Source organism: Centruroides sculpturatus, unplaced genomic scaffold (genome assembly GCF_000671375.1).
Source record: "Centruroides sculpturatus isolate CEXI.00-Female unplaced genomic scaffold, Cexi_2.0 scaffold869, whole genome shotgun sequence".
Taxonomy (NCBI): Eukaryota; Metazoa; Arthropoda; class Arachnida; order Scorpiones; family Buthidae; genus Centruroides; species Centruroides sculpturatus.
Genome location: NW_019385031.1, coordinates 301,361 through 373,449, shown reverse-complemented (window position 1 = coordinate 373,449; position 72,089 = coordinate 301,361). Strand labels below are relative to the sequence as shown.

The following is a 72,089-nucleotide window of genomic DNA, read 5'->3' as shown; positions in this document are numbered from 1 at the left end:
ATAGCAAAATTTTCGGTTCGAGTTACAAATGCCCCAATTTCGTATTAACAAAGTCAATAACTGTAAATTCCTAAATCAAAGTAACGGAAAAAATGCAGTCATTCGAGAACCAGGTTCCACTGTAATAATTTAATCAAATATGTAAATGGGTCTATCCAGATTTTTATTTTTGATATTTAAATATCAAACATTTGGTTTTAAATTTAATTATGCTTTGTGCTAATTTAATTCACCGCAGTTGGTAATTAGATTTTTTATTGACACTTCTGATATTTCTTCCTAGTATTTAGAAGTCAAAGAGAACTTTTTATAATTTTGAAGAAAACAAAATTATCCTGATATTAAGAATAAACTAAAGTATTACACATAAAATAATTTAAAAACATACAAAAAAAAAATATTTTAATCTTTTCTTATTGCTATGATGACAGAAATGAAACAGAAGAATAAAAAGAAACAGAAAATGAACATAATAAAATAAAATAATAGTTATTGATAATTTAAATAAATTACTGAAATATTTTATAAGAATTCTATAAGATTGTCAACAATCGTTTGTGCAGATTAAGAATGCATAACATCATTAATATATAAGACAATAAATGACAAATTATGATGGAAAAATATTTTTTATTAACACTCATAAATTAATAATAAGGAGTCAGGAAATAAAATTTGACCGCTTCACTTTATTATTTATTTATTACGAGTAGAGAATCCTTCTGCAACATTAATTTATTTTCAGAGATGATATGTGACATTAGAATAAACAATTATTAGTTCTGTGAAGAGGAAGAGAGATATTTTTTATTTATTATAAAACTAATGAAAAGTTTTATAAATTTGCTGAAAATAGTCCCGCTTCATGTTTTTTATAAAATCCTCCAGAATGACAGCTATAATCTGGTTTAAAAATTACATATAAATTCTAAATCTGTAATTACAAACACATCTTCAATCAAATAATTAAAATTAACCGTATTATTTTTAATTTAATTATATTTTATAAGTACCCGTTTACTAATGAAAGAATGAATACTCAATAGAAAATTTCAATGATCTGTGTCTGATTATTGTATGCTATGTCTAAATTTTGTATAACATTTTTACACGAATTTAAAGATTTCCATTGCTACAGTTGGGAATAGACCAACAACTACATTTCGTTCCATTGATTTTACTTATCGAACGCAGAAGATAAGTGAAATCAATAGTTCAATTTAAAGACAAGAACCTTTGACTCTCTTCCTTCTTTTTCAATCTGTTTCTAAACTGGCTGCATTACAGAAAAAATAAGATCGGTCGAACTCAGTTTAACTTCCATTTGTTATTTTATCAATCTAGAAATAATTTATTATCGACAGAAAATAGCAACATTTGTCCAAATCTGTAAATAAAATTGAGGTGGGTTTATGTTTTCACTAAGTTGCAAGGAAACATATTGGCCGTAGATGTTTCAGAATTATTACAATATGTATTGTGTAATTCAACGAATATTGCACTTTATCCGGTAAATTTCTTCCATTCCATCTAACAAAAGAGGGTATACCATATTGGTTTAATTAATAACCTGATATATTATCTTCCATTACATCTTGCTTGTTGATCTTTAGCATCGACTTCTTTTCATTTCCTGTAAAATAAAAATAAAAAAATATAGTAATTAAACTATCTGTAATAAATACATTTAAATTATATATTATAACGGTTGTTTCTTTTAAATTAAAAAGTTTTATATAAGTTTTTGTATTTAAACATTTTTTTAATTTACGAAATGTTTTATTTCTACGAGTAATATGCTAAATTTCATAAAACATAATTTAACAATTTCATACATCAATAGTATATGTTCCTTATTAAATACACAGTATTTCTTTAATTTCTACTTCTCTCATGTGCTTATGAATTAAAGTTTCACGAAGTTAAAGATGTAGTTTATATAATTTTATCAATATAAACTGATTTATCTTTTCCGTATAAACTCTATTTCAATATTCACTTTTGTTTCGAAATTGCTTTAAATGTTCTTCAAAATGTGAATTGCAATTATTTTTAATTTATTATTTAAGATAAACATTTAACATCTTAAAATAAGTGCTTATCTTTACAAATATTTTAAATGTTTTCCGATATTTACTTTTTATGTTTTCATTATATGAATAGTTTTCAAACTAACAATTTATAAATTCGATGAGTTAATTACACGCAATGTCAATATATATTGAACAAGTTAATATGATCTGTCACAATTTCGCTTATGAGAACCTGTAATCGGAATAATCAACATAAAGAAAAATGAAAGACAAAATCATTTTGACAAATTATCCACAAGTATAAATATTATTAATTCAGTATACATTTGTTTTGTTAGATGAAGCGGTAAGAAATTTAACGAATAAAGTGCAAAATACATTGAATTATACAGCACATATTGCAATAATTCTGTAACATCTATGTAAATGTTACATAAATTATCTTAGCTGGAGTTAAATAAATTATACGTTCAATAACAAAATAATTTTTTGTCCCAAATGTTAAGTTATAAATTTTTCTTTCCAAGAACCAATATTATTTGCAGCATCTGCAAAAATTGTCATGAAGGAGATTGCTTTTTTTAATAGTAAAGTGTGTTGTTTATAATTATAACGATTATTTCTCTTTCATGCTATTTATATTTTTTAACTAACTTCTAATTTTAATTTAAATCTGGTGGTTATTTATTTACTTTTTTTAAATAAAAATTTTTTGTTCTCTCCATGATTGTATTCTGCTGATATCTAGTCATTATGAAATTTATGACGTTTAACTGCACTTCTTGTAACGCTTTGAGAGTTATTCTATTATTCAACGGTTGCTTCAACGTAATTATCGTTTCTATTTTAAATTCATTGTTTTTGGAATTTTAGTAAAGTGCTTCCAACGAAAATGAAAAGAATTGCGTTTTGTAATACAGCTATTAGAAAAAAAAAACATTAAAACTTTGTGTCATACTTGGGGTAAAGCTACTTATACTATAAAAATGACTTATGTCTTAGAATAAAATCAATATGATTGAGATTCATCATTGCTACAGAAGAAATATCTCTGTAGGAGACAGTTATATACTTGGTTTCTTGTTGTAAGGGAAGCATTTTATGCTTATAGTTCAGAAACAAGATTCCATTACAATATGATATTATTACAAGATGAATGCAATACAGTAAATTTGAATTCAAGTAGAAAATTCAATAGCTTCAATATGTTCAAAAATTGATTCTTATCTTCTACTTAAAAGGAATGATAATGATTTTGTATTTTGAAAATAGAAAAGATATAAAATAAATCAATTCTATCATTAATTTAGAAAAACGTGCCAATATAACATCACTAATCCATAGACAATAAATAAATTAATTTAAAAATGACCAAAGTTCAATCAGTTTTAGACCCCATTTTCGCTGATTCTATAATATGTCTCTGGTTGAATTAGAAATGTTATGGCCAGCCTACTTTAGGACTTTTTAGGACAGCTTTAGTATCCTGCTTTCACACTACATATGTAAAGTTTTTAATCTATCAAGTAATTTTCCTTGTAATTTATAAAAATGTAGTATTTTCTAGACATTCAATGCAAATATCTTAAAATTGTCGAGCTTGTCAATTCGTGATACGCGGGTTACGAGTTTTCCAATGATAACATTACTATACTGTACTATAATAAAAAATGTGTTAGAGAAAATATAAAATTGCAGCAAAAAGTACAAATACAATAATAAAATAAGTGTGACAAAATCCAAGAACCAAAGAAAAAACAATAATAAATGGAAGAACACAGTAAACAAATTATTCATACAGTATTAAATGTATATATAATATAATATATAAAAAAATATAAAGATTATAGGCTAAAAAGTGCAGTTAAAAGATTAGTAAATACACATTATAAGTTGTCATGTATTTGTCTTTTGTAAATGAATATGTATCTTGAAAAATCACTAGAAAAATATCCTCAAAATCTATTATATAAACGAAATGACAAACTATGTAAACATGATTGGTACATTTATTTCATACTTGAACGTAAACATATATGCCTTCAGGTGTCAACAAGCTGTTAAAATATTTGTAGAACAAGAACACGATTTGGTGAAATATTTTATTTATTTATTAATATCGGGAAGACAATCTAATTCAGTTACCTGAAATCGGTACACTGGAAAAATAACATACTTTATTAAGTAAGTGGTTCGAAAGAGTTTTGATTATATTATATCGTAAAGGAATTGCCGAGGACCATTTTATAAAACAGTTGATTGAAAATTTGTATAAGAAAAAGACAAGCTCAAATAGATAACTAATCGCGAGAAAATAGTTTGATAATGCAGCTACAGACTTTCGATTCTACTGTAATAGTAAGACATTTAATAATATTTGTGAATTAATTTACTATTTTACTGCAAAAAAAAACAAAAACTTTTATTGAAAAGACATGAAGAGAATTTCCATATAAATAATATGGCGAGTAAATCAAGAGAATGTTATAGCTGTAGTAAGACTATATTAAAAAATATAAAAAGAGTGAATACAAGTACAATGAATGTTTAGAGAAACTATTAACTCTGCAATGTCAAAAGTAAGATCCAGAATAGAAATTGCTTTGAAAAGATAGAGTCAATATGTCTAGAATTTGATTGTACTGTACAGTTGTCAATATAAGTTATTTCTTCTTCAAACGGGTTTCTATTTTTTTCTTTTTTTAAAATTTTGTTAAAAATCAAGTTTTCCTATCAAAAATACAAAATTTTCTTTCCGAAAAATTCATTTAACTATATTGCAATTTGCATGTCTATTTTTGTAAAACGAATATATTAATATTAGATCTAGTACATGGCTATTCCGTAAAAATGAAAATAACGAGCAATTGTTTATTGTGATATCGTCACAATGCCAAGTTGCAATTTATGCTCTCCACCTCAAATAAGTAGTGGCTTGCCCCTATCATCATACTTTTCTGTTAGCAATGGAGTTGTACCAATCATCTATCTAATTCCTTTCAGGGGAAAAGTTTGAACTAAAATAACATGCCTTTTGGTTTTTATCGAAAGTGCATATATAGTTAATCGATGCCTCCTGGCCCAACGCTCTTTATATCCGGTCTTAACTTTTGTGTAATGTACCTAACATCGTTCTTGAGACTAAGGTAACACAGACAGAAGGACAGACTACTGTGGGATGTTGTTGGTTAAGTTATAGCAAGCGCTACACTTGGGCGATCTGCCTAGAGGATGCCTTTCGGGAGGTCTTATTCACGGGAAACTGGCCACTATTTAGGCGTTACAGACGTGGCGAAAACCCGGAAAACTCCACATGACCAGCCCGTCCGAGCGAGAGCACGAACCCACGACCGAACTTCCAGTGTTCAGAGTACGAAGACCGCTTGGCCACTGGTAGGCACGGCAATGGGAATTTATAGGTCTATATTTTTCAAAATGGAGTTCTGCATATTTTTGTTTTCATGCATTCATGCATATATACACTTCTTTATCTACCTTTAACTATAATTAATTTGCACACAGAAGTAAAATATTTATCTATTTATTAACGAAACATTTCAATTAAAAAGACTTTTTGATAATTTAAAATTTTTCATTTGTAATAAATATGATATGTATAATAATTTTCAAAATTATTTATTCAATTAAATAATAATAAAAGTAATTTTTAAATAAAGAAAAAATTATTATAGTTTTTAAACTAACATTAAAAGTAAATAAACAAAATAAACGCTATATTTTATTGACTACAGTTTACACAATATGGTACAATGAATAAAATATTTATTATTATTATAAGTATGGTATATCTTATACATAATAGACATAGACATAAAAAAATTCTTTCTAAAGGACATCCTGGCACGAATAAGGAATAATTATGTAAACTGCATTTTATAATACAAAGAATTTTTCATTTATATCAATTTTTTATCACCTTAAAATTTTCATATAGTCCTCTTGAAATACTGAAGAAACTATATTAAATATACAAATATATTCAAAAAAAGATTATTGAACATTCTTCAATATTTCACTAGACGAATATTGCCAAGAATGGAATAATAAAGCAATGCATCATGAATTATTAATATCATTTTTAATGATAAAATTACATGACATTTTTCTTAATTCTGAAATATTGATCCCGAAGTAACGAATTTCATCAAGATCCACACTTTTAGTGCCATCTGTTGAATTTGATCAGAATTATTTGGCAAACACTTAATATTATTTACGAATGTCTTGGCACCTGTTATCGAAATAAGTTATATTCCAATTAACAATTTATGTTGCTTTTTCTTCTTAAAGAATAAAACATAGATAAACTATGTATTTTAATAATATATGAAGAAAGTTATTTCCAAACTTTCTTCATTTTGACTTTTGGTTTATCCTACAAGTTACAAAAACAATACAATCTACAACTAAAACTATAACACGATCTAAACACTGCATGATTTTTTGAAAAATATTTTTAATAGTAAAATCAATAACATAAAGAAATGAATGTTTAAAACATAAAAGTTTTATTCGATATTTGTTAATTTAATTTTTTAAAATTGATTTTGATGAGCTTCTTCAAATTTATAATGATTAATTTATTAGTTATTTAAAATGTTAGAAGTTCATTATGTTTCCTATATACAGTGAAACCTCGGATTTCGAACGTTTCGCTTTTCGAACAATTCTGTTTACGAACAGCTTTTAGGAACGAATTACGTTCACAAATTGACTGTATTTCATCCAGGCAGAGTCGATTCTGTATTTATAACACTTTTTTGTAAAGTGATTGTTTCATGGTGGACGGTGACAGATCATTTTGCTTTGTTATATACAGTATTTAAAATGGATATAGATATAGATAATATTATATCACATTTGTAGGCATTTCAATGCCTGAAATAGATCTAAAAGGGTAAAAAATCCAGCAACAGTTTGCACAACTTTTCCGGCTATTGAGATGTTATTTAGAAAATAACTTTTATAATTTTTAATTACAATATAACTTAATAAAATTGTATGTGGCGCCATCAATTATGATATTTTGTTGTAAAAAATATTTTATACTTTTAATTACTATAAAATGGCAAAAAGCTTAATTTTGAGGGTAGAGATAAGTTTTGTAAAAAGTATAAATGTTAATAAAGATAAAATCGTCATTAAGTTTGACCCTACTGGAGATATGCACGACTCCCTTTTTTCTCCCCATCCATACGATCTTTAGTCATTAAAATTTTATAGCATGAATGCTCCTCATTTACAAGCCACCATATATACACATACATACATATATCCACTGAATTTTTTGCCGTTTTTTTTATTTATTATTATTATTTTATTTATTCAGGAGGTGTCAAAACGTGGAGATTTATAAAAACTCGGAGGGTCAAAATTGACACGATTTTAATACTTCCCTTGTTATGTATAACAGCCGGGAAAGTAAAAGGCTTTGTTTTAGGGATCAGAAACGGATTAATCCATTTTTATATTGATTTTTATAGGAAAATTTATTTCGGATTGAGAACAACTTTTATGAACGAATTAAGTTCAAAAACCGAGATTTGACTGTATACATTATCATAATAATAATATTTTGTAGACAATATTTCATGTACTGCAGTAAACCGTCTGTTAACGGCCATCAGTCTAAAGCAGACATTCCTCTATAATGACGATTTTTTCCTGCATCGGTATAAAACGCATGAAACTTCTTCATAATTGACCATTCATAAATGGATACTCTTCATTACGAATACGGACACACAAAATGTACTGTAATTGATGTCTCGATTTCTCTTAACAGTCATAGCAAATTCTCATCGAGTTAAATCAATTCTAAAATCTGAATACTCTTTTCTCTGTTGAATTCTTAAAATCAATTTGACTAAACAATTTTATGGCACGGTAAAATTTCTGTCAGCTAACTTGCTGTTGGCGGGTTCGCTTAGTGTGTCCGTTCATATCATTCGTAGGAAACACATGGCCTTGTGACCATAATTAGCAGAAACACCGTTTTTCAATGCATGAACTTATTCTAACTGCTATGCAAACGCACGCAGAAGTTGTAGCATTATGTCTATCATAGATTGAGGTATCATGGTTCCACCATGATGTATGCATACCTTACCGAACGCCTATCTACGGACAAGCGCAGATAGATTTCAAAGGAGCACACATTAGTGAAAGCAAATGGAGTAAAGAACTATAATAACATCAAGTTCTATAACAAATTGGACAAAACGGCGTTCGAACTGCACGGAATTTTGCAAAAGTTTTATGGAAGTGACACAGTAACGTAAAAGTGGGTACGATTGGTTTGTATGACTCTTCCATCGTGGGAGAGATTGTTGGAGGTCTATGATGGACGAACTTCACAGTCTGAAATAATGACAACGTCCAAAGTGTGCAACAGCTGACAAATGATCGTCTATTGACTGTACCATTACTTGCTGAAGAACTTCGTTTTAACAGAGAAACGATTTGTATTATCTTACGTGAAAATTTGGACAAGAGAAAGATTAATTCTCGATTTGTGCACACAATCTGACAGACTATCAGAAGTGCAGTGTGTCCAGACCTGGAGCTCTAGTCTGCTATGTAAGATCTACTTGTGAAATACGACTCGTGATGACTGACCGGATAGGTATGTCGTTATCTCGCTAGAACCTCTCACTGTAGCGAAGTCTGCAGCGTGAGAGGCGACTTTTACGTGATTATTCGTTATATTCGACTCTTCTCACCTTCTCACTACATCGTAAGAACAACTCGCATGAACACTCGCTATCCTAACCATCAGTCTTTCCAGACGATTTCTTTCTCACCAATGCTTTTGTTTCACATAACGTTTGAAATCATTTCATGTCTATAAAAAGTTTCATAAATTAAATCATTTGGTTGTAGACTATTGATAGACATGTTATATTTTCATTTGATATGGACACATTTTTAACATAACTTTTAAAATTAATTTTTAAGTATGCTTACCAAAGATTTAATTGCACATTACAAGAGATTCAGATAGTTTTTCCGAGTTTACTATTAAATATTTCAATATTTAAAATTCTATGCTGTATGTTAATGTACAAACGATAGAGACTCATTAGTTTAATTTTAACTAGCAATATAATGTTCCAGCGAGCAATTATTTTATTGTGACATCGTTACAAAGCCGGGATGCAATTTTTAATCATATTTTTTAAATTTATTTAATTAAAAATATAAGTTCTCCATTTCAAATTAGTAGTGGCTTTTCCCTGTATATCATACTTTTCCTTTAGCAATACAGAGTCGTGCCGGTCATCCATCTAATATCTTTCGGGAGGATTTTTGAATTAAAATGACTTTCGGCTTGCAACGGAAGTTCGTATATAATTCATCGGGTCCTCCTGCTCTTACGCTTTCTACAATTTTTTTTTTCAAATTGCAGTCCAATGAGCTATATTTTTATTGATCTACAACACACCCACACACAAGTATATGCTGTAACTAAATTTAATAGACTGTAGCCTAATATAAAAATCATATAAATGTTCCTATAGTAAACCAATTCGTTATTAAAACTGCCTATTAAATTAGTTATTATTTAGTTATTAAAACAAACAAATATAGCCAACTTTACTTTTCTCTACTTATCTGCGGTTTTAGAGGACCAATGTCATCGGTGTTCAGTAGAATATTGAAATTTTCCCATAATTTTATCTTTTGCTGTAAATGAGATTCATTCATTCATTTAGATTTATTAATGTTACATGACCTGATGTCGCAAATGCATAATAAGGTATTATAACACAATACATTTGTTAGTTGGTTTTACAGACATAAAATAACAGTATAGTATCGTTGTAAAATTGCAGGTATGTGTTTTGATTTTACATGACAATTCATGACAATTAAGTACATTTGTTAGTTTAGAAACATAGTAATAACATGGATAATACTATGTACAGTACTGTACTAACAGCAATTGGTTGACACAGAAGTTAGCAAGCCTTTTTACAAGAAGAGTATTACAGATGTTTTACATGTCAGATTATAAATACAAAGTATAATTACAACATATCGTTACAAAGTATCACAATAATGTTACAACAGCTGATAAAATAACAACAGTTTGCTGCTGTAAATGAGATATCAAATTTTCCAGAAATCATATTTTTATGTTCGTCCAAAAAATTAATCGTTAGTTCGAACTGCCTCGCCATTACTAGCTTCTCCGCCATATTACTAAACAATTCCACTTGCAACTGCTTCAGTTTTTATCATGCTTTCCTATTGGCTAAATAAATGTGGAAGTTGTTTAGCCTAAAACCAGCAACTTTATAAAGTCGTAACTGTCCCTGTCACCGAGTGGACTTGCAGATTAGTTGGTGTTCGATTTCAATTTACGACAGTGAGTTCAGTTGACTGTGACATCACCAAATGTCGTTCGACAAATTCGCACATAGCAGACTAGAGCTCCTGGAGAGACTTCATTAGCATATGCGACTGCAATTCATTCTTTCTGAGATCGATAGTAATTGGCGATGGTAATTGGCGACGAGATTTAATGTTTTCAATTTAATCCGGAACGAAACTCTAATTGATGGAATGGCGATTGTCTGTTACCAAGACGCACGAACTGTTGTCCCTAAAATCAAAGGCGATAACTACGTTTTCTTGTTTTTTAACAAACATGAAACCATAAAAATGTCGTTTCTAAAGAACTAACTGCGAATGTTTAATTCTACCAGACTGCACTGCAACGTTTGTTGCATTGCATCCGCCGTGTATATGGAAAGTTTCACGAGGCTACAAGTTGCCTTCTGATTCACGATAACGAACCTGCTTATTCTACAGTTATTGTGTGACAGTTCTTGAATCATGTTACGTTCCTATTTTGGATTACCCTTTCTACTTCTATAATCTTACTCCCGTAAACGTCTTTCTCTTCTCTAAAGTAAAAGGGACAATTTCAGACATATTGTACATTCAGAACCGTGTGACAGTAGACACTTCAAGAGGTTTCAAAACACGTCTTTTTACAGTTTCCGCAGGTGTGTTTATCTCGGACGATTATGAGTGACAATAAAGGTGTTTTATATGCTAATCATCAGTGAAATAATTCATAAGCAAAAAGACTAACTTTTGCGTAAGTTACTGACTTCAATTTGGGTTGTATCTTACATGAAAGCTTACATCAGAGGTGTCCAACCTTTTTGTTTCTCTGGGCCGCATTGGAAGAAGTCAAGGAGTTTTGGGCCGCAAGTATATATAATATACACTTGTGGCCCAATATACAAGTATATTTAAGGATTAACATGTCTAGATTATAGTAATAAGTATTAAAACTTTATCACGAAACAGGATATTTTAAAAAATTACTTCTTTCAATTTTTATTTAGAAATAGATAAATTCATTTATTTGAAAAAACGCAAATATTTGGTTTATTTGAGTCTCTGATTAATAAAAAGCGACGAAATAACATGCTAAAGTGCATTTTTATTCAACTAATATATTTATAAATGATATGTAGCCCAAAAAGTAGGCAAAGCGCCAAATGATATTTTTTTACGTCAAACTAAAAAAAGTAGCCACATTTGGCGAAAAATGTAGCCAAATCTTGCAACGCTGGAAGAAATACTAAATAAAGCTGGAGTTGTGACTCAAAAAATTATAGAGCCAAATGCGTAAAAAGAAGAGAAAGGACAAAAGATAAAGAAGTAAGAAAGGTTGGAAAATTAAGACAATATTTGCCTAACAGAAGAACTATTTAACCTTTCTGACAACTTTTATCTTTTGTTCTGTCTCTCCTTTCACCAAATTTGGGTCTATAATCCTTTGAGTCACAACTCCAGCTTTATTTAGTAATCCTTCCTCATTCACACATCTCCAAGTACATGAAAATATTTCATTTCCACTCAAAACTGAAATATAAATAAAGGTTTATGGCTTTGTGAAATGTCTTTTCTGAGTTTATGCCGTTGAAATAAATAAATAATCAAAAAATAAAAACATTTGTCGGTTTTTTTACACCTTTATTGGGCCGCATTGGAACTTGCCTTGGGCCGCGGGTTGGACACCCCTGGCTTACATGGAAGTTCGTCTTCTTGCTTATGGCGTGTTCGACCAATAGATGCAACTACCTCTATCGCCGACTGGCTATTTAAAAAATCTCCTACAATAGAAAGTACTTTATAAGTAGTTGAATATTGTCCACATCTACACCCTTGTCTATCCATAATTTGCGGTAAAGATAGAACACATATTTTGCAGTGTTGGGAAGAGAAAATGAGATTGCCGATATGTCTCTGCTTAAATCATTGACATTAAAAGAGAATGAGAAAATTACTGAATGTCACAATGAGTGAAGCGAAAAATGAAAAAATAGCAGAAACATTCCAGATTGACCAATTGCAAGCTATTGAAATATTAAAGAAACAAGAACAGTTAATCATCCATTGGCAATGATATCGAGCAGCAAATCCAAGGATGAATCCCGATTTAGTAGCTAAATAGAGAATGATTAAAATTAACTAAAAATCACAATTAAAAGTACTGTAGTACGCGTTATTATTAATTTTAGTTAAACCAGGCGTTTTCTTTTTACAAAGTATCGTTTTCTTCCGAGCTTTTTTGTTGAGCTTGATCAGAAATATTTCTTTTTTATCATAAAAATTTTTATGATAAAAAATATGACATGATGATGACAAAATAAAAATATATTATTAATTGAAAATTTGTTCTGGGTGGCCTCGAGTACCGAGCAATCTTTTCCAGAATTTGTGTTCGAATACCGAATTGTTCGAGTTGGAATCAGTTCGAGTACCTAGATATCGCAATATTTCATTCATTTTTACCAATGATTATCACTTACAGTTAAAAAAAAAGGTTAATAGCACTACCTAAAAATGTTTAAATAAACTTTATTAAATAGGAAAATTAATCTATAAAACCAAAACACGGTTATGGTTTTAAATGCTAATGTCTGAAAGCCACATCAACAATAGCTGGTTGATAGGTAAGCTAGTACAATTTTTTTCTTCAGTTTTCATTAAAGTAATCCCGGCGAAAGACGCAAAAGAAATTAAAAATTTAAATATTGTAACAATATTGTAAAATACATAAGCAAATTGGAGACGACTCGTGTGCTTACTTGAATAAAAAAAAAATATCGAGTAACGGAGTTTGTACGTAAAAATTGTGAAATTTTGTACGGATTTTTCGCGAATTCTTGAACCGTATTAGAACAAACCGGAAGCTGTGTTGTACGGGGGTATACGCAATTTTCCAACCGCGATATACGAGGGATACCCGTAATTAAATAGTTTGTCAAACAAACATGTTTCAAGAATGTAGTCATTGCAAAATTTAAATTTTAATGAAAATCAAACAGAAAGGATTGGATGACGATAAAAATGTTGACGAACTTGTTAAAATAGAATAATAGAAAAATGCTAAACAGGAAAGTGCTTTTTATTTCTTGACAATGCTGCTTACTGACACCCAGCTGGAAAATGTCGAGGTTGTATTTCTACCGCCAAATCTATTTTACTTTCTCAAATTGGATCAAAGCATAATTCAACATTTAAATTAAGTACAAATGGTTTTAAAATACTTAACCGCAAATTTGTATTGTGAAGCATATCTCGATATGCTGAGAAAGTAATTTAATATTTTTCAAGCCATTTCATGAATTTAAGTGGAAACAGGTTCTGACTTTAACAATTCAAAGTTGTTTTTTTCAACGGAAGCGACATTTTGATGTCGTTTCCGTTTGAACTGACTTTGGTCTTTAAAGAATTGCGTACGTGCGTTAAGGAAATTTGTACGTTGCGTACGAATTGCCACGCACGTACGCAATTCCTTAAGAACCGAAGTTCTAGACACCAGACCTCGTTGATTTGTCTTAGAATTTCAACATGCTTCCACGAAGCAGTGAAGGTAAATTTCCGCCTATCTTACGCGTTAAATGATGCAGCTTACCGTAGAGACTCAATTTCACTCATAAAGTGAATATCGATAAAACTTCGAATGCGGATCTTTCTAAATTGACAGATTCAATTAAATCGGATTTTTTTCCAGCAATGAGAAAGTTTACAATTTCGTGGCAGCTATTGAAAATGATGTAAAGACAAAACAGAGTCTGATTAACGTAGTAAGATTTACCATTACTTCAACATAGTTTCTGACATCTTAACTGTGTGAACATGCCAAGGTACAAAGAAATGTTTCAGTCACTTTATGAGATTTAAGAAAGGAAAAATACAGATCATGATGACGAAAATAAACAGCAGAAATGACACTTGTTACAGAACCGCCAATAGTGTCATACAAGGAGAATTCGTCTGGCTGCTCTAGATTGCTCGTAAAATGCTCTGCATGCTTCTTTCTGTCCGACTGGTCATAGTAGAGCAGCGGAGTATTCTATTCTCTATTCAAGTCGCTGAGAGTAACTCCTTCTGCTCTGGCCGAAAGCAAGAGTACCATCTGCTCTGAAATGCGAATGTTTGCGGGAGAATGAAGAAAGTCTTGTGCTACTGTTATTAAATTTTCTCGATTCATCTGAAAAGTCATCATCGGATGACGATAAAACATTGTTAATTCATTACAATATCAGTTGTAACATCGTAAAAGGGCAAAAGTTGAAAAATTTCTGGACTTAGTGGATGAATACACGGATGATGATGTAATCAGCTGTATTATCATATTAGAATTATTCAACTTTTCAGTTTCCGTTGGATTTTCTGTCATGTTTTGACCAATAGAAAAATACAATAGTTATGACGTAGTAGTGGTAACGTTTTATATCTTGTTTTGAAGGATAATGACAGGCTGTTCGAAAAGAGCGAGACAAAGAAAAAAATTAGAATTGATTTTAGAAGAGGAAATAATAGTAATAATAAAATAATTTTCTTCTGTAATAAAATACATAAACAATATATAAAGATAAAGAACAATTGCAGCAAGTAGGCTCCGATTAAGATTGGAGACAACTTGCTACAATTGACTTAATTCTGCTCGCGATATTCGGGTATTGTGGATATATAACCAAACAGAAAATAAATGTAAACGGAATCTAGTTATATTTCCGTTTCCACTTTCTGGTAATGTGAAAACTAGCCTTTATTGTAATGTGTCGTATTACTACTTTTTGTATGGTATAGACATTATATTTTCATCTATATATATAAAATTGCTTGTCCTGACTGACTCACTGATTCATCATCGCCCAGAGCAAACCGCTGGACCTAAAGAGCAGAAATTTGGTACACAGTTAGGGTTCGTCATGAAAACGCACACTAAGAAGGGATTTTTCGAAATTCCCAAGTGGTGGGAGAGGGAGAGCATTAAGGCTTAACCGGAATAACGGCTTCTACTGTACTATTTTAGATGCGATTTTTTGTTTTTATCTGCGTTTTAGTAGGGTAAGTCATGGCAATGCACACTAAGAAGGGATTTTTAGAATTTCTCCCGCGGGGGTGAGGGAGAGCATTAAGGCTTAACTGGAAAAACGGCTTCTACTGTACTATTTTAGATGCGATTTTTTGTTTTTATCTGCATTTTAGTAGGGTAAGTCATGGCAATGCACACTAAGAAGGGATTTTTAGAAATTCTCCCGCGGGGGGGTGAGGGAGAGCATTAAGGCTTAACTGGAAAACGGCTTCTACTGTACTATTTTAGATACGATTTTTTGTTTTCAACTACATTTAGTCTTCATTGAGTACTTAGGTGTATTAAATTGATAACATTTCAGACATTGTTATAAATATTTTTATCTATTTCAATTTTAAAAATGTTCGAACCGTTTTAAATTCGAATTTGTTATTGCATATTGGTTCGATTATAGAACGATTGTAACTGCTCCAGAAAATTGATCAAATTGAAAATGGTTCGTTTGATTCTCGGCAATTCTCTTCAGCGGTAGGTGTTATATAGACCTAACAATTACTACGGTTATTGAAATATTGAATGTAAATGGGGTTTGCTTGCAAAACCTCTGCGGACAAAGTCGCGGGTAACAGCTAGTAAATAATAATAGTGCAGGCTCCATTTAAAGATTGTCTCATTTAAAAGTAATTTTCACAAAACCTCTCTTTGGCGAGCACCTTTCTATAACAGACGTATTCGGCTTGCAAGTTTCGCTATAGAGAAGTTTTACTATGATTATATGGGGTATTTACTTACTGTTGTGTCAACAGTAATTAACACATTATACGGAACATTTCAAATATATTTTTGATATTTTTATATAAGACAACATGTGTAAGTTAAGTGGAATTTTTATAATAATATTGTTATTACAATAATCAAATAATTAAAAATGTAAATAAGAAGATAAATTTTTAAAATTCAGTACAGTCTCTATAATCCATCACTCGCCAGTCCGACACGTCCAATAATCCGGCATTGTGCAGGACTGAACACATGAAATTTTCATGTTATCACTTGTACTTTTCCGGCTCTGTTACATATAACAGAGGAAAAGTATGGCAATCGCTCAAAATATAACCCCAGAATTTTATATTTTTGGATTCAAAGTCGAGAAATGTAAAAAAAATTCATTTTCTTTTGTATGGATATTAGTGTGTGTATATATATGAGAAGCACGATTTTGTTTACCTTCTTTGAAGCTTGATAATTCCTGTGTTGAAGCTTAATAATTTTTGTCGAAAATTTCTGAAATTTTGCAGAAAGGTTTCTGTATTGGGGAGATTGATTCTATTAAATTTTGGCGATTAAAGGTCGAGGGGGTGGAGATATTGTGGAGATCGTGTGGTCATATCTCGAGTGGACTAGGACTTGATGCAGATTTTATTCGTTATTTCCATTTACAATATGCTATAAAATCCATTCCTACTGTCAAAATTAAGCTTTTTTTTCTCATTTTATAATAATTTAAAATATAAAAATTTTTTCTAATAAAATATCATAATAGATGGCGCCACACACGCAAATTTAAATGTTTCCGAGAAAGTTAAGCAACCTGTTGTTGGATTTTCGATGTAAGCTATGCGACAAAGGAAAACCATTTCTTTTATACTTAAGAAAGTATTTCTGTGGCTTGATAACTAAAAAAGATTAAATAAGACTTGTTTAATTTTCAGTTTATTTTATTGAAAAGTAAATTAACAGAGGAAAGCTGTTTTAGTAATAACAATTAATTTTGTTTATTACGGTTCTAATTTCTTTTTTCCCCTTTTGTAGAAAGAGGATGATTATAGGTTTTTCTGTTTTTACAATTAGACTCTATTATCGAGTAGGAAAGGGACCCAATCTGATAAATCTGCCATCAAAATGTCGTCTGGTCATATCTCGAGTGGGATATGACCACACGACTTCTTGCTAAATTAATAATATAAGTTTATCTGTAATGTACAGTTTACAATTATATTAGAAAATAAAAATCTGCATATATCTATTATTCTACAAAGCATATATTAAGTAAAATAATTAAAATATAATAATTATAGATAGATCTACATTAAATATCTGTTGCTAAATGTCATGCTGCATCCATAAATACTTCAAAGTATATTTTATATCATGTAAATATTAACGTTTAGTTATGTACTGTACATATTTGTGTTCAAATAGTTTTATTTAGGAATTAAAGTATAGAGGAATTTAAATATAACATAAACTAGTATTAGAGATGAAAATATTAAATTATTGTAATAATCATGTGTGTAGTATATACGTGATACTTACTATGCATGATAAATAAAATTCTTTATTATCGAACTTAGATTATTGTTATGGAGAAAAACTTATATATATATATATTATTAGATCAAGGTGTGTTTGAAATTCTGACAGCGTGGTAACGTAATACTTCGCAAGAAAGAATATGATTGAATACTGCTCTATAGATTATCGAGTTTCGAGTTGGCTGTGTAACTTTACCAATTCATATTTGAATGTTACGATATGCTTATCTATAAATTCACATGCATGAAAAGAATTTCTTATTTTTCCACTCTTTACTGATTTGTAAAATATCTGCCTTAAATATTTTCGACGTAACGAGTCATTATAAATGACTTTTATCGCGAAATTTATTGACGTATGATAATTTTAATAATTTTTTTTCTTACAAATAAGTAATATTCAGCTTAATGTATCATAAAATTAATCGATAAAAGTTAACGACATTAATCGATTTATCTTGATTGCGATTACAAAATTCAATATTTAAATATTTAAAATATATTTTCTAATTTAAATTCGTTATTGCATATTGGTTCGATTATAGAACGATTGTAACTGCTCCAGAAAATTGATCAAATTGAAAATGGTTCGTTTGATTCTCGGCAATTCTCTTCAGCGGTAGGTGTTATATAGACCTAACAATTACTACGGTTATTGAAATATTGAATGTAAATGGGGTTTGCTTGCAAAACCTCTGCGGACAAAGTCGCGGGTAACAGCTAGTAAATAATAATAGTGCAGGCTCCATTTAAAGATTGTCTCATTTAAAAGTAATTTTCACAAAACCTCTCTTTGGCGAGCACCTTTCTATAACAGACGTATTCGGCTTGCAAGTTTCGCTATAGAGAAGTTTTACTANTATTTTAAATTTTTCTTTAATTTTATTACATATAGCATTGCTATAAATTATTCTCAAGGTTTTTCATAATATTACTATAAATTTTGATATATAAATAGGAAAGAAACTCTCAAATACTACTATAAAAAATTTAAATAAATTTAATTTTATTTACGTATTACTATTATTTCATATTTATGATGTGATAAAAAAGCATTATTTTACATATAAAGTATAGAATGATATTTTTACAGCAGTTTAATATTTAAAAAAACAATAACATAACAATATAAATACGCAAAAATTTTTTCAAGTTTAGGCAGACTAAAATTATAAGAAATTTCTAAAGTTTTCTATTTATTTTATTCAAAATTCTAAGTTTAATTTACAGTACAGTATAATGTGTAATGATAGTACATAACTTAATGCGATGGTTCTAAGTAGGCTAAGTGATCGAGAGATTGGATTATCTAAAACTAAGAAATTTATATTAACTTTACAGTTTGAAGTTTATAAAATATATTAAAAACCGTACTATTACATAATCCATGTCTTATAAATAATAATTATGTATCCGTTTTAATAGTAGAGTACAATTGCAAAATTTCAAATATTCTTTACTCACATTTTCACTGAAAAAAAAATTACTAATTCTTGTATATTTAGACACAAAATATACCTTAAGCTCGTGTAAAATTTATGATCTCAGATTTTTTGACATTGGTATAACTTAAAGTTGGATTACTTCCAGTTATTCTTTTTTCGTTTCGCTTCTGGCACCATCGAATTTTTTCTCTTCGATTTTACATCAGTCGACGGGGGTTCCAAATGAATCCCCGTCGAGATCCCTTTTTGTTAGCTTTATGCAGCATATATCAATCCTATTTTGACATTACCTCCTTAAGTATCGAACCAAGCGGACGGTATTAAGTTAATTAATCATGACAGTGTCGCTTTACAAAATGATTTAAACTCTTTTGCTTGTTCACGACAAACTCTCTTTTAACTCGTAAAAAATCTTCTTTGTTGTATTCTGAATTTGTTTTTAATACCACATCGAAATTCTCTTAAATTCAGCAGCTGCTAAACGTCATAAATATAGCTGTTAAATTATTCGAATTTGACCTCTCAACTATTATTCTTTAAATATACATTTCTCTATGGAAAAATAAAATACTTTTCAATACATCGAGTTCTTCTTGAAAATATTGTAATTTAGGTTTTAAAATATACACTTTAAATGTATCCAAATACTTGAATTATGTACAGAATAACTTTTATTATAAAAAATATTTTAAAATTATTTATTGTATTATAACTAATATTTTTAAAGTTTTTGCTTTAGTAACATTATACAATTTGTGATAAGTTTCCTCTGCCTTCTTATATCTGAATTAAATTGTAGAGATTTTGTAGACAAGACAGAAAACTACTTCTTTAACGTTATTCGTGGTTTACATAATAATTGGACTGCAATTTGAAAAAACTGTAGACCTACAAATTCCCACTGTCGACTGTCTATCCGTCCTTAATCTCGAGAACGGAGTTAGATAGATGAAAAACGAGATCAAATATGGAAATCTCAGGGCAGGAGGTCCCCTGATTAACTATATGCGAATTTTCCATGCAAACTGAAAGTCGTGTTATTTCAATTCAAAAATTTCTTCTGAAAGGTGTTAAATAAATGACCGACACGACTCTATTGTTAAAGGAAAAGTATGATGTACAGGGGCAAGCCACTACTAATTTGAGATGGAAAGCATATATTTTGAATTAAATACATAAAAAATATGATTAAAATTTCAGCTCAGCATTGTGACGATGCCACAATAAATAATTGCTCGTTTCAATTTCACTTATGAATTACAATTATTTTTTATGAAGAAATTACAAATAATTTTATTTAAATATAGAAGTATACATGTGGCAATAGATCTAACTAAACTAGTAGGTATATATCTTAATGGCGTACTGAGGATATTATTAAAATTTATTATATGATAGCATTTATATTTTTATTTTTATTTGCTCACTCATTCAGTTACTCAATTATTACATCAAGATTAAAATGTAAAATGGGATTTTAATTTTACATTTGAACACTTTCTAAATTTTTATTATAACTTGATTGTTGAACATTTAGATTGTCCTTAAATAGTTTCAAATACTTTTTTCTATATGAAACATTGTTATTATATTCTACTTTTATTGAATATACAGTCATAGAGTAAGATGTAAATTTATAAACTTGATCATAAAATATATAAATTTTGATTATTAAATTAAATATTCATTTGTAAAATTTAAACAAAACATTTAGCACATATAAAAATATAACTATATGTTCAATTATTTATTATGAAAATATATAACTTAATTTTATTTTGTTACTTTTTTAACCTTTTAGTATCTTAGCTATAAATTTAATTGTATATCTTATGTTCAGTCAATAATCCGAACTAAATTTTATGGTGTCATAAAAAATGAATATCGAATCAAATCCTTATTTTTTATAACTAGAATCGAAATAGTGGCCTTTATTATTTACAATAATGATCAATCAATCAGATATATTTTTAATAAGTAAAATTAAGACTCGCAGACGGCGAAAGAATTTTAAAACGTTATATAACATTTTATAAAATAAATTAATTTAAATAGTGTGTATACTACATAAATATATGACGTATAAATTCATATATACTCTGCATATATAAGTGTAATATTTCACACCTACATATGTGAGTAATGTAGATATTCGTTAAATAAATAATGTACCTATATGTCAGTTAATCACTTCGTTTATTTAGATCTATTTATTTACTTATTTTTCCATCATTAAAGTAAATACTTATACAGAATAAAAGACCGTTATTTTCAAACACTGAATGAGTAGCTGCATTCATAAATATAAACATTGAATTATGTATAAAATAAATGTTCTCAAAAAACCGTTTTTCTTATGGAAAAAAACTCATGCAACTATGAATGGATAAAAAAGTTAAATAATTTAATTTCAGAAATAGTTTTAGAGAAATATTTGAAAAGTTTGAACTTCTTTCTGTGTTTTAATAGTTAAATCTCGTGTATTGAAATAATAATAGAAAGTAATGTGAAGTAAATTATAAAACCAGTGAATGATCGTGATATTGTCAAACATCTTAGCCTACTCTGCAGAACGTATGGTATGTTACACTAAAAACACTTAAGAATTTATAAATAGTTAAATCCGAAACTGAAATATATTCTATTATGTTTTTCAAGATTATTCCCGAGTGTCTCATACCTATTTCTAACATCTTTTAAACAAAAAAATATGATTAATTTTCTATTCAAGAAAACATTAAAAATTGAATTTAATGGTGTATTATTGCCAGCGAGATAGTTAACATGATAGTAATAAGAGTTAAGAAGCCATTCACAAGTTATTTCATGGGAAAAGTTTGTTTTAAAATAAAAGATTTATTTCAAAAATCAAATCAGGCTATGCTATCAAATGAAATTCTCTTAATAACTTAGTAAATAATTTTGGAATTTAGTTAAATTTAAAAATTCTTCTAAAAGCTGCCCATAAATTACGTGGGTGGGTATGCAGGTAATTGTTACGATGTGTTACAAGGGAGTGGTATTGTTTACAGAAACGTTAAATACAGTAATACCAGGACCTCAATCCTTGGATAAGAAAATGCTTCATTTTTGTTTCTGAAATGTTATGTAGCGAACTATGCAGTTTATACATATCACTGCTTTGTATGATACACATTAATAAAATAATGTAACATTTAGTACCTAGTGCTGCGTATTATTTCTTAGCATAACTAAGAGGATTAATGAGAGGATATAGCCTTACAAGTAGTGGGATAATATTTTAAAAGTATGAAAATAGAGCTACAAAATTTATGAACTATTCTCTATTTATTTTATGCTTCTAAATACTTAACTAGAAAATATATGAGTATAACATATATTCAACTTTTAATTAGTAAAATAGTTTTATAAAATTCTTATTTATGATTCATTTCAATCTCTGAATAGCTTGGATATGCATACATATATATATTGACATTAATTTAATTATGTGAACAAACTTCATTACATATTCTTTTCAACATTTATGGTGAATTTCCATTTATACATTTTATTATATTTCTCGATCAAATTTACTTTATAACTTTTTAAAAATTCAATTTAAAAATAATAAATCAGATCAGTGAAAACATTAAAACTGTACTGTACATCATGATTATTTATATAAAAAAATATAAAAATTAAGACTTTAAATGTATATATACTATATTGTAAACAAATTTATTCAAACAGTTATTTTTTTCTGTCTAACAGAAAATCAGAAAATCACAGTCTAACAGAAAATCAATTAAAGTATCAAACTATATACAAGAAGAATAACATTATATATTATTGATTCTGAATATTTAATAAAAACTTGTAAATATGCTGGTTTAAGACAGTTATAAACATATTATGTTTAGTAATTTTAAAGGATATAAATTTGATTAATGAGAATTTTTGACAAATTATACGTATTTAGATATAAAACTTTAACTAAATTTACATTTTGCGTAAAAAAAAATATAACCAATTCCTTTTATAATAAAGAAAACGATTTTATCTATCAGAAAGTAAATAAAACTTATTCCATATAATTATATTTACAGAAAATAAGATTTTCGATAACAAGTGAAGTGGAAAGTAAAACAAAAAGTAAAAAAGATTCCAAGAATAAATTGAAATTTTTATTTGTAAATGTCTGAAAACAGCAAAAGGCGTCGGTAAATAAAACAAGCTAAAGTAAATAATCTTTATCTGGAAATTTCTTTATTACATCACACCAAAAGCAAATAATAGTAATGCAATAAAAAATAAAATATTGGTAAAGTATAAGAGTTTGCAACTATGCAAATAGCTTAGGAATGAATGGAGTGCAGCAGAAGCATACTTTCAGATTGAAATCAGAATGAAAGTGCAACCGTGTGTCGGTCGGTAAAGGCCAAGTAAAGTAGAATTGATTGGCGCCTTTAAAGGGCAATACTTCCTTTTGCAATTTCCACAAAAAATATATCAAACGAAAGTTTCTTCACATATTAAAATACAATTTTTCTATCCACGAAAATCAATTAATTAACATTGTAACTACAAAAAATTTATGATAATATTACTCAGCAGCAATAATTAACGTATCGAATAATTTACGATATTCATAAAAGATAGTCATTTATAAATACGTTTCATATGAATTATTACATTTAATTAAATCGTTTTAACACATAACTATTAAGGACGTTATTCACTAAAATTACGCGATAATTTCAGAAAAATTGCCTTAAAATGATCAAGTTTAAAAATATTCCATCAATACTTAATGAGAAAATCAATGAGTAATTTCCTTAATTACATTAACATATTTGTGTCAGATTTGCTATTGAGCAACGATCACTTTCGTGTTAATGTTACACGAATTACAAACATTTTCTTTATTATAATCGATCGAATTCGTTTACAAATAATCTTTAAAAAGTGTTTTATGGCAGAAAAAGTCATCAAGAATTGAAGATAATACGACAGCAAACACACGACAAGTACGTAACAAACGCATTTAAATTCTTTCAAGCAAATATCGAATTAATAATAAGAGCCGCGAAGGGTTACTCATGTGAACCGCGAATAACCGTGTACTTTCTTTCTCTTTTTTTATGTCGAGACTCATTGAATCCAGTGAATCTTCATTCCCGAAGTCCAATAATCCAATAGCCGATTTTGCAATTAAAAGAATTGAATGGAAAGAGATTCATTTTTTATTAAATTTAATGATCCGCGAAGAACTGTTACATTCAATAACGATATTCAGTATTTATATTACTGGAAAAGACAAAAATGCGTCACTTTTGTCGACCTTAAACGAAAAAGTAAGAAACAAGCTTTAAATAACATAAATTATTATTCAGGAAATTATTCTTCTCAAAACTTTAATAAAAAATTACAAAATTGACAGAGGTCGAAAGACGAGCGAATAATTTTTAAAGTAGAAAATTCTGTCGAATGTTAAATACGTTTGGTGTTTATTTAGTCGATATCATCATTATTATCTTTAACTTCAGATTTAGTTTCGAGAACTCCGCTAAGTAAATTAAGCGAATCGCACAATGGTAATTTATTGGCGTGCAATAATATGTATAGCTCGAGGGCTTTGGTGACGTGTAGCGTAACTTATGGTATTGTATCAGATGTGTAACAATCTCTTCTGAACGATTGTTCGGTAAAAATGCCACTTTGATAATTCTCGGTTCAGGTTATATAAATCACGTTGTAGCAATCGGTGTGGTTAGGAAAAGTAGAAAACAAGTTGGAGAGAAAATTTTCTTTTATGTCTCAATTACAAGAAACCTTATAACTTTGACAGATGAGATGTTTGTGATATTTGACATATAATAGCATTTTATTGCTCTTGTATTAAGCAGCTAAGATTCTGTCTTTGATACTCCAGATGATATTTCTATATTCGAAGAAATAGACGACGATTTTCAAAATTATATATAAAATGAAGTTTTTTTATTTTTTTTACAAAGAAATAAACAGAGAAAATTTACGAGACGACCTTATTTTTAGAAGAATTAATTGAAAATGCAACAAAAGAACAAATGCATCTTTATTATAAATTTAAGACGTATTCGGATTGCTTTAAATGAGTCTTTTCAATATCTTCAATTATCAGACCTTTAAATTGACATTATTCCAGTGTTAAATATTGACTAGTATTTAAATTTAATGAAAGTTCTAGTTGTAATTTCGTTTAATATTTATTAAAATTAATAAAGAACGTACAAATTAAACAAATTTTTACGATGTATATACTATATTAAATATAATATATTTAAGTATTTAAGAGTGTTATTGTTAGCTTCGTGTCTAAACTGTCAATTAGACGCATGAACAATTCACAATATTATTGGGATAGTTTGTCTTCATCTAATAGTAAAATGGAGAGTGGTTTTTCAGGTTCGTTTTTAGTTCAATAAAAATAAAGTTGGAAAGTCGATTGAAACGAAACATAAACAGCAATAAAATTCATCTAAGCAAACCGCTGGGAAATAGGTCAGTTACTAACAGTGAGTTACGAAAGAGGCAACAAATAACGTAACGAGAGTCTTATTAGAAAGTATCTGTTAGGCTGAATTTGGTTCAATATGGCTTAAATATTTATTTTTTACAGTTATTTATATGTTATCATTAACAAGTAATTAATTCACCGATAAACGTATATAGAGCCATTCAAGATAAGTTGAATATTTTTAATCGATATATAATACTTTTACATAATTAAACTCAACTTTTACAAGCAAATTTCTTAATAATGCATACAAAACAAAGAAATTGTTATTTACATATTACAAAGCGATATCTCAACCTATTTTTAAATGATCTTATCCAAATTTTGACACTCGTACATACACATTATAATAAATATATATAATTAGTTTATTCAGGAAGAGTTGACTTGATTATAATCGATATAATCTAAACTTAATTTTTCAATAATTAACGTTCGTAATTCTACTTTATATAATAACAGAAATGAAAAAATATATTAAAAAAATACATTTTGCAAATTTTACTTTTAGTGCTTTCACTGTCATTTTCAAACAAAAACGCACGAGAAAATATAGATTTAACATTGAAGATTTTCATTTCAATTTATTTCGCAGCTTTGACTAATAGAACGTAATTAATTTTATTAAGTAGAGAAAGAGAAACTGCAAAGGTGAATATCAGCAAAGAAATCAATATTTTGTCTTTAGCTTTCACCTTCAGCAGCGCACAACATATGTAACTTTAATCCTATTTTGTATACGTAGATGTAGAACAGAAAAGTCGAAGAACAAGCGTTGAAACAAAACTTCACTTTATGGTTTTTCGGGTTTTATCTAATGTGTAATTATTCGTTGTTTGAAATCGAAATCTTATTTTGCACGTAATAAGTTGACATTAATGTACAACTCGGCAGAAAAATGAATAAGTTATAAGTAAATTTTATATAAGTAAAATGATAGGAATTAAGGAAAACAGTTGTAATTTCGTTGTATTCTTTTATTAAGATGTTGACTCGCATTTTGTCAAATATTTGTGATTAATTAAGCAAACGTTTTTTCGGCCTAAAGAACATATTTATAAAACTTGAAATTAATTTTTATGCGCAGTTTAAATATAATATATCGTGTTTACACGTTTTATAGCGAATTTCCAATTCCTGTATAAATATGTATAACATTATAAATACTTTTGAAAGTGTGCACGAGATGGAGCTACGTACTTTTCCTTTAAAATTCTTATTATAAATAAATCCTAATTATTAAACCTATGCATTTGCAATCGTGTAAGTGTTTTAAACGCCATATTATTCCGCTCCACATGTAAAATTAATCATGTTTGAAATCATATTTTTAATTTTTAATTGACGCTAATATGAGTAAAAATTATAGAAACGTAAAGCAAAATATTTATTTATTCAAAGGATGAATTTTGAACTGTCTTTTCTCGACCGATCATTGAAAAATGACGGTACAAAGGTCAGAAGCGTTATATCACTTTACTGAAATCGAGATTTATGACACTTATATTTTCTTTATCCCAAAACAGCATCACTGTCCTCATATCTTCTAATAACGTTTGAGTAATATATTATATTTATAAATCTATAAATCTTGTCACATATTACACGAGAAGATATTAGTAAATTACACTCGTTTAATTAAGCTTCGTTTCGTACGTTTAAAAAACGTAAATAATATAGATTTAAGCGTTGTTCCTATAACTCCTAAACACGGAGATTAATTTAAGTAAGCTTTAATGCAGCTGTTGATAATATTGCTACGGGATTATAAGATATCGACATGTTAGGAGAGGGCAAATAGGACCATACACGAAGTCTATCGGAAGTCGATAAGAAAAATCTAAAAGGAAACAAGTTCGGTTTCTGAATCTACTGAGCAGAAAATCTCTTGGAAATCGTCTCTCTAACACTTGTTGAAATTGATGCTGATCCGATTGCAACAATATGCCATTGGATTGGATAGAGGATTGGATTCTTAAAACAGTCGATGGCATAATACCGGACAGCTATAAAATTTCATATCAATTTAAACTGGATACAATTTTAAGTTTAAGCTTGCTATTATCGTATGTTTAAATAATGATTTACGGTACGTGCGGATGATTACGTGGCAAAATACTGTATTTGTATTGANAACATTCATTAAGAGAGCAAATAATTTTAAACATATAATACTTTTTAATAGAATTTAAATTAATAAAATCATTATTATTGATATTTTTTAACTTCAAATAATTGGAAATACTCTTCGCCTTTCTCTTATTAATAATTAACTATTATATACTAATAATTAATATTTGAAATATGAAGCATTTTATACAAAATCAAATAATAAATTTATTTATCTCTATAATAATTATTAATTATAAATTCCCTATATGTATATGCTGTTTTATTCTTTCTTTCTATTAAAAATATATATTGGCCAAATTCATTCATTCACTGGCTTAAAATGTTGAAAGGAAGGATATTAAAATAACTCGTGTATTATCGAAAAAGTAAATGGTCCATTGAAAAAAGTAGTTCCAGTAGATTACCAGAAGAATCCAAAATCTCGAAAAATCAAATATTTTGTCCTAAGAGACGTCAAAGTTTAACCTTTGATGTCTGCGAAACAAAATGGTCTACGAGGTCTCTACTTTTGAGAAAATTTATAGCTACTAATTTACTCTTCGTTACTTTAAGTTAAAACGTTTTTTTTTTAAATTGATTTATTGATTAATTGAATTATTCTTATTAAAATTATATATATAGATCGAATAACTGTAAATAATATATATAAAACTAATATTGTCCATAAAGAATTGTTACAAATTTGAAAAAATATGCATTTTTTTCATCCCTGTTTTTGCACAATCTCTGTATAGGAATTATGTTATAAAATAGGTAATATGTGGGCTTCGTTCATGTTTTCATTAATTTATTAAATAACAAGCATTTAAATATTAAAAACTTAATATTGGATTTTTAAGAGTTTATTATAATTAAATCTTTGCATATTCTTTATTTTCTTTTATAAATTTTTGAATAAAGTATTCGAATATTAATGTTTTTTTTTAAAGATAAAGGTTATTTTTCTGTAAATAAAAGAAAATTGATGAAATTCTAATATATAAATTCCTGTTACAAATAAGATTTGCCTTACAGTATTGAATAACTGATGTTCAGAATAAGTTCTTACCACGTATTGCAGCTTAGAAAACAAATAAGAATTTCATAAAGGAAATTTTTAAAATCCTTATTTTCGTCAATAATTCATAAAAATATTTGAATGATTTTAAAATAGAGTTCTATAAACAGTTCATTTTTTTTTTCTTTTAAAGAATAAAAACAAAAACATTGCATTTCTGTAAATTTTATGTAATACTTTTAAAATAACCGGATTTAAATACAGTAACAAATGTAATTAAAAGATTTATATGAGGCAACTGAATGGATCCATGCTCAGCTTTATAGAATATTCCTGGCTCCATTTTCAATAACACTTTATGGGGCAATGTACTTTAGTTCTTTGGTAATGAGATAATACTCAGACATTTCATTCATTCGAAACTATAAAAAAGTTGAATTTCCAATAGTCTAACTTTGTACCATATTAAAAGCATATGAAGTTAATATGGCCACCAATTTCCCTTCCCTCTTAAAATAAAATTTTTCAAATATTAATCAATAATAAGTGCAGTCTTTAAAGTCAATTAAAATGAAATACAGTAACTGTTTCTTCATTATAAGTGCAGTCTTTTAAAACAAAAAAAATGAAATACAGTAACTGTTTCTTCACTATAATTAAAATTTTTTAAAACAAAAAATATTGTTTTAAGAAACAAATAATCATTTTTTTATTTTTAATGAAAATGACAATGAATTAAAATAATTTTTGTGTTTGCATTATTTTAAGCATTTTAGACAAATGAACAAGTTAACTTTCTTCAGTATGACTAATTTGCAACTATTATTATAAGGGATGGTCATATAAATAAACTGAATGATATTTTTAAAACTCCTAAAATGTGAAATACTTGTGAAAGCAAATTAAATTTCGCTACATATAGTGGAATTAGCATAAAAAACTGCATATTAAATCATCAAACAATTGAAATTGTCTGTTAATAAGACACAAGAAAACAGTTCTTCAAGCAACTTGCGAGGCACATTAGTAAAGATACAGAGTCTAGAAAACATTTCTAAAAAATTTTAATTTTAGAGTGACTAATAATAAGTTTATAACATGTATTTATTTATTTTTCAATGTAGTTATCACAGACTTCAATGCATTTGATGTGCTAGAAAATGAGTTTCTCGATGCTGACGTCATGGAAATCTCCCGCCCGCTCTCGTGATCAAGTCGTTCCCGTATCCCCTGTAACGATGAGGTTCACATCGTTGTCAGAAAATTTGTTTTCAGAGAGTTGCTCCTTCAACTTCGGAAACAAGCGATAATCTCTTGATGCAAGATCTGGGCATTGTGATGGATGTTCTAAAACTTTCCACTCGAATGTCTGCAACAATTCTTGTATAACGCGAGCAGTGTGTGGACGGGCGGTATCGCTCAGTAGGATACTATTTTGTCAGGTGTTGCCTATCCATAACATTTTTGCCATAAACGGAAACAAATTTCCGATTAATATCAGTGGCAGTTTCTCCTTTCGTGTAAAGGAATCCAATCACTGAACGAATTTCGCAGTTGGCGGGATTATAAATTTATATGGTCATTTTAAACACATATTGTAAGCATAACGATGATGCAATTAAAGTCGAGTGACTTCTGTCACATAATTCAGACTATAACAGACATGGAAGTGCAGAAATCGGTGAAAAAATATGTTTTCTCGGATTTCTACTGGCCATTTAACTTTACTTTCCGAATATGTCTCGTAATTTCTGGAAAATGGTGGTTCTATGTCTTCATGAAAGTCTGACCAGTGTCATTGCGTTCTCTTTTAAACGGGCTTCTCTGTATTTTTATCTTTTAACTAGGACATAGCGCGACTTTGTCGTATCGCGGTAGAGAAATGTTTGATTCTATGAGCTTATAGAATTGAACGAACTCAATTCTATAAGCTCATAGAAGGCGTGCTAGCGACTGCGGAACATTTTACGACTAAGTGAGCAATTAAATCGATATCGCTTTGTCGCGCGCGCTCTTGCTACGACCTTATATCTCGAAAACGAAGTCACGGACTTTTATTTTTTTATTACATTTTTGGATTCCTTGTCTCAATTAATGGAAAATGGCAAAGCTTAATCAAAATCGATCGAACAGATTTTGAGAACGAACACAATGCTCTAAGTCACGAAGAAAAGGCTTTGCTAAAGCTCTGCCTCAAATATAATATTTTTTGAAAAATTCAATAAAATCGAAGAGAACAAATTCTCTAGTGCGAGAATTGAAACAATAATAATAAAAAGCTGTATGTTATTACTATGATGCAAAAAGAATAGTTTTTTTTTTTTTTTTTTTCTTTCTTACAACTTTCTATTGTTTCTAGAACNCTTTATTGGTAGGCAAATCCCAACTGTAGCATATTACTGTATAATGTTTCATTACCAATTTCATAATTTAAAATATAATATCATCGAATTTTGAATAATATAAATAACAATAAAATCTTTTATCTTTAAGGAAATATATTTTTAAAGCTAGCTAGCTGAAGTTATGGGAATTTAAATTATATTTTGTTCAAATTAATATCTATGAATATTTATTATAAAAGAAATAAATAAGTTTTAACTGATTAAGCTAATTTTCAAACAATAATTAATCATTATATGAAATTTAGTCTGTTAAAATACAGTATAAAGACAAATATATTAGTATTGAACATTCATTAAGAGAGCAAATAATTTTAAACATATAATACTTTTTAATAGAATTTAAATTAATAAAATCATTATTATTGATATTTTTTAACTTCAAATAATTGGAAATACTCTTCGCCTTTCTCTTATTAATAATTAACTATTATATACTAATAATTAATATTTGAAATATGAAGCATTTTATACAAAATCAAATAATAAATTTATTTATCTCTATAATAATTATTAATTATAAATTCCCTATATGTATATGCTGTTTTATTCTTTCTTTCTATTAAAAATATATATTGGCCAAATTCATTCATTCACTGGCTTAAAATGTTGAAAGGAAGGATATTAAAATAACTCGTGTATTATCGAAAAAGTAAATGGTCCATTGAAAAAAGTAGTTCCAGTAGATTACCAGAAGAATCCAAAATCTCGAAAAATCAAATATTTTGTCCTAAGAGACGTCAAAGTTTAACCTTTGATGTCTGCGAAACAAAATGGTCTACGAGGTCTCTACTTTTGAGAAAATTTATAGCTACTAATTTACTCTTCGTTACTTTAAGTTAAAACGTTTTTTTTTTTAAAATTGATTTATTGATTAATTGAATTATTCTTATTAAAATTATATATATAGATCGAATAACTGTAAATAATATATATAAAACTAATATTGTCCATAAAGAATTGTTACAAATTTGAAAAAATATGCATTTTTTTCATCCCTGTTTTTGCACAATCTCTGTATAGGAATTATGTTATAAAATAGGTAATATGTGGGCTTCGTTCATGTTTTCATTAATTTATTAAATAACAAGCAGACTGGCCTATAGAAGATATAGATATATGACAAAGTTCATACACTGCTAAGTAGTTTAATCTTCGCATCACAAAAGTACCACAAAGAAAGTCTAAGATAAAGGTCTTATACCTTAAAAAAGCCATCTCTTGATAACATTAAAATCCATAACAGATCGAAGACTGGTCAAAGCAAAAAATCTAGAAAATATATTAATAATTTAATATTTTAAAATATTTTTACAAATAGAATACGAAATGTCACTGGAGAACTAATTTCCTCCTCCAAATAAAAAACAATAATAATAAACATCCTTAAAAGCTATAACAAAAGAAAAAATATACATATAACAAACAATTAAGCGGAAAAAATATTAATAAGATAAAACAAAATTACATATAAAATAAGAAAATAGTCACAGATTAAGAGAAGAAGGTTGAATATTGTATAGTGAACGTTTACATGAGTATTTAAATGAAATAAGTCAAATGTAAAAATTGTGCAACATCAAATGTTTTAAGAAGAACGGTAAAAATTACCACGAACAAGCAACATTTGGTGGAGTCATCTGTTATGATATTTTATTTTAAAACTTTTTGTATTTTTAACTGTTATAAAATGGCAAAAAACTTAATTTTGAGGGTAGAGATGGGTTTTTATAAAAAATTGTAAATGCTAATAACGAGTAAAATTGTCATTAAGTCCGGCCCTAGTCGAGATATGACTCACGACACATTTTTATCAACTCACCCCTCGATTTTTTTTTTAAATTACCAAAATTTAACAGCATCAATACCCCTAATAAACAAACCTCCCTGCCAAATTTCAGAAATTTTCGACGAAAAGCATAAGAGTTATTTGTGAGCTCGCGGATTTTTCGGGCGTTTTAAAATTCTAAATTTTCTGTTAATTGACTTCGGAAAAAACCCGAGGAATTTAAACTATATCGGATTTCATTGTTTGTGTAACAACTAGCTGAGGAAGTTTACATTTAAGTGTGAAGAATGCACCGTCATCGTCAACAAGAGTCGATGACGTGTCAGCTCTCGCACAAAAAGATATAAAAGGGGAGATCACCGGAAGCTCAGGGTGTCCGCACACGGAAGGTATTCTTAGTACTTGTGTTCGTCGATCTCCATGCCAAGGACTGTGATCCCGTCGAGAAGACATAGAAGACACCACACCCTTCCATACAGACGACGTTCGCCAACTCTCCCTTCCACCTAGAGGTATTTAGGGGTTAGATTTTATAAAAGCGCTCTCTCTCTAAACTAGAAACTAGGGCAGCGACATAGCTAAGAACGTAATCGCCAATTTCTGTAAATACTTAATATAATAGCATTTAGCTTTAGTATTTTTGTAACTCAGTGTTATTAATTAATAAATGCTTGTTATTCTGTTGACCTGTCTCCTGTCAATTAAGGACGCCTGCCGACTTTCCGACGCACTCCCCATTCGAATTTGCCCTCCTAGCCATCCAACAGACCCCGAGATCGGGTTTTACCAGCCTGTGCAGAGTAAGTGGTCAATTGGCAGACTTAACCAGTGACCCACTGCATATCTCACAGAGCTAAAAACCATTTATTGATATCAATAAAATATTTACAAGATAAATACCGGTTAGGTAGTGAGTATTAACATGGGCACATTTGGCCGGCAAGTGAGAGTATAAGTGGGTAAAAGGTAGGTATGTAAGTGGGGCAGAGCCCCTGACGCGGTCCATGGGCACATAGCCTGCTATATTACAATGGATTTGGTCGCGTTCCATGGGCTCGTAGCCTGTCAAATTTACAGAGTAGATCGGAGTACGCGTTTACATGGGCATAGAGCCGACGATTTACAATACAGCGGACGAAGTAGAGTTTGTAGATTGCAGTTCAGTTCTGGTAGCGAGGGCCAAGATGATTGGTATAAATGTCTCTGCTGGCCTTTACGCAGTCGCTTACCATTAGGCGTCTCATAAGTTTGGCATAGTTCCGGGAGATGCCTAATCGCTGAATGACACCTTCATTGGCGGCGTCGTAGCCCCCCAAGGCCCCGACAATGAAGGCGTCGATGTAAGTGTCGTAGCCCTTGTGTCTGTAGTGGGCTGCGAGGTCGTTGTATTTGCGGATCTTTTCTTCTCTGGCACGGTTGAAAGCGTCCTCGTCGTTTTCGAATGGGGTGGCAATATCGACGATAGTCGCTGTTTTAGGGTTGTTGTTTATTACCACCAGGTCTGGACGGCACGTGCTGTGGAAGTCGGGAATCTGTTGATTCGTGTAGATCCTTAGGTTTCTACGGTCGATGGCGTTGATAAGTCTGTTGAGGATCGCGTTATGCCGCTTCGTGATCTGGCTGAGGTTTGGCGGGCAGTGGTTGATCACGTGGGCAAGTGTCTCACGGTGGCGCTGACATCTACGGCATCGTTGGGTGGTGTTTCCGAAGCGACGAAGGCCACGGAGAGGGACGACACTAAGTCTCGCACGATGGATGAATCGCCAATCAGCGAATCTGATGTAGTTTCCATCGTGCAAGAAGTGGTTGCTGTCTTTGTTGGTAGCGGTAAGCTTGAAGACCTTTCCCTGGTCGGGCTTTCGAAGGAGGGAGCCGAGGAAGGTGGTCTTGACGGCCGTTGAGATGATGCTGAATGCCGTTGGTTTGTTGATAGGCTTACCATCAATAGAGGGGGTGAGGGTACCATCTTCATTTGGATGCCAGTTGAGATCGATCCGGTTTCTCAGTCTTCGTGTTGCCATTCTTAGGCGGGTCCAGAGGGAGGGGACGTCGTATGGGTCGCTCCCAAACTCGTTCTCCATGGACCCGGTGAGGTATGTGCATAGGTCTTGGCCGGTGGGTTTCCGTCTTATGTGCTTCTCCACGACTTTCTCGAGCGTCTTGGTGGCAAGGTTGGAGATGGTGGGGTCTCTGGATAAGAAAAGGTTAGTGGCGTGACTCACCTGTGCAATGTCGGCGAGGATGCCGCACGGTGTTACGTTGGCCCCGCCTTGACAGTTGGGCATGTAGATGATTTCAGGTGAGGCGCGTTGAGGCAGGTGCATCCAGCGTTTGATGCAGCGTTTAACTGTTTTATCCAGGTCGTTGAGGCGTTTTTTTGGTGTGTTGCCCAGGGTGAGATGGAATGTTAATCGTGGCAGTAGGAAGGTATTGACACAGTCAATCTTCTGCCACGGGGCGAGGCATGAGGTGTCCACGAGTCTGAGGTCCTTGTGGATGCCATCTATAACTGATTCAGCTGTTGTGCCTACGGTAAAACCAGTTGGTATACCGAGATGGGAGTAGTGGTCTTCCTTTTTGAGCTGCGGGATGCAGGCTTCTTGTATTTTGAAGCTGGAGGAGCTGTTAGAGCAGTGATATTTGTTTGCTACAGACAAGGTGGCACATTTAGTGGCGTTGAAGGAGAGGCCACTATGTTGGGCCCAGGAAGACAGTAGGTCCAGTTGTGATTGTAGTCCGGATCTTGTGGCGCCGGCGATGGTTATATCATCGGCATAGGCAAGTGCCGAGACAGAGTTGCCATGTAGGGAATATCCAACTTGTAGGCCGGACAGCAGACGGAGGGCTGGCTCCACGACGATGTTAAAAAGAATAGGGCTGAGGGGGCAGCCCTGTTTGACCCCTGCAAGGATGGGAATGGGGTCCGTAAGTCCGGTACAGGAACAGATGTGGGTATGGCAGCCAGATAGGAGTTGCTGGATACGGTAGATGGACTGCGGGCCGAGGACACACCACTTTAGGCAGGAGAGGATGGTGGAGTGTGGGACCGAGCCAAAGGCATTGGCAAGGTCCAACCACGCCACGTGGCACTCTTTGTTTCTACGCCGGGCGTCCTGAATGATGGATTGGAGCACAAATGTGTGCTCGGAACAGCCCTCAAATCGCATAAAGCCTTTCTGCGCGGTGGAAATGGTGTTATTCTCTTCACACCAGCGCAGGAGGCGATTAGCGATGCAGGCGGCGTAGATCTTACCAAGGGTGTTTGCTAAAGCGATAGGACGCCAGTTGCGGACGTCGTCGTGACTGCCCTTCTTGTGGAGGAGGATTGTGGTCGAGGTTCTCCATGCCGATGGGATGGCTCCAATGCGGTGGACAGCGTTAAACAGCAATGCAAGGATGTGGCCCTGAGGGTCGAGACGTCTCCAGGTGTAGTAGCGGACGCCATCAGGGCCCGGCGCTGTGTTGTGGCATTTGGCGAGTTTAGACGAGACCTCAACAGGGGTGAAGGTGCAGTTGAGGGGGTCGTCGCTCGTTGGTTGGAGGGGTGGTGGCAGCTGGTCACTGGTGGGTCCCGAGTCCCCGGAAGGTTGGCTGTTAATGGCATTAAAGTGATCAGTGAGAGCGGACTTACCGATCTGGCAGAATCTGCTGGTGCCTCTTGTGATTTCTTCAAAGGCCTTTCTTTTATTGGCACGGTAGAGCCGCTGGACTCTGCTTGCTTCGGCGGCGTTGTACCTGCGGGGCCTGTTGGCATTGTTGCGCTGGCCAGTAGGATGACGAGGTTGACGTTGGTAGTTGTTGGTTTGTGTTGGCTGTCGAGGGGACATGCGTTGGGCCAGGTAGGTGAGGTCATTCACCATGACTTCCAGCATGTCTTCGTCGATGGCACAGTCAAAACGCTCGCACCAGGCGGTGACCCACTGTGGGGGGCTGGCAGTGGTGCTGGCGGCAGGTTGGCTGGCATCTGGAGAGGCGGCCATTGTGGCGGGCTGGTTGTCAGAGTAGGTGGTAGTGACTGGCTGGCATATGGGGTCGACAGCGGCCGGCGGTTGGGTGGCTGGCTCGTTTGAAGGAGTGGCGTCGACAGTAGGGCTGGCATTGGTGGTGGTGTTGGTGCCAGGAGGGGTACCGGAGCCTGTAACAGCAGCAGGAACTTGTGTGGAAGGGCGACGATGGCGGCGGCGGCGAGGACGTCTGATGAGCGGTGGAGTGATGTCGCTGCCGGTGTCACGAGGGGTGACAGATGTGTCGTCAGGGCACGCCAGGGAGCTGGATTGACCAGGAGTAGGGTTGGCTACTTGGTTGTTGGTTGGCGACAGAGGCGGACTGTGGTCGGCGTCGATGCAGCTGCTGTCCTGGGGGGCTGGGCAGGCTGCATTCCGTCTGCGTGTTGACCGGTAGGGTCGTAGCCTGGTAGGGTCGACGGGTACACGTTGGCGTTGCTTTGGGTCCCTGGTGCTGTTAGGCGAGATGGTCGGTATCTGGCTGGAGCAGCTTGTGGACTTAGACTGGTGAAGCTTTATTTCTTTGAGCTTGTCGGAGCGTTTATCGCAAGCACGACATTCAAAGTTCAATTTGCCTCTGTGGCCGCGGCGGAGGTGCCGGGCTAGGCCGCCGTGGTCGACGTAATCTCGATAATATGGCATACATGGTGGGCAGTGGTACGGAGGGCGCAAAGGCACAAGAAGGGTGACTTCCGTACAGTCGCCGGTGGAGGCCATAGACCAAATGTGCAGTATGGAAGGAAGGTGAAATAGAGTGGAAATGCCCCCTGGGGTGCCGAAGCAGCCGACCAAGGAGGGGCGGGGAAGAGGAGAGAGATCTACTACTCAGGCAAGCCTGGGAAGCAGAAGAAGTATACGTTGCGTCGTGACAAGTGGTCACGCCGCGACAGGAAAGTGGTTGCTGGTCAGGCAGCGAATACACTGTGCGTTTAAACAGTGCAGGCCGCCCTTCCAGCGGAAGTAGGAAGAGGGATAGGACAGAGAGAAGTACTAAAAACTACTTACCGACTCGTCGGGGAGCATTCGGCTCGGAATCCTAAAGTCGTCGAGATGAGGCTGGATCTATTACACTTCAAACAGGATGAACAAAATCGTTTCTCCACACGCGCACACACACACACATTAACATTCATACATGCAGGAAAAAAAAAAACCAAATTTTATGCATTTCTCTACGTTTCAAGGTTTCCCGAGTCCAAAAATGTAAAAATCTGAAGGGGGGCCATTCTTTGCCGGATCGCCATACTTTCCCTCTGTTATATATAACAGCCGGAATAGTATTAATCAAGCTGTCGAGTTAGTTTATTTCTCCCATTTTATTTAATAATAAAAAAAGAAATGGCAAGCTAACAAAAATCGTATAAAAAACATATATTTAAAAAATTAAATTGAAAATAGTAATCAAACAATTTTCATTAATTAATTTCACGTGTTATTAACGCGATAAAAGTCATTTATAGTGACTAGTTACAACGAAAATACTTGAGATAGATATTTTATAAATCAATAAAAAGTAAAAAAAAGACAAAAATAAGAAATTCTTTTCATGCACGTGAATTTATAGATAAGCATATTGTCACATTCAAATTTGAATTGGTAAAGTTACACAGCCAACTCGAAACTCGATAATCTATAGAGCAGTATTCAATCATATTCTTTCTTGCGAAGTATTACGTTACCACGCTGTCAGAATTTCAAATACGCCTTGATCTAATAATATATATACTGTATATATTTTAATGTAAATTAATCTAGGTTCGATGATAAAATATTTTATGAAATATGAAGCACTTTATTTATCATATTATCACATAAAAATTATTATATTTTGATCATCTACACAGTATCATACTCTCTTTTGTAATACAGTAAATTTTTTAATTTATATAAATCCTTTTCTTAATTAATCTCATGATAACTACTGAACAAAAATATTATAATGCGATATATATTTATTTATATGTAAAATAAATAGTATTTATATAAGAGAAAGTCGTGCAGTACTGGTCACTACGTTTTTTGGAGGTACAAGTTTGTGGTTTGGTGGAAAATGATGGTGCCAGGTTTGGAAACTGACCTTTGGTTAAAAAATTCAACAACAAGTTGCTTAACTTTTCCGGTTCTTTTGAGATTTTACTTGTAAAATAATTTTTGCTTTCATATTATTAATCATAATAAGCAAAATAGTGTATGGCGCCATCTGTTATGAGATTTTGTTGTAAAAAAATTTAATGTAGTTAATTATTATTAAATGGCAAAAGCTTAATTTTAAGGGCAGTGATGAGGTTTAAAAAATTGTAAATGATAATAACGAGTAAAATCATTAAGTCCCATCCCTCTGGAGATATGACACATGAGTTCCTCTATTTTCTCATCCCCTCGACCTTTAATCCTCAAAATTTAATACCATCAATATTTCTTATATATAGGTTACCATGCCAAATTTCGTTTCTTAATATTTACCCCATGCTGAGATATAAAACGAAATAGACGCCAACACACAGAAATCCACAGAATTTTTTTTTGCCGTTTTTTTTTTTACTTCTTTGGATTCACGATTTCTCAAAACGTGGAGATTTGCAAATAAAATCTCAGATGGTCAAAGTAGACACGATTTCAATACTTTTTCTTGTTATGTTTCCCGAAAAAGCCAAGAAAGTCTAATGACAGAAGCCTATGGGAAAACAATTATAATAAATATATGTAATTTCGACTTTTGCAACATGTTACATTTTTAACATTTCAAAAATTAGCGGATATATCGGACAGTCTCATTCTTCCAAATTTTTGTTCACGAAATGATAGTTGAAGTCTTTACCAGCTGAACGATCTTTCTTGTTAAATCAATTGCTTAATTGTAAATGTTTTGCAAACTTAAATTCCAATTTAGGCAATTTCTTTCCTGCTTAGTGGCATGAGCAAGTTATCCAATTGTTTAAAATGGCTGTAAAATTGTTCCTCTTGCTCTTCGGAAAAATATTCTTAAATGTTCCCATGACTGGTTTGATTTTCGTCTCTTCTGTTTTGGAAATCAATTTCAGTTTATTACATAGTATGTTCTTGGCGAAAACTGTTCAATTGCTTTACGTATACTCACACTCCTTATCACTTACAACACTTTCAATTGCTACTTTCATGTCTTCCTCCATCTATTTACTGTTCTTGCTTTTCCATCAGACGTCTTCTCTTTATCTTCACCAGAAACAATTAACAGAATTATTATTATACTTCAAAATTGTCAAAGGATTGACTATCTGATATTATCCAACCGTCACGCGACATAAAAATGTATCACTGAACAAATGCGATAATTGCACATTAATGTTTTATGGCGTGTTTACACACTATGTGCATTTCTATCACCAGAAATAATAACACTTAACCTTTCCTTTTCTCTTATTTATGAAACAGCTATACAAAGTTATCTAGCAGCATTTGATTACACCGTAAAAACAACAAAATGTCTCACAGCTCCCAAACAATATAACCGGAACTTCCAATATACGAGGTAGCAATTCTATGTCTTCCTTAAATGAAGCTAAAAACAGATGACTGTCTAGTGGTCCATTCTTGCGCCCATTGCCAGATAACGACACTGTTCGATACCAGTAGTTGTTCGGTACTAATGACTTCTCAATAATAAATATATAAATATAAACGTTCAAGTTTAAGAATGTAGCATTATATTAAGCCTTAAGCAATTAACTAAGAAATTGAAATATCAAATATTAAAAAATGAAAATTTTTACAATGAAAAGTCGAAATTTTCTGTAATTACTGTTTACAATTGATTTTACTATTCTTATGTAGATTTGTCGATGTAATCATTAAATGACTTTTTATTTACATATATATTATCGATTTATACTTTTCACATATTTAACATATAACTTTAAATTGCACAAAAACAATTAACATATTATTTGATTAATACTACAGTTATCTACATGGTAGAATCCAAAAGTTTGGGGACCTGACGTATAGTTTCTTGCTTTGAATAGTTTAAACTATCGACGCACAACCACCTTCAAAAGAATCCCTTTGGGCAACGATACACTTTGCCAGCGGTCGTACAGCTTCTGGAAGCATTGCTGCAAGTCATCTTTTGCAACATTTTTTAATGCCTGTTACAATGCTTCTTTACTTCATTTCAGATTCAAAATAATGCCCATGCAGATTTTTCATAAGTGGAAAGCGGTATAAGCGCAAGTGGCTAAGTCGGATAAATAGACAGAATGTGAAAACACATTATTTCTAGAGAGAAATTCTGTAACCTTTATGGACCAATATGCAGGCACGTTGTCGTGGAAATAATAGAAAAAAATTATTATGGAGAAGATACCATTGTCCACTTCGTCACATCTCAGGCTAGTTATGGCTGATGGACTTACAAACGATATAAAATGTCCAGATAAGTGACGAAATGGATAACGGTATCTTCTCCCTGACAATTATCTCCACGACAACGTGCCTGCATATTGATCCATAATGGTCAGAATTTCTCCATGACAGAAATAATATACTGTACTTCCATATCTCGCCTATTCTCCCGACTTAGCCACTTGCGATTCACCCCCTTTCACTGATGAAATAGGTACTGTACATGGGCATCGTTTTGAGTCATCAAACGAAGTAAGAGCAGCATTGCATCAAGCATTAGAAAATGTTGCAGCAATGCTTCCAGAAGCTGTACGACCGCTGGAAAAAGCGTATCGTCACCCAAAGGGATTCTTTTGAAGGTGATTGTGAGTCGATAGTTTCAACTATTCAAGACAAGAAACTATACTCCAGGTCCCCGAACTTTTGGATCTTACCATATGTATCAGGTACTTCTTAAACAAAGTCGAGACCCCAAAGTAGGGGTAATTAAATATGAGGGTCACAAAAATTTGATAACAGTAAAATTTTATGCTATGTATTTAAATGAAGCAGCGTTTTTAGCATTGACGATTATGAAATCGAAATGTTGGTCAACTCGAAAAAACGTTGTGGAGGTCCTGCGTTCTGCATTATTGAACAGTCGGCCAAGATTTAACTTTCTTATGTAAACGTAAACAAGGACATGCATGTTATCAGTATGCAGTTTGCTTTCGTCTTTAATAAATGATAATAAATGGTAAAATAATTTGTACTGTATGTCAAAGAATCGTTTTGAAATAAATTGTTTTATGACTTATTGTCAGTAAGTGATTTTATTTGTATATCTATTTTACATACCTATATAACGGGAGTCGTGTGTAAAATTTTCTCTGCTAAAAAACGGTCGCGAATGAAAAAGTTTAAGATGTCTTGATCTATATTAAAGAAAAACTCTTTTAAGTTTTCTATTTAGAGCATTATTACTGTCGTTTTATAGTGTATATTGTTTAATATTATGTTATAGACTATTATTTGTGATATAGTTCACAGGAATTTTAAATCATCTATATTTTACTTATTTAATATTTCTAATATTTTTAAAATTTGTTAAAAGAATATAAAATTATGAAAATATCAGAAATATAATTGAATTATAAAATTTACATTCAGGTAGTTAAAAACTCACTTCAATACGAATGTAAACGGACGGATGGCCGAGCGGTCAAGGTTGTAGCTTATCATTCTGTGGGACAAGAAATCCATAATGGGCTTGTTAAAAGAGTCCATTTGAGTGCTCACAGGACGAAAAGAGTAAAAATATATATGTACTTTAAATACAATGAATTCCTGAGAGAATGGATCAACCATACCTTTCAGTCATTACGCTATGCGCCATTAATGTTACCGGAAGAAAGGAGCTAGACTATTGTAATGGCCATTGAAATTATTTCATAATTCTTCATATCGCTTATTTTAAATTAAATATATCATATTTATTGTCTATAAGAGCGAAGATGACATCTAGTGACATAAGTCTAATGCAGGGTGGAAAATCTGTGGCAGGTAAAGAGAAATCATATGGCTCGTAACGCATCATATTATTTCGATTTATCATCTGTCTTTTTAAATCATCCTTTCGGTTTATCACCTGATCATCTTTTTTTTCAATTAGCTTTTTTATATTTATTCTAATTAAAACATATTCGTTTAATTTATTTAAATATCGTTATCCGAAGTTTAAAGCTTTGGCACACATAAACATCTTTAAAGCAAGTATGCTTACTATATGGCATATATACCCTGGTCTAATGTTTTTACTATACACTTATTATTACACAGGTATAGCTTAAGTCAAATTGTTTAAATTCCTATTACACAGCTTCTTCAATAGCTTGATTAACTGAATATAAAGTTTCTTCATATTTTGTTATTTTACATAATGCATAATGCAAATAGGAACATTATTTACATAATGTTCCTATTTAATGCATTTAATAATAGTCTATATATAGGATTACATGTAAAACATGGCACTTAGTAAAATTGAATAAATCAAATTAGTATGATAGTAGAAACATATAATCAAAAGTTTAACAGGCTAATCTTCCTGCCAAACACATAACTTATAGCGATCTGAATGCAATCTGTTAAACTCTTCAGTAACTTTATGCTGGCTGTGGGTCTCCATTATCAAAATAATGTAAAATAGTTTCTTCTTGTTCGTTGTCATGCGCGTAAAAATAATCTTTATATGTAAAATAATAAACAAAGTTCAACATAATTACTATAGTTCTAGATTTATGGGACACCCTGTACAGTATACGATAAATCAATTACTAAAATGCCATCACTATATATTTTCCACGTACAGTATTGTCTTAGAATCATTGTTTACTTATTACTGATTTTAATTCGAAATAGATAAGACGACGAACCCTATAGTTTGAAAACTATAAGCTTTGAACTATAAAACTACAGAATTTTCACTCGACATATTTTACGCTATAAAAACGTCCGTTATAACTTTATGCATAACGTACCAGTATAATCATAAGAAAAGTTTCACGTTAGAAGTTTATTTTATAAAATTGCTGAATTAATCATAATCAATCCTTTATTGATGCCACTGTATCGTCATTATTACGCAGGCTTAAATAGTAATGCGCTTGGTGTTTGTCGTCCATGTTGTTTTTGCTTCGGTACATGTTTTTGCAATCCTAGTTTTAGTTATCATCTATTATTTAATTGCCAATGCGATAATCTTCGATATCTCAAGGAGAAAACAAAGCGAGAGCTTCAATAGCGTTTACGTTTGTTATATTTTTACAACATAACTAGCTTGGATGAGCAAACGCCATCTAACGTTATGATTTATAATTGTAACGTCCAGTAAATATAACGTAAAATACGTCCTGAGCAAACTGTATTATCTCCTAAAGAATTGTCGTTTTGAAAAATATTTCTCTCATTTGGCATCATTATATTCCTTTCTAGCGTTATCTTAATGTAAACAAATAGTACACTTAAATTAAATAGTAAAATGTAAAAAATTTGAAAGGTTCTAATATAACGTTTTTCAAGTTCACTGTAAATCTGTACATAAGATAAAATGTATTTTTATGAAAAATTATTTAAGCTTATGTGTTTATACAAGATTATTATTATTTAATTTAGAAAGTAAGTTAAATGTATAAATATATAACTTTTTAAATTTAGTCGATGTAAAATGAAAATAATCATTGTAAAACAATCAAATTTACTTATATAAAATCAACTATACGCTATTAATTTAGCAAAAATAGAATAAAAATTTGAATTTATATTTTTAAATATTTATTTCGTTATAAATTTGTTCATCTTAAAAATATTTATCAAATAATCAATTAGTGTTTGAGTAAATTAGTAGCTGATATTGTTTTTGAGATTTTCAGTAAAGAGAAAAAAGTAGAAATGAAAATTTAGAAGAAAAAAGACTTTATTATATATATTATTAAAATACGTTATCCATATTTTATTTTTCCCAAAAGAAAAACAATATAAATAGTTAATTGGAGTATAACATTTCGATAACAGGTGCCAAGACATTCGTAAATAGATACTTAGTGTTTTCTAAATAATTCTGAACAAATTCAACAGATGGCACTAAAAGTGGGGATCGTCAAATTTGTCATTATCTGGATCAATACTAACATTTCACAACGAAGATGCTATTTACTATTTTTTTTAATAAAAAATGCTATCTAATAATATTAAACATACTGTCAAATTATACCACATTTGACAAAATTCAGTTATATACGTTAGAAAACTCAAACGTCTCAAGGGTCTCAAACTCAAACGCAGCAAAGGGCCATTCAAATAGATGTATATCAGACACGGGTCGTATTTTTGGTAAACCAAAACATACTGTAAACTAAAAAAAGGCTCTTTTATTGCCAGGCTTTTATGACTTATATAAACAGTTAGAAGTTTAAATTGTTGCTGTTTTAATTCCCATAAGATGTTAGAAACATTGATTTTTAGAAAAGAAANTTGCCTTATTTGATAGCTATGTTTAATGTTTAACTTTTCCAAAAGAAAGGGTGGAAAAAAAGAATATATTTCAAAAGAAAAAAAGGCTACACAATCAAATTCTAGACACATTGACTACAGATGTTCTTTTCAAGGTAATTTTATTCGCAGATATTACTTTTGAACATCGAAGAAAATACTTTTTACAAATATTTATGTACTGTACTGTACATAAAATAATTAAATATTAAAGCAATTATAATTATCATTCTCCTATTTTTTCCCTTTCTAATAAAGCTTTTTATTGTGTATAAAGTAAAGTCAGTGTTAAATTAATACTAAAATATTAATTACTCTCATTTAACGTAGAAATATTTCGCCTGATAATTTTTATAAGAGCATAAAAATAAAATTTTTATAATATTTAACAATTTAAAAATAATCATAAATTAAATTTTGGAGGTAATTTGTTAATGTTTGTTGGATATAATATGTAGAAGTGTCTTCAAATGTTGCATTATATCATTTTTTTTTATATGATTTTGTAAATTTCAGACTGCAAATTTTTGCCACGTTTATATTTTAAATGTAACAAAATTTGCATTTTATTCAGAATATATTCTGTTTTCTCTCATGAGGATTTAAGTTTTAAAATATTTAAATAAAATGTCAAGTTTATGAGAAAAACAAGAAAATTCTATACAACGATTTTTTGTGAAATTTCTCTAGTGTATTTCTTTTTGTTCTATCCTGTCTCTTCTTTAAATGAAAAAATAAAAAAATCTGAGATGGTATTTGAGAATTCTGGACAGTTTTTGATTCTGAAGATTAGAGAATTTTTTTATTGCAATATTTTTGTATTTTGAGTATCAAGATATTTTTTGACATTTCGAGATTCTCGAGAACGTGTCTGTTGATTTTTAACATTCAAACTTAATACAATATATGTATCTATCTATACAACGTTCTTTTGTTGTTTATTTCAGAACAAAATATATATTTAATCCCAATAACTCATTACAAATTTCTAACAAAACAATATACGGATAAATATTTATATCCAATTATAAATTATTTGTGGAACGAGTAAAATATATATATATATATTTGACTCTAATATTTGAGGCCACTTCATGTAACACAGTATATTGTTTTAGATTAAATTAAAGGTTTTAAAGTTCCCCCTTACTAAAAGCAACAATAAGAAGCAAACTTCTGCATGTTATACATATCTCAGTACTCCAATAAGCAAAAATTTGACACGCAAAAATAATAATACAATAAGCAAATTAATATAAAACAATAATCAAGCAAAATAAAACAATAAGCAAAAATTTGACAAAAAATCTGGCAAGAATATTTTTATATATGGTGCATTTTTAATATTACATTTTGGAGATTATAGTCAAGGAAGAAAATACAGGAGTCGGGAGTCTCGGGACATATCTAGTGTGAGGTCAGACTTAATAAAACTTTCACTTTTTATTGTCATTTACAATTTTTAAAAACTCTCTCTAACCCCAAAATAAGGCTTTTGCCTTTTACAATAATTATTATAAAAGAAATTATTTCATAAATCTCTTAACAGATGGCGCCACACAATTTTAAAATTAGCCGTGCTGTTAGTGTTTTATTCGCTATAATACAGTAATCCGTTTTTAAACTTTAAATTTCTCATATTCACCACAGTTACTTATTTCAAGCTTTTATTATTATTTAAATTTTATATCGTATTATAATTGAAAATTATCGAACTTCATTCCTTGCCTACTTAATTAACCTCCACTTCGAGTGCAGAAAAAATCGGCAATCATTTATATATTTTCTTAACTGTTGTAATTTTCAGTTTCTTTTATTAACCTCAACACTGCAATCCGATACAATACAATGATAATTAATAAGAGCAGTTTTATTCATCACAGTATCACCCACTCTGATGTGAATAAGATCATGGAGCATCTTTTTTCTTATGGTGAAAGAACAACTTCCTCAGATAATGAATTTGTTCTCAATAAATAAAGGTTTCTAGTGCAAAAACTGATAAGTGCCTTAATGGAAGTTTACAGAAAATGAAAAAATTAAACATCTTAAGAATATATATGTAATATTTAACATAAAATATATATTTCTGTTTAGTTGTTAGCACGCGTAATAACGTACGAATGGAAATGGTTCTTATAAAACGTACGGACAATTCTCTGAACACTGGAAGTTCAGTCGTAGGTTCGCTCCTCGTGGAGTTTTCCGTGTTTTCTCCACATCTGTAACGCCTGAATAGGGGCCAGTTACCCTTAAAAAGACCTCATGAAAGGCATCCACATGTCGCATTGCCGTAACTTAACTAAACAAACAATCGAAAAACCCCAGGAATTTTTAGGGATGTGAACTATGTAGATATTTTGGGTCTCGTTCCTCACCACCCGGCCTGACTGAACTCACAACGAGCTTGTTAAAAAACAGACCCTCTTAGGTTTCGCAGAGCAAAGAAAGCTAAAAATATCATCTTTTACACTCAGAACCCTTCAAATATGAGCGTTACTGTTATCAATATTAAAATTCTTACACAATACTTTAACCATAATTTTTTTTAAAAATTACATAAAATTATTAGTAATTTCAAACTTTACATTAATTAAAAACAGTGATTATTCTAAATTTTCGTGGATAAATATACAAAGATTATACTGTTGTATGCTTATAGCTTATAGCTAAAAATATATTTTTAAATGTTTAGTTTTATGAAAATTAACTTATTCAAATATTGTTAGTTTATTAACTTTACGAATTTTTATAAAATGTTTAGTCATTACACAATTATTCTAAAGTTAATATAATTGTTCTCTTTTAATAAATATATAATATATAATATAATAATATTACAATAAGTATTGCCTTATTTGATAGCTATGTTTAATGTTTAACTTTTCCAAAAGAAAGGGTGGAAAAAAAGAATATATTTCAAAAGAAAAAAAGGCTACACAATCAAATTCTAGACACATTGACTACAGATGTTCTTTTCAAGGTAATTTTATTCGCAGATATTACTTTTGAACATCGAAGAAAATACTTTTTACAAATATTTATGTACTGTACTGTACATAAAATAATTAAATATTAAAGCAATTATAATTATCATTCTCCTATTTTTTCCCTTTCTAATAAAGCTTTTTATTGTGTATAAAGTAAAGTCAGTGTTAAATTAATACTAAAATATTAATTACTCTCATTTAACGTAGAAATATTTCGCCTGATAATTTAAAATTTTTATAATATTTAACAATTTAAAAATAATCATAAATTAAATTTTGGAGGTAATTTGTTAATGTTTGTTGGATATAATATGTAGAAGTGTCTTCAAATGTTGCATTATATCATTTTTTTTTATATGATTTTGTAAATTTCAGACTGCAAATTTTTGCCACGTTTATATTTTAAATGTAACAAAATTTGCATTTTATTCAGAATATATTCTGTTTTCTCTCATGAGGATTTAAGTTTTAAAATATTTAAATAAAATGTCAAGTTTATGAGAAAAACAAGAAAATTCTATACAGCGATTTTTTGTGAAATTTCTCTAGTGTATTTCTTTTTGTTCTATCCTGTCTCTTCTTTAAATGAAAAAATAAATCTAAGATGGTATTTGAGAATTCTGGACAGTTTTTGATTCTGAAGATTAGAGAATTTTTTTATTGCAATATTTTTGTATTTTGAGTATCAAGATATTTTTTGACATTTCGAGATTCTCGAGAACGTGTCTGTTGATTTTTAACATTCAAACTTAATACAATATATGTATCTATCTATACAACGTTCTTTTGTTGTTTATTTCAGAACAAAATATATATTTAATCCCAATAACTCATTACAAATTTCTAACAAAACAATATACGGATAAACATTTATATCTAATTATAAATTATTTACAATAAATTACTCGGAATAAGATACTTGCAACAAAATCTTTCGAAACAATAAGAAATTTTATACTAGCACTAAAACACCTGCTTCAGATTTACAATGGAATCCGTTAATCTGGCACCCGACAACTGTAATGTCCGGTAATCCGGCACACTCTGATGTATTTTCTTTTCCACAGGACAATGCAAAGACAGCACACCTAAAACAGATTTCTCTACTCAGAGCATAGATAGCTTTTGTGAATCGTATGTATACGGTACATGTCTGAAAAATAAATACTCTGTTACAATATATGTACGAGTTATCGTGAATTTTGATTTTGTATAATAACGTATCATTAACGTTTTTGCAGGTTTTTCAATCTCATTACAATATAGTCATGTAGGCTACTGAATCATCTTCGGACGGATTAAAGTGTTTCTAATCAAATTGTAAACATGGAGCTGCGTATGCTGATACAAAATATACATCTGCAATGTTTTCATCGAATATACCTTTAACTTATTAAATTTTGCATAGAAATACAAAAACGCTTGGTAATCCGACATTGTTGATAATTGGGTACCATTTCGTCCCATAGGTGCCGGATTAATAAACTTTTATTGTACTACAAAAAAATGCCTTAACGTTTCTAATTATCAGGTGAAGGAAATCTTTATCTGGTGATTAGAAACGTTAAAGCATTTTTAAACGATTCTGTCCTCATTCTTTGATAGAGAGATTTAAATTTAAAATAATAATAATAATAATAATGTGAGTACTGCATGAATTTCGTCACGGCCCACACATCGTTTGTGGCAACGCGGTCGACCCTCTTTTTTTGTGAAAAAGATCAGTCACTCAAGTCGGATGGCGGCGGATACTGAGGATACAAGACTCAGCTTCTACGAAAGAACTGTTTATTAGGTAACAAAGCTTACAATATTATGCCGAATATCCACGGTTTTGATCCGAATACTACAAATTTTTTTCTTGATTGAAGTGTCGTCTATGTCGCTTTGTCCGATCGAGAAAGATGGGTCGACGGAGAAGCACTAGATAGATGAGTTTGAAGGCTGATCAATCTGTAGAGGTGATGGTCGCGCGGACCTGGTTCGAGAAGAACAGCCTTATTAATTTCGGCAAAGTCGATGCTTGGAGTCTTGCGATTCAGATCGGTGCATAATCAACAAAATTGTTCGAATTGGGCCGATGGAAATTATCGTGAGCTTGCCGAATTTCTTCGAGAGATAAAAGAATCTTGGCGAAAAGAACATGACAAAGAACTTTGTTTTTTGTCAAAGACTTTACGGATTCTCGAAAAATATCAAACTATGCGAAAGAAACCGTTTTGTAGAAATATTTCTGGGTATTTGCGATAAGAATGTTACGAAACGAAGCGCTCCTTCTGTAACCTTCTTATCGCAGCGGAAAGAGGATCAGTTCGGATCCTTGAGACACAGACATTTGTTCGATCGCCTGTCCCGATTGGTTTCGGACTCATGTCCTCGCTTTTTATTGGTCTCTTGCCTGCATCAAAAATCACTTGAGAACAACTTAGATTTCAGGAGAGAGGTCGACGTCAACGTTTAATACGGCACCGAATTCCGATAATAACCAGAGATGGTCGATTTCCAGATCTTCCTTTTGTAATGTAAACTTAACCGACAATATTTTCCTTTTAAAGAGTTTCTTCTATATTCAAAACACTTCAAAATTTTTAGTGATAAGTTCGGACCTGTGAGGAGTCTTACAATAATCATGTTTTCTAATTGATTATAAATACTTGGTAATTGTGTCAAATTAATTTTAAAAGAAGTTGACAATTATAAGAAAGAAAGTCGCAACAAAATTTATAAAAAGAGCATTTGCGTGAAATTTATCCGGATTCGTGTCGAAATCTGGTACAGTAAGTTTGTATTTTGTAAATTTGTATAAACCCTGTTAAAATTTTGAATTTAAGAAATATATAATGCATACTTGTGAAGTGTATTTTGGTTTTGAATTTGGAAAGATGATAGAAGAAATGAACTTTTCGAAAGAAATTTAGACAAGTATAATAGAAATGTGCAAGAATTCTTATTCGAATAATTAATGCTATAAAAATCCAAATTTAAACTTTTATTTAAAAAAAATTATGCTTTGATTATATATGAACGGATTGCACATTTTTTTACTGTTTTAATTCTTTCAGTCCAAGAATGTTTTCCTTATAGTCACTAATTTCAATTTGTATAGTTTATATGCTTAAATCATTTTAATAGTTTGAAATAAATGAGATGATGAGAATTGTCATGTATGAGTCATAAGATGGCACGCAGCAGTAAGTGTTTCGCTGCCGAAAAATAGAGTTGAACAGGAGAGCGGTACTTGCACATGGGGTGTCATACAATACAGCTAATTTACGAGTATCCTATTATTTTATTGTAATTCGTGATACAAGTGTTGAAAACACCAGTTATCTTGTAAGATGAGCGCTTTTTTAGTTGATATATTGTAATAATCTACTTTCGTTTAGTAAACTTTGTTTACCGAGCTGTAAGAGTATATGCATTGCTGGCACTTTGTTTTTGCTTATTTCAATTAAACTTACAAACATATTTACCGAAGCAATTCCTGGAATATATGCCTTGTTTTAAATTCTTTCAAAATAATATCACAGATGTACGGTAGTAATCGGTTTATTAATTTTTGATACATTATTGCATTAGTATTAGGTATGTTACATCTGTAAAATGAAAACACTAATATCAATTGCTAAGTTACATGTCAAAATGTATGGGATGAGAACATATTTTACTGTATATTGTTAATCACATTGAGTGTTTTTAGTGTTATGCTTTTAATACATATACTTTTATTGTTTAGATGGTTTACTTGATTAATGAAAAAAATACATATTTCTTATTTATCGCTTGTGTTTAGAGCTATAAACTTCTTTGTCTATATTGTAGAGCTGGTTTATTTTCTTAAATAAAAGCTTGTTTATATTTTTTGCAAATGATTATTGTAATATTACTTTGTTTCATTCTGATAGGGAAGTTGTTTAGTTTGAGATATACATTTATCTTTAATGTTTAGCAAATGCTATTATATACCACGTCTCCAAAACTTAAGGACAAACACAATTGTCAATAATAATATATATAAAAAGTTACCGAGTCAGTCGGTGACAAGTCTGCCACGACATTGTAAGTTCGAGATGGACATATTCCATACTGACAGGTCTCTCTGCCTTTGGTAAGCACTTTACATCCCTTTTATGTTTCTATTTCACCGAAGACTTACGTTATAGCTTTGATTTGTAAAATCCTGCAAGTTTTCGTGGTATACCGTGTTAGATGTCAAGTAATAGAGTTCTTGTCATGTTTGTCTGGATTCATCTACAGTTCTCTCTTCAATACAGTTCAAGGTTAACGTCGTCCGTCTTTAATTAGTCCCTTTAGTGACCACACAGGATCTTACAGAGATTTCAGAATATATTTTGCAACATTTCTTATACTGTATTTAAAATTTCGCAATAATTCTCAACTAATTTCTCTCTTTCTAACTTTTCAATCCGGATGACATGCATCTAGATTGAAAAAAGCATCAGGTCGATGCTTTTTCACAGCATAGTTTTCGAGGGGAAAAAATGTTGGCATCTGAGAAACCACCGCGTGACCACTAACGTACGCGCGCCGCGACTTCTCAAGGTCGCGGCGTCTACAGCCAGTGTTTGCGTACAGTACATCTTAACGAGGTGTAGAAGACTCTTAATTTTTCTTCATTCTGATTGTATGTTTTAGCGTATCCTTTCAGATCATCTGCAGAACGAAATCTTAGTTATGCCGCTTCAGTGGCGCCCGTAGATTATCAAAAGGGGGACACAAGCTATAAAAAAGTGCATCGTGCATTATTATTGCTCCCACAAGATGATGCTGGTTGCAGTGGCGGCTAAGTTGGCCTTGAAAATAAGGAATGTAGTTGCATGGGACAATGGACAAATGTCGTTCATTAGTTTCTTTTATATTTGCTGAATAGCCTTGCTATAAGTCATGAATTTTCTATTATTTGTTGATAATGAAATTTAAAGCCCTCTTTGGAATGAGGAAAAGGGCAACCCAGACGAAAAGGGAAGGCACCCTATATACTCCAATGTATTGGCTAGCGCCCCTGCGTCGCTCCACTGGTCTTAACATTTTAAACACTTAAAATTTTTGTTGATTATATTTGTATTTCGAATCTACTCTATTTAGTAGGCCTAATACTTTTACATACTTTATTCCTGTTTCATTTAGTTCATATGTAATTTTTTAATTCTAAAGAAAAATCTCATTGAATTTAACCGAATTCTTTTGTCCCACGCGAGACAGAACAATGGAAAACGAAAAATGTCCAAAATTTAAAGTATAAATCATTCAAAATACTGAATTAATAAATAAATTTATTAACCTTATATCATTATAAATGCATTTAATGTATAAAATTTGCATTTTTTTAATTTATAAGCGTTATTAATTTAAAGGATTGGCATCACGTGATCACGTGTCAAAAATGTCTACTTCCTTTTTATACAAAATATTTCAAAGTAGCGACTGAGAAACAGAATTTAATTTTGTCTTTCATATTTAGAGAATTATTAAATTTTAAAGGAGTGGTTTTCAGCCTGTCTGAGGCCGCAGAACACCATTTTATACACCTATCCCTCGATTTGCACGGTTTCGCTTTTACACGGTGTTTAAATGAAAACAAAGAAAAGTTTTTGAGAAAGCTGTTGGTAGCCGTTCGCAGGTTAAGAAGAATAAGAAAGAAACGCCGAAGTGAATTCTAATAACAGGTGAAAAGAGTTTGTATTTTTAATAATTTATTTTGTAATACTGTTTTAATATTTGCATAGCCAATAATGTCAACAGAAAGAAAAAAGATTTTCAAGCAAAGACAAACAATTAGTTTGGAAAAGAAAATTAAAATTTTGGACAAACTAAAATCTGGACAAGGTTCAATATCCATAGCAAAAGAATATGGAATGAGGCGACAGTTAGGACAATAAAGCGAATGGAAGATTCTATTCGAAAGAGTGTAGCCAGTGGAACTACTGTAAGCGCAAATATTTCTACATATAAACGAGATGATTTAATAGAAGCAGTAGAAAAAGCTTTAGTAATTTGGATAGAGGATAATAGTAAAAAAAGTACCAGTGTATTCTAATTCGATAAGACACAAAGCGATTAATCTTTTTAGCTCTCTAAAAGAAAAGCAACAAACTCCATCCACTACAGAATTTAGTACAAGCAAAGGATGGTCCGAAAACTTCAAAAAAAGACACAGTCTACGTAACATTCTACTTAAAGGTGAAATTGCTTCTGGTGATGAGAAATCGGCAAAAGAATATCCTACAAAACTGAAAAAAATTATTGAAGAAAGCTCTATGTTCCTGACCATTGTATTTAATGACTGGCTTATTTTGGAAGAAAATGCGCAGAACTTATTTGTCAAAATCTGAGCGATCGGCCGGGGGATTTAAAGCAGCCAAGGATAGGGTGACTTTACTTCTTTGTAGTAATGTGTCAGGCGATCGTGTTTTGAAACCTTTATTGATTAATACGTCTCAAAGACCGCGTGCAATGAAAGGAAAGGATTTGGAAAAACTATCTGTGTATTGGCGTTTCAACAAAAAAGCCTGGATGACATGCACAATATTTGAAGATTAATTCTATAATTGGTTTTTTATCTGAAGTGAAAAGTTATTTACAAGAAAAAACCTTGAGTTCAAAGTTCTATTGCTTCTAGACAATTCACCAAGTCATCCATTAGGCTTGCAATATGCAAATATACTGTACAAATTGATTTCTTGCCCAATACAACTTCGTTAGTTTAACCTCAAGATCAGGGAATAATTTCTGCGTTTAGGGCTTACTACATTAGAAGAACCTTTGCAGATGTTTTGAAAAAATTGGATGAAAATCCTTCACTTACTCTATCTGAGGTGTGAAAAAATTTTACAGTTTTAAATTGTGTAACAAATGTCACATCAGCCATCGCCGAAATAATAATGTCAACGTTAAATTAAATTCTTGCCGGGAAGTCATATGACCTGAAGTAATAGTCGAAAGAAACGTGAGTTCAACTGAAAATGTTTATGCTAATATCATAGATATAGCTCATTCTATTGGAGGCGAGGGATTTAATGATTTCGATATTCCAGATTTTGACGAGTTACTTGAGGATGAGGAAATTTCAGATGCGGATCTTATAGACTTAGTACTACATCACATTCCCAAAAACACTAAAAATAGTAGAGTTCTGATGATGACAATAATGCAGCTGAAAATTTTTTCCGGAAAAGTAATTTCTGAAGGGCTTCGACTAGATAGAGAACTGCAAGCTTATTTTTTGGACAGAGATCTCTGTCCAAAAAATTGTTGCCCATTTTCATTATGTGTTGTCGATGGGTGCTGTATTTGCTATTTTGGCAGGGATTGTGGAGTGATTTCCTGATACTGAGAGAGCATTGAAATTTCAAAGAAAACTAAAAAATGCACTCAGTCAATATGAAGAAATTTATAAGAATACCCGCCGAAGTAAGCAAATGCTGATCATTTCGTACCATCTAAAAGTAAATCAACTTTTATTAACGAAGTGAAAAATGTAGCCAACATTTCAGTGAAGCAGTACCTATGGGAAACATTGATGAATTTTCTGTTAGTAACTCGGATAGTGATGTTACACCAGCCGATTTTCCTAGGAACGTATCTATCGTGTAAATCGAGGGATGGGTGTACTTTTTATTACGCGATGTCTTAGCGCATCAATACATTCAAAAATCGATAAATAATTCCACCTTCACTATTCCCACGAAACAACGAAGCAGTAAACTAATAAACTTTATTATATCGAATAAAACAATAAACATGGAATTATCTACGAATAAAGTAATAAGCTATAGTACTGTACTGTACATTGAAATAAATTTGCAATAAAAACTTTAAAACCTTGTTTTTATTTTCCTTTTTCTTGTGGAACACTCAGAACGAGTTCTTTTTTCTTGTGGAACATGGGTTGAGAATCTCTGTTTTCAAGTAAGATAAGCATTTTTTATTAAAAAAAGGTTGATTGTTAACAAGTTAATTTTAAAATTTAATGAACAATGTCTCATAAAAATAATTGTTAATAAGTACAGAAAACCTTTCTAGAAAGATGACAGCACAAAAGTTTTACAAATGGAAACAATTAGAAGCCACGAATTCACTCTTGTTTTGCAGGTCATAAATCTTCTCTCCTTTTGTTTACTTTATGAGGGGGTGTGGCATTGGTCGTATTTCTGTTCTCATGTTATAGTAATAAAGTTTCTCATTCCCTGGCTTTTAAATTTGATACTTTGACTTCATTGCAATAACAAACTGATGTAGGTGTAATTTAACACTGCAGATGGAAAGTTGAAAGTCAATGTTTATTTTTAGGTTTTTACATCAAATTATATAAAAAATAATTTAAAAAATAGTATTACTGTATTTCTTAACTAAAAGTATTTTATATGGTTAAAAAGTAGACAAACGACGGAATAAGAGAAAAAATAGTTTGTTTTAATGCGATGTGCATATTTACACAATTCAGATTAAGAAATGACAGAGAAATGAATAGTTCAGGTTGAATCGTTCCAAAGGAACGGTTTCAGATATGGAACTACCAGGAACAGTTCACATTAGGTCTGTTCATCTGTTGTGAAAAGCAGAACAGACATGAAAATTACTAGAAACTAAATCCAAATTGTATGAAGTTGGAAAAGAATTTGCAATTCCAAATTATAAATGTTTGCATGATGACCACGTACTGTATGAACACGCCGTGGTATTAATCTTCTGAATAAAACATACATTTTTATATTAAATCAATACTTTTAGCCGTTTTGTGACTATCTCACATTATCTTTTAGTAGATTGTAAACATTTCTCTTCTCAATATATTATGAATATTTAGCAAGATTTAAATAATAATCCGTGTTGATTACAGATCCAAAAGATACAGGTGACTCCATTTGAAGACTTCTAAACTTTACAAACTTGTCCGCTGTTTGGCACCACGAATATACATCATACATAATTTTTTCTTCTTGAATTAAACAAACACTATATATTGACTTCAACAAAGTTATATTAACCAAATACTTCTATCAAGAATTTCCTCTTCGAATTGTATTTGGAATTTTCTAGGAATTTCAATAAATCTCAAGGTTCTTGCAATCAAAATTTTATCATTTTTTAAGTCCTTTATAAATGTTTACGCCAGCAGAAAACATGTTTAATAATCAACTTTCATTTCTTATGTTTCGATCGCTTATTTACCTTGTTAATAACATCATTTAATTGATTAATTTACGGAAAGCACGCTGCTAATTTGTAATCCCTCAAGATGGTTTGTTAAATTTATTGATAATTTCAATGCCTTTACGATTTTTCTGTAAATACAGTTTTTACCAGATTGTTTACAACGGAGAAAAGTCGTGTCGGGTTAAATTGATTACGTTGATTACATACACACGTAACATGACCGGAAGTGTTAGTTATATCATGTTCACATGGCCATGGATATTCAAAGCAAAGATCTCTCGGAATAAAATATTTTAAAACACCAGAATAAATTTAAATACAAATATTCGTGCATTATTCTAAATTTTAAAAATTCAAATAAATAGAATACGTAAATGGGGATCTAAGCGAAAACTGAACATAAAGGCTGATGGCTATTACATATTTATACATATATTTTCAGTTTTAGTTCAATATATCTGGCAGCTGAGACAACCGAAAGAATAAATATAGTAACAGTTTACATTTAGAAATAAATAAATTACATTTTTTAATATTTGAAGACAAGTTCGCCCAAATAGGGATCACCATTTTTTTCCTTTTGCGTTCTAGACAGTACATTTCCGGCGACCGACCTAGGCTTTCTAGGCTACTAGCCGCCAAAAAGTTTTAAAAAAGTTCTTTTAAAAAACACAAAAAAATTTCCAATTAAATACACAAAGATTTTCTAAAATCAGAACTGGTGTTATACGAACGTCTTTCCTGTTTGTTACCATCTGTACTTTCTCGGGGGTGTTTTGGCCTTTTATCCACAGAAGAGAGCGCTGGAAAATGTAGATTAAAAACACCCCCGAGAAAGTACAGATGGTAACAAACAAGAAAGACGTTCGTATAACACCAGTTCTGATTTTAAAAAATCTTTGTGTTTTTTAATTGGAAATCTTTTTGTGTATTTTAAAAGGGCTTTTTAAAAACTTTTTGGCGGCTAGTAGCCTAGAAAGGAAGGTCGGTCGCCGGAAATGTACTGTCTAGAACGCAAAAGGAAAAAAATGGTGATCCCTATTTGGGCGAACTTGTCTTCAAATATTGAAAAATAGAAAGAACCATCGGACGAAAAAGTTACGAAATAAATTATATGTTACGTGATCAATTTGCAATCATAAAACAAATTTTAAGCTAAAAATAGCGTACCTAATAATATAGAAAATATATAAATTATATTTCTTATAAGCATTACAAATAAATATTATGATTCTTACAATATCGTGTATGTATCGTCATTCGAAAATTGTTCATATCCATAATGTATTAAGGGCTCATATGTCAAGTTTTTTCATGATAACTTTTCTGCAGTCACTAGAACTTTTTTCCTTACTGGCCGTGAGTTTGGTCAAACCCACATTGGAGCCATCCGAGTGATGAAAAATGGGCTGTTTTTTCAGGATCAACCTGCCCATAAAAATTTATAAGCCGACCTGGAATCGAATCAGATCCCATACAATAGTAAGATGGTGTCTTTACGGCCTCTACTGTCCAGTTATTTGGCTATACCAATATCAAGTTATTGACAGAAAGAAGAGCTGATATAATTGGCACTTATAGAAGGAAATTTATTGCAGAAATTCTGCTAATTTCAATACATTAGAATTCACAAATAATGAATACAAAAAATAGACAAAGAAACTAACCTAGAGAGCTTTTGGTTAGAGACGGGTAAAGAACTAACTTACAATGTCTCAACAATATTTTTGTAGAATATAATTATAGCAAACACCATTCATAGTTTTTTAATATATATTAAATCTAATTCAGAAGGTTTTATCAAAATGAAATCACATGTATGAGAAAAACAATAGTTTCATCGATCTGTTCTTTTCAAAAAGTCATGAAGGTATATTATATGATGATATCTTTTCATGCTTTCATGATCCTACTATTGAATCCTTCAGCCGCACAACTGAAAATATTACGTTTTAATTTGGCTTTGTTCGTGTACTTTTTGTAGTTTACATATACTGTAAGAAAGAATAAAATATTTTTAAATCTCATGTCAAAATTTTAGTTGAGTCATTTTTATTTTATGCTACAGATATTTAATATATTTTATTTCTTAAAATAATCATTTCTTGTAAATTTCAAACTGATTTCATTAATTAAATATACAAACACTTTTGATTCAGAAATCAAATTTGAGAACTGTATTATTTTATCTATTCCATTAACTAAATTTATCAGGATGACAACATTTGATTTTTCTAATGAAAATCGATAAACTCAGTCCAAGATTGTAGAAACCTGTTCTCTTTGATGGGTGTTCGATCATGTCTGTAAAAACAGACGAGAGGCAGACCATTTTCGTCTAAATCAGAGTTTATTTTTAAAGATTCAATTTCCATTTATGTTACAAACGAGTAGTATCGTACTACAAGACAATCTGTCGCATACAATCGAGAGAAAAAAAAGAAGGGCATATTATAGAATAACCAGCAGATCGAAGTACTAGCAATAAATACAGTAAGACCCCGCTTAACTATGCCTCGCTTAATGCTATCTCGATATAACGGGGTCTGCTCGAAGCCTACAAAAATCTCAAAATTTACGCCGATTTAAATTATCGCGGCATTTCATTGATTCGTATATAATACGATTATTTGAGATCCGAACCAATAAGAAAAATGTGGCGAAAAGGTGTACTTTCTTTAAATCTATGTTTGTTTGGTGCAATTTTGGAAAAAATATAACTTCATTAATACAATAAGCAATATCGACTTCGCTTGGAAAGAATTAACTGATAAATGCACGAACGAAGTGTGGAAGAAGTTATGGCTGAAGGTATTCAAGAATTCTCAACGAGAAGAGCCTATCGCTGTATCGTTAGGTTGACCAAACTCGACGTAATCGATATAGCAGGACTAGAAGATATAGACAATCAGATTTTTGAGGTGTTACAGCAGGTTTCTGGCGAGAGCCTTATCAACGACGACCTTGAAGAACTGGCAGAACATGGACTTCATGTGGAACTGGAAAATAGTGATTCTGAAAACGAAGAACCCAAAATATTTCTATACAGGTTTCCTTAGTAAAAGTTTGGTAAGATAACCGAAATCGTTGATCAAATTGTAGCGAATGATCCATATTTTGAAAGGGGTGCAAAAGCAAAACGAGGAGTTTTGGATGCGATCTTCTGCAACCGACATTTGCTTAAGAAAAGAAAAAGCGACAAATGAAACTTCACGACTTTATTGCAAAAGAACAAGAATTTCAGAAAAGTCAGGACCTTCTTCATAAAAAATGAACTTTACATTTCATCAAGTTATTCTTTCAATTACCATAACAGTGTATTTCTATTAATAGGACTTATCATACTGGTGTATAAGATTACAGCAACACAGTCACACAGATTAAAATTGTTTTATTTACAATTACCTGGTACATGTAATTATAAATAAAACAAGTAATTGTAATTGTAAATAAAACAATTTTAATCTGTGTGACTGTGTTGCCGTAATCTTATACACCAGTATGATAAGTCCTATTATTAGAAATACACTGTTATGGTGATTGAAAGAATAATTTGTTTAAATCAAGGACATTGATGCATATTAATTAATTAACGAACTTTACATTTCTGTGTGTGTATGTTTATGTGTTATTTAACATAAATTAATATAAAAATAACTTTAAAATTAAAGTAAAATTTGTTTATTTTTGGTCGCGTGTTTCCCTATCCCTATTTACTCTATGTTAAAATGACTTCATTTATTAACGCTGTTTCGCTTAGCGCTTTGTTATCTAGGAACGTATCCCCCGCGTTAAGCGGGGTCTTACTGTACATGAATTTCAAAGTACAATGCTTGAATTAGTTACTTCAAACACTGAAAAGACGAACTGGGATGTCTAAAAATGGCAATTGCTTCACGAAGTTTCATAATTTTGAATGAGACCATAGATTCAACTAAGTGAAAATTGTACGAAATTAACTCGTCTTAAGTCCATTTATGATGAGTTCACTTCTAAAAGTCTTGTTAAAAACTCTCTTCAACTCAACGAACAAGGACTAATCCCATTTAAATGCAACGATGAAGACTGATCTTTTCGACATGCAAATTTACTACATTTTTCTTCAATTCTCCATTTAAACGCCTCCACAAACTTTCTTTATAGTAGACAGTTGATTCCTCTTGTCTCATTGGATCATCAAATTGACATCGAACGTTTACAGGGATTATCCAGAGATTGTTTTTTTCCAAGATCATGCTTCTTATCTGTTTCTCATTCTTTCTCTCTCTGTCTCATTGTTACACTTACTGGTCTAATCGAGATTAGGAGAGTCCGATTACATATTTTGGAGGAAAAAAAATTGACAAAGCAATTCAGACTTGCCCGTTTACAACTTGACATTTTCTTCCGATACGAGTATTATTTACCTGTTTTTTTTATTTTGGTTATTTACATAAGCCACGTGCTGTAAATCTATGTTCACATATGTTTAACAAATTCTTTAATCATTGAAGAATTTGCTAATTGATTTTGACAACGCAAGACACAAATATCTTAAGCTGTAAAGCTGGTTAAAATAAAGCCCATTAGAATGAAGCCTGAACCGAAATGAGGTAAATCAGCAATAAACGAAGAATAGAAACAGTGTCACGATTCGTGCAATTCATTATAAATTATGGAACTCGATTTGCATTCGAAATCTGAGTCTCTAGGCGGTAGACTAACATTTTTACAGCTCAACCACATAGCCAACAGTGAAAAAATTTTTAAATTCCAAAAATTGGAGTTTAAAATTAAACTTTATAATAAGCGAAAAAAAAATTGGAATTCATAGCATTTCAAATTGGAATTTAAACAGGAAAGACAGAACAGTTTATATAGGGGAGATCGGGGCAAGATCGGCATGTTAAGCTTTACTTAAATTTTGTGTAATAAATACTGCTGTAAACTGAAAAAAAAAGCTTTGCATATTGTCTATTGGAATGTTACCTTACTATAGAACTGGTTAAAATCAGTTTGGAAATAAAAATAATTAAAATAATTACAACTTTACAAGAAGAGAGAAATTGACGAAGTTGCCCCGGGTATAGGGGCAAGATCGGCAACTTCTCTCTTTTTGTAAAGTTGTAATTATTTTAATTATTTTTATTAAAGTTGCCCCTGGTATAGGGGCAACAGTAATGGGGCAAGATAGGCACGTATATAAAATTATGTTATTAACAATGTATAAGTTGGAATTCACTATTAAAACAAAGAAATACAAATCCAACACCCATTTAATATTATTACAACGAAATGCAAGTTCAAAGACATATATACATGAATAACAAATGCAAACATGTTTTCATTTATCATCTGTTTGATTTTTATCCTTTGCTTCTAATGTGGCTTTATGTTGCCGATCTTACCCCGCTAGTCATGATTTCGAAACATTAAGTACAACCCTGAGAACAGAATGTCAAGCTACGATCTGGCCACGTGAATAAGTTGAAGTTACATCCTTCTAACAGGAAAAGTAACTTTCGTTATCATGGAATTATAACAAAACCTGCCAATTCAATATAAATGGAAAAAAAAATATTATATGGAATTGAACGAAAATGAAAATTTGCTTGATAATTCAACTACGCTTGTTGGAGAACAATAAAAACACTACACTCAACAAGCCACCAATAAAACTCAACTGCCTAACCTATAACCAAAGTCTCTTTTTAATTTGTTTTTTAAAAAAAAGCGCTTGACAAACTTGCCCCGCATGCCGAAGTTGCCCCGATCTCCCCTAATTATATAAATCATCAATAATTATTATCTTCGTGAATCTTTAATTCATAAATATCTGAAAAGTGTAGAGAGCAAATAAATAAATTTATTCAATAGCATATAAATATGTATAGCCTATAATATATACATACATATATTATTAATGCATACGATTGTTCAGTTGTGGTTTAGGAAGTTCAACGTATTGGAAAGGAAACATTTCTCAAATCTAAAAAGGACTTTAAACATACAACTTATTTACAGAAAAGTTTACGTTACAATATATAATTTAAATGTAAGTATTGACAGTCTAATTAATTACATATTATATATTATTTTACAAAACTTGAAAAGAAGTCAATGCTACGGATCAACAAGTAAGAAGCAATGGAAGATAATATATCAGGTTATTAAACCAATATGGTATACCTCTCTCTCGTTAGATGGAGCGGAAGAAATTTACCGGATAAAGTGCAATATACGGTGAATTACACGATACATATTGTAATACTTCCGAAACATCTACGAGAAATAAGTTTTCTTCCAACGTAGTGAAAACATAAACCCACCTTTAAGATTCAATTTTATTTACAGATTCGGACAAATGTTGCTATTTTATATCGATAATAAATTATTTCTAGATTGATAAAATGATAAATGGAAGTTAAACTGAGTTCGACCGATCTTATTTTTTTTTGTAATGCAGCCAGTTTAGAAACAGATTGAAAAAGAAGGAAGAGAGTCAAAGGTTCTTGTCTTTAAATTGAACTATTGATTTCACTTATCTTCTGCGTTCGATAAGTAAAATCAATAGAACGAAATGTAGTTGTTGGTCTATTCCCAACTGTAGCAATGGAAATCTTTAAATTTGTGTAAAAATTTCATACAAAATCTAAACAGCGTACAATAATCGATTTTAAAAATTTCTATTGGGAGTTCATTCTTTCAGTAGTTAAAGGCAACTTTTAAAATGTAATTAAATTAAAAATAATAAATAATTTTAATTATGATTTCAAATATATTTATAACTAGAGATTTAAAAATTATACTTATTTTTCTTAATTTTTTTTGCTTTCCACAATTATCATTCCGAACGTATATCAAAACGTAAAGCAAAACTATTTTCAGGAATTTTATTTTAAAAATTTTAATATTTAACTCCAAAATATTTTTTCTTTAAATTATGTTTTTTCCTATTAAACTTTCCTGAACTTTTATTTTAAGAAAATGTATACTTTTTATTGTAAATTATGAATTGATTCGTTTGCAAGTGCTCCTGGTAAGAATTTTCAAACAAAACGAAAACACTATCCTCTTCACAAGTTAACAGATGATTTCGTAATGAGATAACTTCTATACATACTGAATACATGTAAGTCATTATATACAATTAAATTTGCAAATTTGAAAAGTACATGGAAGAATGCTTATAATATTTACAACTAGAATCACTTATCAACATTTAATATCTTAAAAAAATTAATGCCAGTCCCACTTTCAATTATAAACGTGAAAAGTTGTTCAATTGTTCTTAATGCCTATTTTTTGTATATATATATAATAATTAAGAAAAATAATTTTAAAATGATTTAAAGGCAAGATTAAATCCAATTTATAATTTGATGTTTTGTACTTGCAAAAATAAGTTGACTGTCTAATATTTTTGCAATAAATTTTCCAATTATTAATGATTGAATTTTAAATTTTTAATTTTTAATTAAATTTATATAAGACACCTATATATAATTTAATTAAATTTGGTTAAATCTAAATTCATTACTTTACATTTATTCATTTTATTTTGATTAATATTAAATAAAAATAAATAATATATACTAAATTAATTATTTAAAATAACTTTGTAGATATTATGTTCTATATTCTTAATTTTTTAAAAACTAAATTAAGACTACTGTAAATTACAACACTCAGAAATAAAATTATTGTAACATCTTGACGTAATTAAAAGACCAAATGCAATTAAATTTATTTTTCATTTTGAGATGCATCTTGAAAATGAGTGATGTTATAGCCGTAATTCTTAGTCTGTAAGGTGTTCTCTTTCTCTTAGGCATATTTCTCTCATTAATTAGATATGAAATTAGTTGGAGCTGAAGAAGATTTCAATAATCTTTTGTTCTTAAGATTTCAATAAGTAAAATACTACCCTCGTTAGTAATATGCCTCGAGAACTTAAAACTCTAAAAGCATGAACTTCAAATCTAAACACAATATGTGCGTAATAAATGTAAGTGTTATATTTAGATTTGAAGTTTCAGTTTTATAATTATTCACGCATTAATAAATTTTGAATTATAATGTAATAATAAATGGAAGGATATTTTATTATATTGTATGTCCTTTCACAAGATAATTAGTAAAGACAAATGAATAACTCGAAATCACTTGTTCTTTTATAAGATTAAACTATCCTAGTTTTTAAGTGATCCCTATAGAGCATATTTCAGTGAGGAATACATGATTTTATTCATAAGCATCTTATAAATCGAGCATCTTTCTCTATCTTTCATATAGGCTATATTTGCAGATCTCTATAACGTATCTATTTTAATGCTGTTAATGTAAAAATATATAGCATTTTCACACTAACAGCTTTAAATCATGGCTATTTAAACCATTACTAAAGGGATTAGCTCTATAAGGATGACACTAACAATTTTGAACCCAGACTTATTATAGAGATCGATAAATATCTATGAGAGCTAGAAAACGATGGGCGATGCCAACCTTTTACTAGATTTGTCTTTTCACAGAATGGTTAAGATTGATTATTTATGCCAATAGTATTCAAATAAGACAAAGTAATTAAAAATATATGTAATTTTTTACATAGACTATTCCACGAAAATTAGCGATTCGAGACAGTATAATTATTTTTCTTCTAAATTTGTGCACTATTAACCATCCACACAAAACAAACTGCATGTGAATGAAGGGTGCACCATTCAAGTAATTCAGATTAAAACATCCCTTGTGAGAAGCTGAATAAATTAATAGTTTAAAANAACCTTTCGTATTCTGACAGCACATCATCTATTATCTTAATTAAAAATGAATATTTATCGCGTATTTCCAAACCCAAACTAAGTTAAAAAAAGAAACTCTTAGAGAAAAATTTTGACATATTGTTATGTTAATATCAATCAGGCAACTTGTGAATATTTTCAATTAAAATTTTTCTTCTGTTTATTCAAGCAAAAATAATATCTTATCTAAGCAACAAAACATAATATTTATATATAACTAAAAGTGTTATTCAATATATAAAGTTTACATTAAAAAAATTTATATTTTTATTATTAATTTTCCTATTTTTTTTTCTTATCGTTTCAAACAAAAAAAATTTCTATATTAATATCCTAGATATGATTAACTATCCAGTAATAATTTTTCAATTTTCTTTCTTATTTTATTCTAAAAAATTAAGTAAAATATTATTTTTATTGTATTCTAAGAAGCAAATCGAGTAATATATATACATATATATTTTATTTTTTTTTAATCAATATTAGCAAACTTTATTTAAGAAAAATAACTTATCTAGCTCAATAAATCAACCGTACGAAATTTGTTTTGTTTAAATTTGATTTATCGGACATCTGAAAGGCGCCAGAGTTTAATGTAACATATGCAACTCACTATTTTTGTTTAAAAAATCACGTTAATATAAAAAAAAAATTGTAAACAAATTTATATAAAAAAAATAATTAGCCCCTTTTTTTATGTAAAAGAAATCAAGTTAAAGACAAAAATATTTAAATTAACTGCATAAAAAATAAAAGTTAGTTATTAAAAAATCATTAATTGATTTTATTCGTATATTTTTTTATAAATAAACAATAAAAATAGTATTTATTAAGACATTTACAAAAAGATATTTTAATTATTATTAATTTTTAAATTTATTTAAGATTGATTTTAATTTATAAAAATATGATTTCAATATTTTTATATTTTTTTTCAGATGCTTACATTTCATAATAAATTTTCTTTATGGATTATTGTCATTCGTATATATAATATATATGTATTTTTTATTTATTTATAAAGTTATAAGTGTATAAAACATGACACTTCTTGTTTACGATGCATCTATTTATGAAGAAGATAAATAAATAAACATAATATATTATATTTATTTGTTGATACGGATATTTATCTCTATTAAGAAAGATTATATCTGAGTATAAGTGAGATGATATAATATATTATAAATATATTCTCCGAATAAAGATTAAAGTTCATATAAAGCGAGATTGTTTATATAAATTGTATACAGATGTTTTATCTTATACATTTTTAATCTGTGAATTTGCTTGTATCCTTGTTACTTCATATTAATGCATAATCCTTCTTATCTGAAGAAAATACCTGCATCAACAAATAACTATTATGTATAAATATATGTATATAAGTTATATATTTGTGTGTTACATAAATAAGTTGCATGCATATATACATACATATGTATTAGTGGAATATAAGAAGGTAATTTCGTAGTACATTTATATATATAAAGGAATACTTAAAGCATCTTCTATTTTATTACATTCTATATATAAAACTTAATAATATATAACCTTAATAAACTCTTTTCTTTGTAAAAGAAATATATAAATAGGCCTATACAATTTTATATAATATTTCTATATAAAGAAATCATAAATATTAATAAGTTTTATTTTTTTCTCTTATTAAATTTAATAATAAAAAAAGGAAGTACAGTATTTTTCATCTGCTTCTAAAAAATAAATAATGGTTGTAATTTAAGTTTCTTTATTTTATCCCAAATCTTGTATATTTAAATATTTTATATAAAGATTAAGCTTACGATAATGACTAATGTAATGTACCAGTAATCAAATATTTCATGAAATTTTTAATGACGTGTGAATTGCGTAGAAATGTTTCTTTAAATCAGTGTTTGTCACTTTTTCCTTAAAAATTGTCTTTTAAACAGTATTGTTTCAGTCAATTTATTTTTTTTAACTATCTCCTAATAAATTTAAGATAACATATTTTATTATTATTTTATTCAAACTCAGCAACTCATTCATGATAATAAAAGGCATAGTTAATACGATCAATTTTGAAAATAAATATTTTCTGTTATAGTAAACTTCTCGTTTATAAGAAATATTGTTATTCAGTAACTCATGAATTCTTATGTCGGTTGTTTAATGTGTAATAATCAGCATAATGTTCAAAATTCCTGAAAGTATATATATCACATTGGTATATACATGCCACATTAGAACAGCGGGAGTTAGCTATCTTAAGAGAAAAAATTCTGCAGAATTTCCTCTTCTTTTACCAAATTTGGACATCTTTATAGATGAGCAGTATCGTTTGTTACGCTATAGTAACCTATACGTATATAAGATATTAGATATTCAATATTTCTTTCGCGTATGAAACCAAAGAAACGTTTTCTTTCAGAGCGCAAGATATATATTTGCTCCTTTTCATTATTCATATTTTTATTTCTTCGATAAAAAATTATATTTCTTAATAGTAGAAGAAGAAATATTTTTTAATATATATTTTTTTTTTATTTTATTCGCTAAAGCCGCAGCGTTAGAAAAATTTAATAAGAGAAGAGTGAAATGCTTCTCCTTTAACATTTTTCAACATCAACCAAATGTTTCATTTAAGTGCTGTGATGGCTTGAATACTCGAGTTGAAGTAAGAATAATAAAAATTCTTTAAAATTGGAGATTTTTACCTTATCAAAACAGTAATATATCCTATCAAAATGTAAAATAATTTAACATTTAAAACCTAATTTATTATGTTGTTTAAATAAAACAATTTTTATAACAGCTTTTATGTTTAGAATTATAATTAACTTTTTATTATTATTTTTTGCTTTTATTTATTTAAAATGTAGATTTTATTATAATTTGATACTTTAAAAATGTTTTTGTTTCATAGATTTATTTCCATTATAATCGAACATTTAAATGATAATTTTTATTGCTGTAAGCATTTACAATAAAAATTATTTAAATGTATTTTATCTTTAAAAGAAAAAAAAAAACACGTTAAATTACAGGAAAAATTCTACATTAGCTTCCTTAATTTAATAAAAGATTTGCTTTAATATATTCTTGTAATTTTTTAAAAGTGCGTGTAATTTAATGCAAGAAATTCTTGTTATTTTGAAAGTATAAATGGTTCGAATAAATATAATCCGAACAGAATGCTCAACGATTTATCGATTCCAATAAAAACTTTTGCAAACTAGAATCGTTGAAAACACTTTGAAATATGAAACAATAACCAAATACAAAGAAAATTAGTAAAAAAAACGAAGATAATTTAAAATAATTTGATATATTTCTCCACTACAAAGGTAGTTTTTTCCCCCTAAACAAATGCTGTGTTGTAGAATCTATGTTTAAAAGACCGTTACAAACTAAACGTGTATAAAAATAATCAGTTTGAACTTCCATTTTGTGTTTACTTTTCTTTTTAGCTTTAACTGAAATCTATACTATCAGATCGTTCATTCAGGCTATCGGAGAGAGAACAGTTGATGAACCTCATTCTACTATTGTTCGTGCTTGACGTTATCAAAATTGAGCATGTCTGAAGATGTTTGCAGACAGATATCGATGAAACAATTTTACCTTTCTGATAAGAATAGCTCATACCACTACACGCTAGCTGAATGAGTATAGAAACCCCTTTCATTACGTGACATACTGTAGCTACATACATTATTCTCATAGTTGCCAATGTATTATTGGAGAATATTTTCACTTAACTTGAAGATAACTCGTAAATTGATATAAATCTTTGCAATTCCCGAAACTATGACAAACAGGTAATGCATTATTAACTTGCCTTTTTCTTTCAACGCGCCTATTGTTCGGATTAGATACTAATAAATCTAGATCGTTCGTGATGATAAATCACCAATACACATGGCACACATAATAACTAATTGGATCTTTCTGTACCAGAAGTGGTCAATCACTATCTCTGATACGTCACAATGTACATTCTCTAACTTATTATACTTATCATTTATTCATTTTTATACATTTATTATCACTACAGAATTATACGTTATCTTTATATTAAAAAAATATTTTACGAAAGAATTTATTCCTTTTTTTATTTTATAAATATATATATATATATATATATACATTATTTTAATTAGTCATATCTTGTAGAATTGAGTGAAAAACATATTACAGTTTTTGTTAAGGATGATTACCTTCAAAATTAAAATGTTGAAATTAAATTAAAAGATGGGGAACATTCAATAAGTTAAAATCATCTTTTATTTAATAAAAATCGGTGAAGCAGATAATTCTGTGGAGTCCAATACTTCTTAAAAGGATAAAAGAGAAAAAGTTGTCCGGCAAAAAACTTTTTATAACGCTTTACAATTATATTAGAAGATCATTTATTCGATAGTTCTTGAGTTAACCATGAGTCAACTGCATTAATCTTTCCTGTTTTCTTTTTTTTTTCCTTCTCTTATTAAAGCATCCCATAGCTTTACACTGTTTAAAACATCCTCCAATAATTTTTAACTTTATAAAATTCTCATTTCTTTAATTGATAACGTAATAAAAAACGGTAATAAAGATAAATATACAATAAAATCAAAGATAATAATAAAGTCATAATTTATTAATTCTATACGGATCGATCGAATCGAAAGGGAAAAAATTTATTAAATAGCTTCTATAAATTATTTACAAAAAGGAATCAAAATCAANCTCGAATCCAGAACTAAATAAAATATAAGCCAATTTAGAGTTATATTTTTATAGAAATGTTTGAACAAATAAACCAAACTAAATAGAAGAAATAGTAAAATATTTAGACTTATAAATCAATGTTTTGTCAATAAGCTTTCTATTACATTAGAAAAAAAATCAATATACAGGTGAAGATCATAGAATTTACATATAAAAATTCATACAAAATGTTAATATATAGATTGTTCTTAATGTATTTTATAAAATTCGTTTAGTTTACTCAGACATAATTAAATTAAATTTGTTATTAACATAGTAATTAATATTGATAAATTGCTTAAACGACCAAATTTAAAGATCTGATATTTGATCAAGGAAAGAGTTTCATAATGGAAACATTTTCGTGCTTAATGGAACCGCTCTAGATATGCTTATTGGACTGTAAGATAATTCAGTAATTAGATTAACGTTAATCTAATTGAAAAATTACGATACAATATAAATTATAGAATTGGTATTCTCTATAACAAGGAATTAAATTACCAATTTCGCATTAAAAATGGAAATATATACAACTGTAATTCATCATATAATAAGACTTTTACTTCAGGCGTTAAATATTACGTGTAAATATAGAAAGAAGGATTTACGAAAGGAAAGATTAGAACAAAACATTACATTGAAAGTGACCCTCAGAAGAAAAAAATATAATCAAATAGCTAAAATCGTTTATCAAACTCAAGTACAGAAGTCAAGTTTACTTAAGACATCTTTATTACAAATGCACTCCAGGCTCAATTTTTTAAAACAAGATATAATTATTGTTACAGTTTCCTTAAACAATTGTTTATGCTGGGATAAAAATTCGACCAGTTGAAGCTGTTTACACTAAGTATTTGTTGTTTCAAAAATATTTTGATCAATGTATTACTAACTTACTTTACATTGTCATGTGCATACTAAATGATAAACGATTACATTGGCATAATTCCAAGATAGTGTACAGAGTAATACAAATC

The 72,089-nt window shown here is 30.2% G+C and overlaps 1 protein-coding gene across 1 annotated transcript; it reads right to left on the bottom strand.

Annotated features, from left to right (window-relative positions):
- Positions 1-34,169: 34,169 nt before the first annotated feature.
- Positions 34,170-37,730, bottom strand: LOC111633668. The gene has a single exon (XM_023378276.1). It carries the CDS (start codon positions 37,728-37,730, stop codon positions 34,170-34,172), a length of 3,561 nt encoding a protein of 1,186 aa, XP_023234044.1.
- Between the last annotated feature and the right edge of the window lie 34,359 nt (positions 37,731-72,089).

Bases quoted from the DNA above. Each gene is read 5' to 3' on its own strand.
- LOC111633668 (XM_023378276.1), bottom strand. From the start codon at position 37,730: ATGGCCTCCACCGGCGACTGTACGGAAGTCACCCTTCTTGTGCCTTTG.